At 36.4% G+C, this 72,089-nt stretch overlaps 2 protein-coding genes across 2 annotated transcripts; one reads left to right on the top strand and one right to left on the bottom strand.

The window, feature by feature from the left end:
* Positions 1–37,313: 37,313 nt before the first annotated feature.
* LOC145161170 (alpha-taxilin-like protein) lies at positions 37,314–41,064 on the top strand. Its single transcript, XM_079080653.1, has 12 exons — positions 37,314–37,451; positions 37,738–38,154; positions 38,251–38,330; positions 38,472–38,580; positions 39,353–39,420; positions 39,611–39,688; positions 39,797–39,861; positions 39,930–39,996; positions 40,115–40,297; positions 40,374–40,430; positions 40,519–40,614; positions 40,691–41,064. Exons 2-12 carry the CDS (start codon positions 37,743–37,745, stop codon positions 40,841–40,843), a joined length of 1,368 nt encoding a protein of 455 aa, XP_078936779.1. The 5' UTR covers positions 37,314–37,451; positions 37,738–37,742; the 3' UTR covers positions 40,844–41,064.
* Positions 41,065–42,508: 1,444 nt separating this feature from the next.
* LOC145161169 (uncharacterized) lies at positions 42,509–48,284 on the bottom strand. Its single transcript, XM_079080652.1, has 4 exons — positions 47,644–48,284; positions 46,500–47,255; positions 45,115–46,038; positions 42,509–45,035 (listed from the first exon to the last, which is right to left on the bottom strand). The coding sequence occupies exons 1-4, from the start codon at positions 47,843–47,845 to the stop codon at positions 42,838–42,840; spliced, it is 4,080 nt and encodes a 1,359-aa protein (XP_078936778.1). The 5' UTR covers positions 47,846–48,284; the 3' UTR covers positions 42,509–42,837.
* Positions 48,285–72,089: the final 23,805 nt, after the last annotated feature.

The raw sequence follows: 72,089 nt of genomic DNA, 5'->3' as shown, positions 1-72,089 counted from the left end.
GTGTGCGATGCCACGTGTCAGCACCAGGCTGTGACTTGGAGCCCAAGCTCACTCACGACGTGAACATCAAGAGATTCACGATGTGAACCTTCCTCCAGCCCCTATAAATAAGGGGTGAGGCCTCCATTCATTCTCACACCTTCCTACTTCTTCCTCTCTCTCTAGAACCTCTCTCTAGCCCCCGAAACCCCCCGAAAAGCCTAGGGAACCTCCCTAGCACGAGGCGGAAGCCCCGGAGCGCCCGACGGCTCCAAGAAGAAGAGCCTTTCGGCTCGGGAACGCTGCTCCAGCGGAGCCCAGTTTTGCAAAAAACCCGCTGTAAGTGAGTTATGCCTACCCTATCTTTAGTATAGCTTATGTTTTAATATAGTAACATTATTAGGACCTTAAAATAATTATTTGGGCTGCTATTATGAGTTATATAGAGTGTTGTTTAAACGCTTATATAATAATAATAATAGCTAGACTATTAATTAGTCGCGGTTAACGTTAGACTAAACCCTAGTGGTATTGATACTAGGTTTTGTCAAGGGAAATTGTTTTGAGATAACGAAGTGTTGTACGAGTACCGAGTCACCACCTAATCAAGTGAGTGCATAGTCCCTTTCATGAACATGATTTTAATACAAGTATTGATTGAAGTATTAATTATATGTTTATGTGCGAGTTAATTGATGTTGCGTGAAATACGTGTTAAAGAACGTACCTGATTATATATGATGATGTAGGATAAAGAGTAAACCTAAATTAATTATGAGGAATATTGGGTAGTATTTTCTTACGAGTACGAGTGAGTTATACTCAGAGAATAGAACTTTAGTATATGTCATTGATCCGGGAGTATGGATTAGACATAGTCATTGTCCCTAGTCCGAGAGTATGGATTGGACATAGTCAATCGTCCTTAGTCCGGGAGTATGGATTAAGACCTAGTCAGTCGTCCTCAGTCCGGGAGTATGGATAGGACATAGTCATTTGTCGTTAATACGGGAGAATGGATTTACACATAGACACTTGTCCCTAATCCGAGAGTATAGAATGGGCACAATTATTGATCCGAGAGCATGGATTAGATCCGAGAGTATGGATTAAGTAAGAGGTAAAATTTAAGGTCCGAGAGGATGGATAGTCTCGTTGTGAGGATTAATGGGGTGGGGTAAGAGTTGTTATTATATATATAGTAAAATTGTATATTTTTGGGTGACACCAGTCAAAATTTGGTCAAAAATAAATTGATCAATAATCGTAATTGGGATGAACCAAGTGGTAGAGTTTGTAACAAGGTTCCCAAAAACATAAAGAACACTGAAATCCGAGTTATAACGAAGAAGTTATGACCAATCGAAAATCCGCGGTAAAACCGGCAAAACACTGTTCAGTGTAAAAACCGAATTTTCGATAAAAGGCTTTTTAGCCTTAACAATGTAAATGAAACTTGTAGAATATGTTAAACCGAGAACGTTCATAAAAAGAACGTGAAAATTCGACTTCGTATGAGGAAGTTATGATTTTTCGAAGTTTCGATTTAGCAGTAGACAACTAAAAATTCGAAATATAAATCGATCGATATTTAGCCGACGCAACTTAAATGAGAATCGAAGGTCTCGTCAAAAGTATCACAACGGTAAAAAGACAGACGAAAACGGACGTCGGATGAAGAAGTTATGAATTTTTAACGGATTCCCGTCCCGATCTGTTTAAAATAATAATATTAAAAATAAATTCAAAATTAGCCGACGAAGTCTAAACGAAAGTCATAGAGTATGATTTTACCTACGCGTGCATATAAAGAACGTCAAAAACGGAGCTCGTATGCGAAAGTTATGATTTTCGCAAGTTCTTGGCACAAAAATCAAGAAAATCTAGAAAACCGGGAAATTTCGCTGAGTCACTCCTCGGACACGTCACCTCGCATGCGAGGCCTCCACATGTTCGCTTCTCATTGGACCGCAGCCTCGCGTGTCGTCTCCTGATAGGTCCGAAGTCGTCACCTCCTTTCCCCATTGGACCGAAGTCCGGTCCACTTAGAAGGTTGCATCTGTCCGAAATCACGTGCTCGCACCGGGTCCGAAATTGCGCACCGCCTCAGACTTCGCACGTGGCTTCGCTGCTGACTGCCACGTAGCTGCTGACTCATCCGCGCCTTCGCCAGCTGCCACCTCGGACTGCACCCTCGCACCCCTATATAAAGGGTGCGAGACTCCTCGGCTAAGAGGACTTTTTCACCCCAAAACTTCCCAAAATTCACATTTTAACCCCCTCGACTTTCTCACGACCCCCCAAGGCCCCGGTATCGTGTCTAAAGCCCAAAGCAAGCCCCGGAGCCCCGGAATTCTCGAGAATTCATCCTCTCTCCTGTCAAAACTCTCCCCGGTTTGAGCCGATTTTTCGTCAAACAAACTCTTTTCCGGGAAACGAAACGCTGCCCGAATCACCGCTTATCAAGTGAGTTCATACCCCTATAATTGACCTTTTTAATGGTTATTATATGCTTTTTAGGAGGCGAATACAAGTTTAACACAATATTAAATTGTGTTAATAACTGTATGTGATAATAATCACACAAAGAATTTTCGTATGCTTTTAAGAATTACCAAATACTTTCAAAATAACGTGAAGCCATGTAGAATCTTTAAAGTCATGTAAAAACTCCGTTAAATTCTTTGAAAAATGTTTTATAAACTATTTCAAAGTATAAATGCCAAAATCATGTTTATATATGTATAAATATATAAATAAGATTTGAAGGGCTTAGGACTAATGAATTATCCTATATCCTTTTCCTCGTTTGGATGTGAAATTAGGGTTGTGTTATTTGTCCGAAGGTCGTTTCCTTCTTAATTATATATATATTATACATATATGAGTCTAAAAGGTTACTCATTTTAGTATCATTACCTTTGTATCAGGCTGAGCAAAGGTGATATTCCATGAGAATTCATGCTAATCAGATAGAACATATAAATTATAATAGGTATAATTTATGATTCCAAACTAAATATACAAGTATGATTCACGACTGTATACTTCTCAAGGAAATTACCAAAATTCATTCAACTATACTAAGATATGTATAATACCTTTAATATACGAACAACATATTAAAGAAGTAAAGATACATCATACCTAGTTTGCATTAGCAAAGGTACTATACAGAGTGCTCGAGTTAGCAAACACGAGGTAATAATACATCCTGCCGAGTTTGCATTAGCAAAGGTACTATACAGAGTACCCGAGTTAGCAAACACGAGGTAATAATACATTCTGCCGAGTTTGCATTAGCAAAGGTACTATACAGAGTACCCGAGTTAGCAAACACGAGGTAATAATACATTCTGCCGAGTTTGCATTAGCAAAGGTACTATACAGAGTACCCGAGTTAGCAAACACGAGGTAATAATTCATAATTCAAATATACTAAAATACATTGTTTTACAAGAAACCAGAGTTTTGATTCAAAACAAATCAAGGGTTTACACTTATCAAATACATGTTTGGAAAACTAAGAATATACTGTCAATCATTATTTCAGAATGATTGGGTTTTCAAAACTAATATACATGTAATGTTTAATATGCTTTTTATGAGACTCTATATTCAGGTTGTTTAATTCATTTTAGACAACATAGGAAAGTCCTGACATTATAACCAGAATCTCCAGCCGGGGATCGAAACAAGTGTGTGTAGATCTATATCGGGATTGACAACCCCGCACTCAGTCTGCTAGCTACAGTTAGATGAGTGACAATTGTTATCACCGGTTTAAACGCCCACAAAGCGTTTGTTTCAAGCCATCAGTCATAGTATGGTTATAATAACTACTTATTAAGAAGATATTAACAATACGTTAGTGTATAAACAAATAAACGAAAGTACACCTTCAAAGTACCAGTTTATAGAATACAAAATACAATGGTTTAATATAGTTTTCATGAACACCTGGTGGAGCCAGGCACACTCTCAGTTTCAAGTTTTCATAAAGGAATACAAATATAAAACAGTAATACAAAGAGAATGGTTTATGGGATTAAACCACTTATCCAATGGAACTTAGTCACTCAATCTCGGTAAACTAGTATAACATAAAAGACCTTTAGTGGTTAATTCTATAATTCCTTAGTTATTACATCAGAGTTGTACATAAGTAATGTCCGATTGACAGTGAAATGTGTGACTTCCGCCTTACTTCCTGTTCCTTGTTTGGTTGTGGGCTTAGGGCAGATACACCCATTTAACTGTCAATTCGATATTATGGTATGTATAATCAGTATAAACTAGGTAATTACAGAGGGAAACTATTGAGGTTATCAGTTAATCACCTCAGGAGATATAGGATTTCCTGGAGAAACCAGTGAACTTATTCAAAGAACTTAGGGTATACTTAACAGAACTAAAATACTTATGAACTCACTAGCTTAAATGTTGATCTACTCTTTCCAAATAACTTGTATTCTCAAGAATCCAGTAGACAGGTACACTCCCAAAGCTTTTGAGAAGACTATCTACTACCGTACCGCGACTCTTGTTTTTTGTTGTACCTACTTTAGTGTTTGAATATGTAATGTTTAAACACTTATGTAAAACTTATACTTATTAATACAGTGGTTGTTTGTACTTTAATTACTATATTGCATGTGTTGTGATGCTTACCTAAAGTCCTCCGCCCCCGAATGTTTCCGCCATTCTGGTTTGGGGGTGCGACAGATTGGTATCAAAGCAGTGTTTATAGTGAACTCAGTATATCAGTCATAAAAGATATACAACTATAAACCCATTGGGATAAAAGCACTCTGACCAATAGTTATACTTTAAAAACATATCAATATTTTATAAAAGTATAAGTACATGCAGAGTATATATACCAGAATGAGTATCACAAGAAGAACAAAACTAAAGTATTTAGATGTTGGACATTGCAGTTAAACCTAGACAGTGACGTAATCATATCTGGGATCAATATAGCCTGATCAACTATATTCATCCGAAATATGACCAACATGTGTTTAGGGGAGTGATTGTAGTGTTGCAACTGGTCTAAAACTTACCTAAGCACCAGAAGAATTCTAGAACCAAAGACTAAAATACTATGGGAGTATTTTAGGATGCTATAACAAGAAAACTGAAAACTTGTTAAGTTCTTGTATCTAGAAGTCCAAGAATCAAACTCATAACTAAAATAACATGGAGGTATGTTACATACCTTTGGGGAAATGTTAAAAAGATCTTTTCTGATAAGTCTATAATTACTAAGTGGATACGTTAAGGTTATATATAGCCGATATTTTATAGACTCAGAATAGGTGATTTTCACTCTACTTCCTTTTCCTTGTTTGGATGTGGTTTTAGAGTAGGATTACTTATTCAAAGGTCTATTTGATCTGGATTATATATAATCAGTACACACCATGTGATTATAGAAGAACTAGAAAGAATCACCTTCGTAAAAATTTAAATTTTCTCATAGATTCTTTAGACATTCCCATTCTCGTATAAACCCGTTAGATAAACATAGTTACTCCAGCAATCAATAGAAGAGTCAAGGAGGATCCAACAGAATTTCATTAGGATAATCCCAAGAAAGAAACATATGAGAAGTAAATAAACTATAGAAATCATTTAGTGCCCTTATTCTATTAAGGACACCAATGAGAGATTCGCATGAACTTCCAAAATTCAAAATCTTCATTTCGAAGTAATGGGGATCAGTGTCAGAATCGGAAGTAAGACAGCTCGGGAATTCAATATACCTACAGAGGAGAAGGACACCCTATAGATACCAGGAGATAACAAATCATTACCACCCAGAATAGAACAGAGAACAAAAGAAAATCACGTGTGATTCATGTGAAGTGTTTAAGCACCTTTTCATCTAAGTAATAACTAGTAAATCGGTTCAACCTAGTGAGTTAGCGATTTCATTACTCACATTAGGTTTTGAGCTTACCCTCTTTTCTGGTCACAGCTAATAACAATAAATCAGATCACGAAATCTTAATTGATAGTGATTACATCTCAAATTCATAAGTCTATTTTATGTAGACACTGTTATGAATTATTTTCGAATATTTTCGAAAATTGGGAAACGATATCCACCAAACGAAGGTAACTTAGTTCGGATGATACTCGGTTCCTAACCATTCTAGAAACTTAACTATGTTCCTTAACAAGACTGCATCATAGGGATGCAGGTTGAATCATTGAGAACAACATAACAAAACAAAAGATTAATACATAGATACAAATGGTTAGAATACATCTAGAGACACGATAATCGCTCACGAGCCCATTTTCTTATCATGTAACAGAATCATGCCTTCAAAGAAGTGTAACCAACCTACCAACGAAACACCAATCCTTCAGATAGATGCGGCTACGTTTCAAGCTGCGGTCACAGCAGCTGTAGCAGCTGTCATGGCACACCTGAATGCTAACAATGCAAATGTTAGTAGTAATGATATCGGTAACCCCAATCATGGTGATGGCCAAGTACAACAACGAGTATCTACTTGTAAGAACACCTTGAACCTTAAGCCTAATATCTTGAAACGAAAGTTCGAGAACAAGGAAGGGAGTTGTTCAACTCAAGAATCTAACAGAGGGCAACGAACTGGGGCAGTCAATACCCCCATCAACCCTGTTATTCTAGCACCTACCAAGCCGTACTTAGGAAACCTCCCACATTGCAGCAAGTGCAACTACCATCATCATGGAGTTTGCCGAGAGCTGCATTGCAATAGATGCAACATGAAGGGGCATACCGCCCGCATCTGTAGAACTCCAGTTGAGTTCATCACTTCAATTACCGATGTTGGAACCATTCCCATATGTCACCTTTGTGGTAAAATAGGACATTACAAGAGGGATTGTCCAACAGAGAAGAACGACGGGGGAGCAGGAGGATTTTGATCCCAATACATGGGAAAGCATCAAAGAACCCTGCTATATTTTGGTACGCTTCCAAACCCCGATAATTATCTATAATTATGATTACTCTTCCGTTCAAATTAAATCATAACACTTATATAAAATTTGAAACCCTAACAGGTAAGCTATGATGACTTAGTGTATACATAAGGGTCATTTATAATTAAGATTTGTAGACTTAGAGTGAGTAATCCCGCCTCATTTCCTGTTCCTTGTTTGGTTGTGGATTTAGGGCAGGGTTGCTCAGTCAAAAGTCTTACCAATCTTAATTATCCATGACTTGTATACACCAAGCGATTATAGAGAGACCTAGTAAGGATAGTTTCATGAAAGTTCATAATTTCAAATTATCAGAACCCTCGTATTGGTAGTAACCGCCAATTTCGAATCAAAAAGGGGTTCGTAGTGATAATAACAGAATAAAACCAGAAGCGCAGAAAACTTAGGTACATAAGATATCACCCTAGTAATCATTCGTCCCAGAACGACTTAATATCTATTTCATCGAGAAAATTCCCGACATCCTCATTCGACATGGTTTGGCCTGGCCCTTACCATGTGAAAATTCTTATGCTGTATAAGAGAACTTTTTCCTTAATCAGCCGTAAGATGAAATTCTTTCAATCCATAACACAAAACCCTTAGGTTGTCTCTTGTTTCAAAACTTTAGAAGTACCCATGCGAAGAGTACCACGCCATTCTAGCCTACTCAGTAGACAGGAAACTTCAAACGAACAGCACCGAAGTAGTCTTAGAAGTCAGTAACTACCGAAGTACCTCAATAGACCTCATAGGAAAATCATTGTACTGGAGGTCAAGTTCAAGAATAGAGACTAAGAACTCATTAAGTTAATCTATCGCTGCTAAGTGTATACACGAGGGTGGTATATAAGTTAGACTTAACAAGATTAAGGATGTGTGCTTCCGCCCTATCTCCTGTTCCTTGTTTGGGTGTGGACCTGGGGCAGAGTCACCCATCCGAACGTTTTGTGAAATTTAAATTATATACGACTTGTATACACGAGGTATTGGTGGATAAGCCAAGTATGAGTCTAATCATGAACTTCGGAGCAAAAGCCAGCATCATGTATTCTACCAGGTAGAATTCAACATGAGACCACGACAGTGGGTCGAGCTACTAAATGACTACGAATTTAAAATTCGTTATCATCTCGACAAAGCCAATATAGTAGCTGACACCCTAAGTCGGAAAGAGTACCCAGGTCATAGTGCCAATCATGGACTATGATAACCCATTCAAATCTCTCCACACAAAGTAAGGAGGCTCAATAGGAAGCCTTGAAACCTGAAAATGTGGCAAGTAGAGAAGATAACTAGAACGTGTGAGTGCACGGTATTCCAATATCTGTTATCTCCACTGAGATAATAGAATCATCTCCCAGTTCAGGCTGTCACTCAAAAACCTCTAGGAACCAGAGCAGTCATGATTCTATGGGATCGACTATGGTAAAGAATGGGATATCCATTTACCAATTAGTCGAGTCCTATAACACGCTAGCATTTAAGTTGCTTCATTCAGAACCTTCTGTGGTCACAAGTGCAGATCCTATCTGCACTGGACTAAAGTAGGTAATACGCAACTAGCTAGAGATCCAATTTCCACACAGCACCCTCGCTGATCTGGAATTCATCCGAGAAACTACCAAAAACAAAATACGAATCGGGAAACGCCATGTAGCGTCCAGAGTTAACCAGAGAAGCTACGGCTTCGATAAAAGAAAACCCTTGGAATTCCAGGATTGATGACCTTGTCATATGAAGGTCTCACTCAGGAAGGACAAGATGCGCTTGAGAAAGCATGAAATACAAAACTCAAAGTACATAGGACCATTTGAGATTCTTACCAGAATCGGTCTTGTACTTTTAAACTTAACCTACCACCAAAAACTTAATAACACTCATCCCATCCTTCACATATCTAATCTAAAGAGGTGTATATCCGATAAAACACTTGTTATTTCACTCGATGAAATCAAGTTAAATAAAAGTCTACACTCTGTAGTAGAATCAATAAAAACCATGGATAGGGAAATCTAAAGAACCACGCTAAGTCTCATCCCGTTAGTGAATGTTCGCTGGATTACAAACCAACGACCTGAATTCACTTGGGATAGGAAAGATTAGACCTAGTCCATGAGTATCACTTTAGACTTAATTTCGGGACGAAATTCCCTCTAACGGGGGGATAATGTGACACCAGTCAAAGTTTGGTCAAAAATAAATTGATCAATAATCATAATTGGGATGAACCAAGTGATAGAGTTTGTAACAAGGTTTCCAAAAACATAAAGAACACTGAAATCCGAGTTATAACGAAGAAGTTATGACCAATCGAAAATCCGCGGTAAAACCGGCAAAACACTGTTCAGTGTAAAAAACGAATTTTCGATAAAAGGCTTTTTAGCCTTAAAAATCTAAATGAAACTTGTAGAATATGTTAAACCGAGAACGTTCATAAAAAGAACGTGAAAATCCGACTTCGTATGAGGAAGTTATGATTTTTCGAAGTTTCGATTTAGCAGTAGACAACTAAAAATTCGAAATATAAATCGATCGATATTTAGCCGACGCAACTTAAATGAGAATCGAAGGTCTCGTCAAAAGTAGCACAACGGTAAAAAGACAGACGATAAAAGGCTTTTCATGAACACCTGGTGGAGCCAGGCACACTCTCAGTTTCAAGTTTTCATAAAGGAATACAAATATAAAACAGTAATACAAAGAGAACGGTTTATGGGATTAAACCACTTATCCAATGGAACTTAGTCACTCAATCTCGGTAAACTAGTATAACATAAAAGACCTTTAGTGGTTAATTTTATAATTCCTTAGTTATTACATCAGAGTTGTACATAAGTAATGTCCGATTGGCAGTGAAATGTGTGACTTCTGCCTTACTTCCTGTTCCTTGTTTGGTTGTGGGCTTAGGGCAGATACACCCATTTAACTGTCAATTCGATATTATGATATGTATAATCAGTATAAACTAGGTAATTACAGAGGGAAACTATTGAGGTTATCAGTTAATCACCTCAGGAGATATAGGATTTCCTGGAGAAACCAGTGAACTTATTCAAAGAACTTAGGGTATACTTAACAGAACTAAAATACTTATGAACTCACCAGCTTAAATGCTGATCTACTCTTTCCAAATAACTTGTATTCTCAGGAATCCAGTAGACAGGTACACTCCCGAAGCTTTTGAGAAGACTACCTACTACCGTACCGCGACTCTTGTCTTCTGATGTACCTACTTTAGTGTTTGAATATGTAATGTTTAAACACTTATGTAAAACTTATACTTATTAATACATTGGTTGTTTGTACTTTGATTACTATATTGCATGTGTTGTGATACTTACCTAAAGTCCTCCGCCCCCGAATGTTTCCGCCATTCTGGTTTGGGGGTGCGACATTTTGTGAGTTCTAAATTGGATATATGATATGACATTGTGGGATTGAAAACCCTATGTACTCACCAGGTTTCCCAACCTGACCCACTCAAGCTTATTTGAATCACAGGTGTCGATACGAAGTTACATTACACTGAGAGATTAAAGAGGTGTAGATCACTAGTGTAAATGAATGTAAGTTCTGTTTATGCTTATGTGTCTATATTGACAATGACATCCCAAATGTTTTAAAATGAATAAAAATACATTTCTTCGGAAATGCTTTGATAACGTATTTATCATGTTTTTCTGGGGAACAAATTCCGCAACATTTTTATTAAAAGAAGTACTCTGATTTTTATAAAGCATAAACAAAATCGGTCTTTTCTGGCCGTGAAAATGGGGATGTCACAGCTGGGTAACTAAAAAAGAACTTGAGAGGAAGATAGATGTCGTATAAATGTGGATGTTACAATGTATTTATGGTAAAACCCAATTGGATTGTCTTACAAACTCGTTTATTAGAAACTTGTTAGGAATGGTGACAATCAACGAGAAATTAAAAGAGAGAAGATTATGGTGATTTAGACATGTTCGTAGGAGACAACCGATTGTTGTACCTAGGAGGGTAGACTGCATAGACGATTATCGTCGACGGGAAGAGGATAAGAGGGCACCCCAAAGGAAGTGGATAAATAATGTGATGTTAGACTTTAATGAATTAGGACTTTCAAAGGACATGAACTCGAATAGAAGGGCGTAGAGGCATAGGATCAAGATAGTAAAGTAGTATAAGAGTAGTAAGTTATGTTTAACCTTTATTTGTACTTGTAGCCCTTTCAACGTGAACTTGGTTTGTACTTGTGGCTCGTTTCAGTGTGAGATTTATTTGTGTTTGTAGTCATACGAGGAGCCATTTGTTTGTGTTTGTCATTCTTTGAGTTTATCATTTGTTTAGGCTAGTAGTCATATACTTTGACCTCTTTTCTCCCTTTATTGTATGTTTATATGTAACATCCCAAAATTTGCAATAAATTTGAACTTTTTAAGCTAATATAAATCATCCATTTAATATCTTTTATTTAAAATAAATTTAAAACCAAACCCAAGATGAATTTAATTTCCAAAAACCGTTATCAATTAAAAATCTAAAATTTATGAAAACATAACCATTACAATATCAAAATTCCAATAACCTGTCTCGAGCTAGTGTGTACGATCATGCATTGCCATCATGTGAACCTGAAATCGTATTTTTAAAGGGAAAATGGGTAAGCACAAAGCTTAGTGAATTTCACACATACACGATACCAGATCATACAATCCATACCCATATACACAGATACAAATGGTATCAAACACATAACCACGTACGCTTGTCAAAGAACGAATCAGAAACACACATAATCCTACTATGACACATTGGTTAGGCCCGATCCCCCATACCCAAAACCCATTGGGACACATTGGTGATGTATGATCCCCTTGCTCTATTCGTCGAGCCTTTGGGACACATTGGCTAAGCCCGATCCTCCGAAACCGAACCCATTGGGACATATTGGACATGTTAATCACCCTTGTTCTGCTCATCGAGCCTTTGGGACACATTGGCTACGCCTGATTCCTACTCGGATACGCTGAGTCCTATCATGCATATTCCTCAATGCGTGAGGGGATACCATAATTTCACTAGACTCTAACCCTGCCTATTACTACCCACATAAGCAACACATATCACACATGAGATAACGTAAAGAAAGCATAATATCACACATTGTAGTGAGAAAATCACCTTAAGTAGCGAGATCAACCTCCAAACATAGCCCGAGACTCACTCATGCCGGATCACCCTTCAAACCTCCTAATCATAGCAATCAATGTTATGAATGTCTTCTCTTTCACCCTAAACATGTAATTAGTCTTCTAGGTTAAGTTTTTAGATTTTAACCCAAAACAACAACCTGTCGAAGCCCTTTGTGTTTTTATTAATTTATGACCACATGGAATCTCCATAGCCAATTTTCTATTTTTTATTATGAAATCAGAGGATGTTTCCTTTGGTACTACTCTTATTTTACACGATCCAGGAACTTCCATAACATTGGTGTGATTTGGTTTGAGAAATGGATCCTGATGTGATGCATTTTTTGTAATGAAAATTGAGTGTAAACATTCTTTTTTTTTGTTATTTCCCAGTATCGATAGAATGAGCAATGTGAACTATCTGCTTCAAAAATAGATAGTTGTAAAAACATCATAATAGTTTAATTGAGTCGTTACTAACAACCGAGAAGCCAGCCTCTCAATTGATAGCTCATCGAATCATGCAGCTCCTCATCAGGACATAGAAAGAATGAAGTCCGAACTCAAAGCCAGTTCCTGAGCCAACTGTCCTTAGTAGACTGGAAACCAAATAAGGAAGTATGGTTTAGCTCTCGAAAGTGGAAGGAAGAAAACGATCAGGAGCTTCTTAACATCATTGAGAAGAAGAGATCGGAAGATTTGGTGGATGATAAAGTCAAACATGAACCAACATTAGGATCTAATCATAGTCGTCGTGAAGTGTTTGGATGCAAAGGCCATGGTTTTCAGATTCGACAAACATGAGATGTATCTTGAACAAAGTACATAGAATTTTGGATATATCTTGTAATGTCCTTTTTGTACCTAGATAAGGATGGCCTCGAGAGAGTAGACGACCAGTATAGTAGGTGCTCCATCTTGTTCCCGCTGTGTAGGTCTAAGGTAATTCACAATGCTATCAAATCAAAAGGAAGTGGACCTCTTAAACCCATCCAAACCATGGTCATGATTTTTAGGTCAATACCTTTGCAGGTACTACTTACACATGTTCATACGAGTTTCTACATTTTATGGTGAATTTTACAAAACTGCATATCATTGCACCTCATTTCGGACCAGTCTAGGAAAACGATCACTTTTAACCTAGTTAGGATCCATATAAGCCACGGTAAAAATCAGGGACAAAGTATACTCAATTTCCAAGCTTTGGGACTTTAAGGATCCTAATTATGAATCCTGATGATTTTTCTAGAATTTTCCTAAGACAATGGAAGAATTGGAATTTTTAGTATTAAAGGTTATTAAGTCAAGTGTTACCCTTCCATTAATTTCTTAACTATTAAGCCTTTACTTTACAACTTTTAATAAATTAACTGACATATTTCTGGTCACTAAAAGGTGTGATATAGGATGACTTAATGGCTTATGAGTATGGCTTATCAGGAGCGTAAAATAAGGATTTTATCACATGAACTCAAAAATCCATAAGCATTTGGATTTGGGGTTAAGCTTTCGACTTAACCTGGAAGGCTTGAAAACTGACTTATGGTTGAAACATTAAGTGCCTTTTACAAATTACATTATGAGTAGGCAGATTAACGGTGCTCTAAAGGCGATGGAATACACATTATGAGTAGGTTGTTTTAAAGAGAAACATTAATCAATTTTCAAAGTGGACAACACCAAAAGATATAAAATTCAAAAGGAAACACCATAACCACCCAAGTGGTGGTTCTATGGTGGCGATGGAGTGGTTTTCCAGCCAAATTTACTAGATTTTTCAAAGTATAATATTGACTTAATAAGAAAATTGAAAAAAAGTGAATGACATTTTTCAATATAATTGCAGGTATTAACATGTGTTTCACCAACATACATGTCACAACTATTGGATTAGGTGTCTAAGCTCATAACTATAATTAGTATGTACTTGATTTGATGGTAGCATGGTCCCTTTGGGTTGCCTTCACACTGACAACTAGACATGATAATTATTGGAGAGAGATGCTGATTTTATTATTAAGAATAATAAGTTGGTGCATAAAAATGATTTATTATTATATTATAATAATAATATATTAATTAGAAATCATATTATTAATTAGTATTTAATCAGAATTTAATTCGGAATTAATTTTGGGATTAAAGGAACTGATTAAAAGTGCAGGGACTGTTTTGCAATTATTTGATAGTTGTGATTTTGGGCCATTGGATCACCCTTATTAGGGAGGGTCGAAAATCCCTACAAGGTTCTAGAGATTTTCGTCTAAGCCCTAAGGAAGGGGTCCATGGACTTGGTTAGGCCCTAAGCTAAGGAATTAAGGTTTCCACCTTAAAACCCTAGCTAGCCTCAACTATAAATAAAGCCCTTTGCCTCATGAATTCGTGTACCATATTGAAACCCTAGAACAACCGAATTTATGAGCAATTGACTCCTCTCTCCTCTCTCTCATATTCATCCTCTTGCCCTGGTGTTTGTGAGCCATTAGAGGTGCTACGCTTGTGGTACTTGTTCTCAAAAGCAAGGATCTTCAAGAATTGGTTGTTATTACTATATAGCAACAAAGGTATGCATTCTAATCTTTCATATGTAGATTTCGAATTATTAGAGGCATATTAGGGTTTTCTATTTTGTGTTCAATGCTTGTATGCCTAATAGAGAAAACATAGATCCAAACTAGGGTTGCATGCACACATATGATTGTTTGTATAAAACCCATCAACAACAACATGACATAACAGACAGAATGATAGGCATTCTCATTGATTGGCTAGTTGAGGTAACAACATTACACAACTATCTACTTACAACTTATTCACAACAAATGTAAAATTAGTGCAAATACTAATAATATGAAAACAGGTTCATTACAAATTTGGATTTGATATCTTGTTATGTGATCATATGTTATCGTGTTGTAGTGATCTATTAGATCGGTATCCTAATATATAGGATGATGCTATTCTTAGTTATTTGTAGATCTGTCTGACTGTCTGTAGACTGTTTACATGATTATCTGTTATATGTGCACATATTTGATTGGTGGTTGAGGTTTTACTGCTTTGTGTGTAATCCAACAGGACGGGGGAATACCAACCCGATGGTTGATTGGCCCCGAGGGTATTCCATCCCGAGGATGACAGGACTCGTTGTAGATTGACATTCCAACCCGATGGTTGAATGGGCCTTGGGTATTCCAACCCGATGGTTGACTGGACCCATTGTATATTGGCATTCCAACCCGATGGTTGATTGGGCCTGGGGGTATTCCAACCGGATGGTTGATTGGACCCGACATGTTGTTATTGTTTATGTTACTCCCAACCTCCCAATTTAATTGTCCATTTTTGACTTTTGAAGTCTTTTTTCTTCAAGTTTGACCTTAAATATTTTTATTTGTGTTATATATTACTTGATGAAACTTATAACAATGAAAAAACATTTAAAATATAGTTCATTCATATATTTTGCATCAAGTATTATCTATCAAAAAGAAAAATATTTAAGGTCAAAGTTGAAGAATAAATACTTGAAAAGTCAAATGTAGACAATTAATTTGGGATGGAGGTAGTATATGTTTATGTGTTGGTACTTTGGGGGATCTCACTAAGCGTTGACTTACCGTTTTGGGTTATGTTTCAGGTACTTCGAATGACCGTGGGAAGTCGAATGCATGACCGTACACATCCTCTTGGTTATGACTCATAATTTTTGGAGACTCTATTGTTGAAATGTTTTGAAAACTATGTTTGTAAACAATTTGTGAAATTGGGTTTGTTTTAAAAAGTTTAAATTTATTGTGATTTTTATGGGTGTTACAAACACACAGCTGGACCGCCTCAACCCAACTACAATATGTTGACATGTTCAAATAACAATAACAAGAAAACACATGTAACCATAATGGAACTACCAATCTAACAGATCATTACAACATATCAACATCCTAACATACAAATGATATCTACTACAATACAAAGTATAATTAGAAAAACCATATCACAGACGAAAGCATAAATCCATACAACTCGTCACACGCAATAAAACAGTACCACACCCACCTATACAAATAAGGCTAAATCTTCAATTTATGGTCTGAACCATAAAGTTCGACCTCAAGTCAAACTTGGTCAAAAACTCAACGGTCAAAGTAAACAGTGGAGTCACCACACCGTGGCCAACATCATGGCCACGCCGTGGTGGCTAAATGCCATGCGAAGTCCCTCGCCGCCATGCTGTGGCGACAACATTGACACACTGCAACAACATATTGACCTACTTAATTCCTTAATCTCTTGACCCTTGTTTATAGAGCTCCAAAGCTCAGATCTAGATCGATTAAGGCCATGCTTGGATAAAGTTTCCAACTGTATCCCTTCTCTAACCTCTAAAAGCCTAGATCTTAAACCCTAACTCAAAAGGGACCAAATGAACTAGAAAACTCATGCATGGTTGATTTATGATCAAAATGCAAACTTTATGGGACCATGAGGTCTAAAAACTAGCATAAATCTTATCCAATGCTCTGGAGTTGCTTCAAACTCCAAGTATTCATTTCTACAAGCCAAAAAGGGACTTAATCACATCATAAGCAACCCATAAAATGGAAAGGTATAAACTTTATACCTTCTGGAGCCTGAGGATTGATGTTGAAGCAGCTCTCAATAACAACAAGTCACACCACAAACTTGAATCACCCTCTTCTTCTTAAAAGAGCCTTGAAAAGCCAATATTATACTTTTTTTCACCAAGAACACACACTCACACACTAGGGTTTCTATAAAAAGTATGGATGTAACACCCTATTCCAAGATGTTTCTTAATTTAGGATTGTGGACCGTAATTCGATCATGTAAAGACTTTGGGATTTGTGGAAATAAAGTTTAGACATTATTGAATGTTGATGATATTGTTTATGAGATCTAAGCATTTGATTTGTGTGTCGGAACCAAATGGTAAAATGGGAAATACAATTCACTCTGATTGGTTTCGGAACAAATGGTTGTATGAAATTAATGGTTTAAAAATAAAAAAAGAATATCGGTATTTTGGGGACATTACAATGGAGGTTGGAGTTAAGAGCAAACCCTAGCCATAAAGTTGTTTAAATAGGGTTCAAGACCCGAACTTAGGGTTTCTCATTCCGTCGTGGCCATTACATGACCACAATGTGGTGATTAAAAACACACGCTCCTTTGTAGAGCATAACCACATCGTGGTGAGCTTCATCACTATGTTGTGGCACCCCTAGATTCAATAAAAACTCTTAAAATTAGAATGGTTGGGTCTCAATAGCAGTGTTTGGAAATAAATGTTACATCTTGAGAGTTTGACTATAAGGAATGGATAAAGTTGGAAACTTTATCCATGTAGAACATTAGAAGTTTTAGATCTCAGATTTTGCGCTCTGGACGTTAAGGGTTAAAAGCTTAATGGATTAAGATGTTTAGACGTAAGTCGCAACGCGGTGGTTTGTAGGCCATGACGCGGGTTGGTATTTTTTTGTCATGTAGCGTGTCGACGCGATCAGATTGATTGGTCGCGATGCGGAGAACGTTGATCGTTGACTTTTCACCATGTTTGACTTCTGGTCAAACTGAGGTTTTAGCCTTGTTTGGTTTGGGTGGTGCGGATACATGATCCTGTGACATATCGAGTAGTTCAGATTTAACTCTTTGTTTTAGGTGAAGTTTCTAACTATACTATGTAGGACACTAGGTGTCATGGTATGTTTGTTGTCTTTGTGACTCGTACATGTATGTTTATATGCTTATTGGGTAGGGCTCATTAGGTTAGGCCCTTTTATATGTTTGTTGGGTTGGGCCCGGTTATATGTTTGTTGGGTTGGGCCCACTTGATTGAAACAAACCATTGGATTGAGCCTCTTATTTGTATGACATGTGGTATTTTGGGGAACTCACTAAACTTTATGCTTACAGTTTTAAGTTTACATGTTGGAGGTTGTTTTGATAGCAAAAGGAAGGGCTCAACATGATTGCATGGATGTGACATCCCCAATTTCACGGTCAGAAAAGACCGATTTGCTTATACTTTATTTGAAAATTAGAGTATATTTTTAAAGAAATATATTGCGGAATTTGTTCCCAGAAAACATGATAAATATATTATCAAAGCATTTCCGAAGAAATGTATTTTGTTTATATTAAAACTTTGGGATGTCATCGTCAATACATAAACATAAGCATAAACAGACCTTACATTCATTTACACTAGTGATTTAAAACTCCTTTAATCTCTTAGTGTAATGTAGCTTCATATCGATACATGTGATACAAATAAACTGAGTGCGTCAGGTTGGGAAAACCTGGTGAGTATATAGGGTTTTCAACCCTCAATAATATAGTTATTATGTTTAAACATCAAACAATCAACCCAATTACCCATCCCCGTTATTCTCTTATTCTTAAGGATCTACCCTAAGAATCAGCTACTCTTTATTCATTCATTCCTAAGGATTGTCCTAAGGAATAGGCATGAAGTCCATCGTCGCCAGGGTTTATATAACAGACACTATATCCATAGTTGCCATGGTTCATCCAACGGGCGCTAAGTCCATAGCTGCCATGGTTTATCTCATTTATCGACAATATTATTTTAGGGAGTCCACCCACAATACATGTCAATGGGTTTTTAGAGTACATCGGGTCAACATATTGTTCACAACACCTACAGGTTGCGAACCTGCTAGTGTTCCACTGGACTGTCTAGAATAGTCAGTGGTTGTCATCCATACTCTGCTAGATAACTGGGTCAAGGCTTCTCATCATTTTTTACCTCTCATTATCATCTTTCATTTCTCATGATCTATATCATCTTTCATCTACCCATCTTTACCCATTGTAATTTATAGGTATAAAATACATATACTGTTTAAATCGAATAAAACATGTACATTTTGTTCATCTAGCATAGATATCATAAACACATATAATATGCACACATAACACGTAATTTATATTAAATACTTCATATCTATGTGTAAGATGAAAGTAAGCACTACTAGAAAAACAGCCTTTTACGACGCGCAATGCGTGTCGTAAAACGCTCAGACGACGCACAAATGCGTGTCAAGGAAGGCCCTGTCATAACGAGAGACGACACGCTTTTGCGCGTCGTCTATTTACGACGCGCATTTACGACGCACATTTACGACACGCATTTACGACGCGCAGTTACAACACGCAATGCGTATCAAGGAAGGCTCTATCATAAAGGAAGACGACACACATTTGCGTGTCGTAACCTTACGACGCGCGTTTAGGACACGCATTGCGTGTCAAGGAAGGCCCTGTCATAAAGGAAGATGACACGCATTTGTATAAAATATCATATACAAAAAATACAATCCATTGCATAAAATTTAATGTCATACAAATAATCGTTCCATGGAAAGATAAAACAAATCAATAGAAGTTGTAACAAAAATTTACAAACTAATTAGATACAAGAAATATGAAAAACTTGAAATCCCTGAGATTAATAGTTCTAACAAAAGCTTCACGTGAGATACATACAGTTGGACCAGTAAGCAAGGATGTTCCCGAATCGACAATAGCAGCACAAGAACACGTACACGATATCTTCTATTAGAATCAACTTAGACATTTTAGTGTCCAAAAATATAATTGACAACAAATTTTGACCAATATTAATAGTGACTCTTTATTTACAAAACCAAATAAATGAAATTATAAGATGATTACCTATTTCTTTAGTAACTTCCATCAAGGTTTTTATGAATGTCAGCCATGTCACTCAAAACACCCAATTCCATATCCTTCAGGTACCTGTATCAGAAACAAACTCTATAAAATGAAACACATTCTTTTTTTTAGAACGACACTATATTAAAATAAAAACCATATAGATCAAACAGAGTAGGCCCAAACAACCTTCAAAACAGCTCCAGGGGTAAAAATGTCATAAAATGGCAAGAGACAGTAGGGTGCCATGTATGAACTGGGAAATAAACGCATCATTGAGAGCACCAGCAACAACTATCCCAACAAAGCCACCTCCAACTACAATTAGAGATGGTGAAGTCGAATGCCCTGATTTGATGTTTGAATAATAAGGTGCTACATTTGAAAGGTAACATGAATTAGATCAAACATATAAGAATTTTCCATATAGATTTGATATACATCCTCCAAACTTAGACATATAAGTCGAGGGAATTTTTTTGTTAAAAAAATAGTATAAGAAAACAATGTGTCGGAAAGAGCTGCATTTCCCAAATCACTGCAAATTTAATGGTGTAAAGAGATTACATGAATCCATATAATAATAATAAAATGTATTATTGTTAAATGGGTTTAAATAAAATGGATAAAAACTTACACTCGAATGACACTATTATCAAGTGCAAGGGTTTACAAGGGTTGTATCCAACTTTGGAGCACACTATTCAAATCATCCAAACCAGTCCTCAAGCTATGCAAAGCATCACCTGTAAATAAGATGATTTTATTTCGGATGCAATCATGAAAAAAACACAGCTTCCTGATTAAATCCTGAAAAAGAAAAAAATATCGTTGACTGAAATCAACTTCGCACCAGGTAATCCCATTAGATATGATCTTTATTCCATAGAGTTTGTTCCTCAACATCTCGAACCGGCGATAATCTTTATGTTTCCAGCAAATAAAACCAAACCTGTCACCTTTGAAAAATCCAAACAAAGACCAAAATGCCCTTGCTTCAAATTTTTGTATCGGAATAGCCAAGCCTCTTTAATAAAGCTCTTATTTCTTCTCCTTTTTCCTTTTTTATTCCAATAAAACCAACCTTGAAGCATAAAACCATAAAAATCCTTGAAACTTTTTAAAACAACCAAAAAAAGACCATTATACCCTTTAGACTTATTATTACAGTTGAACATCCCAATCCTGTTTAATTTTCACCTAAGTTCTAAAGATTATCATTCTACATATCTACTGTCATAACTTTCTTTGCTTTCTTTCAAACATTGGCTATTTGACTTTAGTATTTAATGCAAAAAGGTAGCAATGTAGTTATTATTATTATTATATCATTTTCTTACATTTAGTGGTATATTGATTAATATTTACATTGGGCATAATAGCCAAATGAAATAAGTTCAAATACAAAACAAGGATAAGAAAATGACAAAACACAAATTGAATGAGAAAATAAACGAGGTAACTTTTTAAATTATTATGGCTTCATTATTATTATTACTTGATTCAAGCCTAGTAAAATTAAAGTTATAAAAAATGGTTATATTAAATAGTAAATAAACAATACATGTACGTTCCATCAGGTCAGGAAATAAGAAGCAGCAAGACATCTGCGAAGTGGAACCATGTCATCTCCACATTAACTAATAATCTTAAGCTCCATCTGTGAAAGCCCATAGCAAGTACAATAATTCCAACGACCTAATCACAGCCATCCTGCACTCATCAATCAATAATAACCTTCACCAATTCAATATCTTCACCTAAATCTTATCTAACAAGTAAGAAAACAATACCGGTATGTACTTTCACTTGTTCATGAACTTGCACACCCATTGCAACATTAGAAAAAAATTAAATTCCAAAACAAAAAGGTAATGTTTGAATTGACACTTAGTTTAATGAAGCAAACATGTCTTTATATTTGGTTCCTATACGAATGTGCTTACCTCCTTTGAAGAGCTTGAGCTTTTGAAGTTTTAACAACAATTAGAGACTCAATGCCACTGTCAGGAGAGTAACTCCTCACTTTCACCAATCCAGGATCAATCACATACTTAATTCCAGGTATTGCCACTGATGTTTTAGCAATGTTAGTTGTCAGTATTACCTAGAGTAACAAACACACCAATTCAACTTTAGGAAAGTAATTAGGGGTGTAAAGGAAAATCAAAACAAAACCAGTTTTATAGAGTTCTTAATAAAGGGTGTAGCTACTAGTGTACCTTTCTGAATCCAACAGGAGCAGCTGCAAAGACTTTCATTTGCTTCTCTGATGGAAGAGAAGAGAACAATGGTGATTTCTTAAGATTCTCACGCACAAGACCCCCAATATATTCAATCTCTTCATGCCCAGATAGAAATACAAGTATATCACCGGGCCCCTCCTCCAAATGTATCTAATAATAACACAATGATGTTGTCAATGCCTAACAAAAATAATAACCATCAACAAGAAAATAGAAAAGTAGAAGACCCTAAGTCCCCTGTTAGTTTGTTACTGGTTTCAAGAAAAATAAAAACCTGAAATATGGTAACCATAGTTTTTGCATCAAGTAAAAAAGAAGCACTTATATGCAACCTACTTATCGGATTATGTCCCTGTTGTTAAGTCCATTACAAGTAAAAATAGCCCCTTTTTGTTTACAAATATTGAACTTTTGTGATTTAAAATTATAAAACATTACTTCTTTTTTCTTGGGGTCTTTACAAAGAGTTTTATGATATCACAAAAAAGTTAAAAAGAATAGATTTATGGAATGAACACTCGAGGAAAACATGAACTGAAAAAAAAAAAAAAAGTAAAAAATGCTAATATGATAATCATAATTAGAAGTGGGACTAAAATGTTACAAAAACCTTCAATAATGACCAAATTGAAAGAGGACATTTTGGGACCAAACTAAAAAAATTAGCTGCACTCAGGGCCATAACTGTAGTTTACTCTATCTTCTTTATAAACCATCATCTGAAAAAACTATTAAAAATTCCACTAGTACAAAACAATTAAGCAAAATGTATAATTAAGTAACCAATATTTTGTTTTTTGGCTGATGCTCAAAATTTCTTCTCTCCCCCTCTGGTCGAACATGAAAAAAAAATAATTTCTTTTTGTCTCTACACATTTTGTTTATTTCTTTTTATTATAATATTTTATATTATGCAATCAACTTTTAGATCTATACGTTTATTAATATTAAGATCACTAGAAACATGTTTGAGAAATCTTGATCTAACTCACTAGTACTACAAAGAGTTTATATATTTATTATTTAAAGGTTATAAACATGAAAAACATTTTCTGAAATTAAAAAAAATGTCAATAATTGGTAAAAGTTTCAGACCTTCTAATATAATAGTTTGTGGGCATTAGCTAATCTACGTTTTTTTAATGGTTTAGCAAACTTGGAAACTGAACCATCCAAACAACTGATGTCAAACTATGAAAAAGTTAAGTTGTCCACTAAATAGTTAATATAATAATCAAAAAAATAATAATTGGGTAGATATTGGATAAAATGGGAAAAGTATGTATTTCAACCATTTTATTTTTTGTTTTGGTAGGTTCAACAACTAATACAATGATGCATGGAAAATGTTTCGGGTGCAGTTATGTCCTTGTTGTATCAAGTTTTGATTTGTTCCACAAAAACAAGCAGTTGTTGCAGTTTGGATTCCAAAGTGTAAAGTGCTAGAAATGGTTGTAGCCATTGTAAAAAAAAGCGGTTGCCAACATTGTAAATAAAAAATGGAACTTTGATGATCAATGAGTAAACTTCAAGCAATTTGTAGCCATTATGCAATCAACAATGATTCAATGTCATGTAGGATTCAAGTTGGATGCCATGTTGGCATGGAAAACTGTTTAACCAGGTATAAGAAGTTAAGTCGCCAACATTGAACCAAAATTTGATGTTTAGGCACTATTGAATCCAATTGGAATTTTGGTGAATTAATGACTAAATTTAAGATAATGGCTAATAACAGGCTTGTAGAACCAATAGATGCATGATAATGCAAAAAGCTGAGGACTTGAATCCAATTATCCTAATTTTTTTAACATGTTTGATCTTACCATATTCATCAAGTGGAGCATCATAATCATAACTAGTGATTATATTAGGGTCTCCAGAAGTCCTTCAAAATTTTGTCCACCTAAAAAACTGAGCCACAAGTAAGAGAAGATATTAGTGAAACTTATAAGGGATATGTATTAAGTATTATGGATTGTAATTATTATATTTTGTAGGATGAAAGCTAAGGGTGATTGTACAAATCAGTACCTACCTGGTGTGATCATGACCCAATTTAGTCCAACAAATTAGGAAAAAGAATCCACACAAGCTTGACCTGTATGGATTCGAGTGCAAGGTATGATCAGGTATCATATCACTTGGTCTTGTGTACATCAGGTAATGTTATAAGGTATGAATTAGGTGAGATTCTTCTTTTAAGCGTTTCTTCGAACACTTGGAGTGCATAGCTCATCCCCTTCCTTTTCTGATCCATTTATTGGAATTATCACCACTTTGAGAGCATACAAGTCCATTCTTCTTTTCAAAACATATAATTCAGCACATAATTTAATGTGTAGGGTAGGAATACGAACTTAAGGAGATTAATCAAATGAAGAAGAAGAAGTGCATACATATATAGCCTCCCATGCTAGCTTGGGAATCTGCAACAACCATCACACCCTCCTTAAAAATAAAAGCCAACATTGTTGTTCTCTTTACTGGTTTTAACATTTGGGTAGAATTCTTCTGAATCCATCAAACTGAAGCAAAGGATTTGATGTAGTGTTTTAGCGATAAGTACATTCACTCATTTTCTAGCAGAAAGAAAAAAAAACATGCATAGTGAAGAAACTCACATCTAATGTTATTGGAAGGTCAAATGAAAGGGAATCCGAGAAAAAATAAGAGTTAAACTTAATCAATAGAATTCAACAATCAGATCTTCAAATTACCTTAAGGGAAAAGAGAAAGAGGAGAAGGAGAGGGAATCGGTCATCAATTTTGTAAGATAGGTCACATTATATGTCGAACACCCCTGAATAAAACCTGTTGAACACACATTCTTGCTCACCATGTGATTCATAGTAGGTGATTAATGCAATTGAATAACGAGCTTCAAAGTATCTGGTTTCACTGAAGTCAATTTTAATAATTTGTGCCCTAATTCTTCGAGAGTGGCATTTAAATTCATAGTCGCACCATACTTCTCCCCCTCCATGAAATCGATATATATTTCTTTCACGCTCCATTTTTAGTTCCTGGAGTTGAAAAGACGAAAGGAAGAAAGATTGACACCATACCCCCTTGGTAATCGTTGGAGAGGCTTGATACGGCGGACATGGTTGGGCGAAGGGAGAAGACAACAAGGCGGGGTTTTTAAGTTTTTAGGGATTTCACTTCCCACCTTAGCTATTAAAGAAAGGAGCAAGAATGGAGAAACGCGTGTTTCATTAAAAAATTATAAAAGGACATGCCTACACGACACACATTTTATGATATCCGTGTTTTTTTGTGACACTAATTCTAGGGCACGCACAAATGCGTGTCCTCTATCCATCAAATTTTTGAAAGCTGACATTATTTTTAGGACACGCAAAAAATGTGTATCGTAAATCAGTGTGTGTCATTGTTTGCGTGTCATTAAAGGCCTGTTTTCTAGTAGTGAACTATGCACTCACTTGTAGCGTGCTTGATAGAATCTAACTAGAAACAGTCAGCGGTTCGTGATCGTCGGGCTCGGGATGCGGAACGCCTTCAACAAACGAGAGAGAGAGAGAGAGAGAGAGGTAAGAATTTGGTGTAAGGAGAGCAAAGGTCGAACTTGCAATTTATAGGCTGCCCAAAACATGTCCACGTCGTCCTTATAAGTCTACGTCGTGGCGGATGGCTGAATCACTTCGTAGTCTTGCCATCTGCGTTCTAGCTTCGAAAGGTGTCCGGATGACATTTCCACGTCGTGGCCTTTATATCCTCGTCGTGGAATCTTAACACATCACTCCCATAGACTTAGCACATGTTTTTCTAGTCTCGATTAGTGTCCTTGAATAATTCACGTCGTGGACATGTCCACGTCGTGGACATGTCCACGTCGTGGACTTGAGGTGGCTAGGGTTTCTGTCACGTGTCATGCCCTCAGACATCTACATGTTCGAAAGGTCATAACTTTTGCATACGAGCTCCGTTTTTGACGTTCTTTATATCCACGCGTAGGTGGAGACGTACTCTACAACTTTAGTTTAGGTCACTAAGGCCAAAAAGTATTTTATCGTAAACTCACTTTTTGCGATTCCCGGTGTTGTGTCGGTTTTGTTACGAAACTTTGACTGGTCATAACTTCTTCGTTATAACTCGGATTTCAGCGTTCTTTATATGTACGAAAACCTTGTGACATATAATACAACTTAGTTAAGATTATTTATTCTAAATAATCCTCTATCAAAAAGTCATTTTTTGACACTTATCGTCTCTAAATTGACTAGTCCGAATCTGCAGGCGTTACAATGGAATCCTTGAATATGTTTTGAAACTTCCACACTTTTGTTATTGTCTTGATACTCTAATTATTGTTTTGAGACAAATGGTTTTTATTAGATCTTTAAGAATGGAATTGGAACAAATGTTTTTGGTTTTAAATGAAAATTTAATTGTGAAATTTGGGACATTACAATGAGTCTACCCCCAAACGACAAATAATTGGATTTCCAAGAGGAGAACCTACCTTTGACCCACTCACTAATAGGCCTCAAATTTCTCTTTTAATTCGTATTTTCTCCTATAGGGACGTCCTGATAGTTTATTTTATTTACTTATTTTTATAGTTTATTTTAGCATGTTTCATTCATAATTTAGATAATTTCCATGCATATTTCCCTTTTTTGTTATTTTATGGCCTATTTCGGGTACTTTCTAGTTTCGTGAGCTTTATTGCAGATTGCATGGAGATTAGTGGAGCGGGAATGTTCGGGACGTATGGAAAGCGATTGGAATAAGAGGACGTCGGGGATTTTGGGCTTGATGGGTAGTGGAGACGATTCATGGAGCGAGCTTGATGATTATTTGAGGCTTGGAGAGAAATAAACTTTAAATTTGCAAGATGCGGGAGTATATTCGAGCATGCGTAGATTATTAATCGGGCGAGTTCACGAGCTATGGATCATTTGGAGAAGCCAAATTGGGCTTAAATTGAAGAAAACTTGAAGAAAAATGGGCTAGGAGCTGATTGGACTCGAATTGGGCCAAGTGGGCTAAGCTATGGAGGCCCAAACCTCAAAGAGGCCACATTCAGGAATCACCCGCGCAACAGCACGCGGGTCGCACACAACACTGCAGGGGCAAATTCAGAATTTCATTTGGAAGGCTATTTGAGGAAGGTTGGTGCCCATATTTTGGAGACTCTTGCACATCCGAAATTTGAACAACTCTCTGGAGATTTTGGAGCTTTTTGAAGGCCAAGAACCCTCAACAACTTCATCATTTTTGCTCTTGAATCTTGTAGAATGTTTGGTAAAATCTTTTCTAACTTTGTTTCTTTGAGTTTAGCCATGCTTGGCTAAACTAAACTTGGTTGACTTTTGTTGAATCCTTTGAACTTTTGTTGAATGTTGAAGAATCCATGAACTTGTTCTTAAATATTTATGGGAATTTTTTGTGTTTTAACATATTATCACTACTTGTATGTTTTTATTCATGAGTTTAAATGTGTTTGTGGTGATTAGTTGGCTAATTTCTTGATTAAGTAAAGGATCGTCAAATTAGCAAGCAACAAATGATTTTTGTGTTGTTTTTGCTTCACACAATCATAAAAATATTTCCTCCAACATGGTAGTGAAAGCATTTGGCTCTTCTTGGATTTGGTGACTTTTTGGTTCTTAATGATAGTTGACTTCCACTAATTACATGCTTAATGGAAATTGTGACTTTGATTAAGGAAATTGTTATGAGCTTCTCTAAGCATTTTATCAACTAAGAAAAGTCTAGGTAATCTCAAGCTTCTTGGATTACTATAGCCAAATTAAGGATTTAAATCAAGTATTGCACCATTGGATTCTAATGATATGTTCATCAAAAGTCAAAGTGAGGAAACATTAAGTCAACCATCCTTCCCTTATTGATTTTACATCAAACTCTTATTTTTATTGAAATTGTCTAATTAAATCTTAGTTAATTCTAGTTTTTTTCAAGTATTTTAAAAGACCAAAACCCCCTATTTTTTATTTATTGTCATTTTACAAGTATTTTTACAAAGAGATTTTTCATAGAGCTATAAAATTGAACCAATCTCCGTGGATATGATCCCTTTACCACTATACGCTATTTTAGTGTGTAATATTTAGGGTATTTATTTTGTTGGCTTCGACAACCACCAAATTTTGGCGTCTTTGCCGGGGATTGGTTTATATTTAATCAGTTTGTTTCTCTATGCCTAGATCTCATTGTGCAGGTACTCTATTTTAATACTCAAAAATTGAAAAAAAAAGTATGGTTCGGAAATGAACACTCCTTTCATTGAAGATAAACTTTCTGAGCTAGCTCGGTTAGTTATGATGATTGAAAGTGACCAAAGTGTGCAACACATGCCTCTTATTTGTGATTTTTGCGCTCAAAATGGACATCATTCCGACATGTGTCCATATTTACAAGGAAGATGAGAAGAAGTGCAAGATAAGGGAAGCTACTACCGGTCAAACCAATGGAGTTATGATCAGCCTCAACATGATCAATGGTGGGACAACAACCAAGTTTGGGGAAATAACCAATACCAAAACCTATACCAAGTTTGGGGAAATAACCAATACCAACCAACTTTACAGTTCCAACAACCTTATCCATACCCTCCTCAACAAACTGAAAGACCAAGCATGTCCTTAGAGGACATTGTGAAAAGCATTGCCACTTCTACCCAAATTTTCCAGGAAACAACACAAGCTAGCCTCAAAAGCCTAGAGCAACAAATAACACAAATTGCTCAATCAATGAGTATAATGGAAGCTCAATACAAATTACCATCCGAAGAGAGCCCATCACATAGCGCATGTTCCATTCCTTTGAAAGATGATAAAAGTTTTGATGGCCTAAGAGTGTTATATGAAGAAGAGGAAGAAGAAGGAAAAGTGGAAGAGGTTGTCAAAGAGGAGGAAGAAATTGAGAAAGTTGTCAATGAAACTATAGAGGAAGTAATAGGGGTTAACGAAAGAGAGGTTGAGCCACCCACTACCATTGAGAAACTAAATCCAGTGGTAGAACAACCACAAGAGCCGGAAACAATAAATCTATCGGACCCTTCAAAGGATACGTATCCCGAGAAAGAAGACACCCAAACGGTCACCTACTCAACCACCATGTCAAAAATAGAAGAGTTTGTCACCTTACTAAACAAGTACAAGAAAGAATATGGTTGGATGATTTCTACTATCAAAGGTCTAAGTCCGGTATGGTTCTCCCGTAAAAAGAAAGTCAAATATAAGAAAAGAGTCCCAATGGAGGTGTGGAAATTAAAAAATGTCGACACGGGGCAAATTTGCAAGGTTATTGGACATCGATTGCAGCCATTCAATGAAGATTTTGATTCAAATGTCCAATATTTCGTCCATTTGGACGCCCCAAAGTGTTAAAGTGAAGTTTGGAGACGTCTCGCCAAAGACGTTAAAGAATGGCATTTTTGGAAAGCATTGTGCTTTCGTGTTTTTAAATTCGAATAAAGAAGTTTGAAGATGTTTTTGGGATCCTCAAGGAGTTGTCTTTGAAGGAATTAAGTGTTTCCATATGTTCGGGCCCTTCCAATCCAAGAAAATGCGAAGAAACGAAGAAAAATGAAGCAAAAATGAAGATCAGGATCAGTGGGTTGCACGACCCGCATGTTGTTGCGCGGCCAGGTGTGATGAAGCGACATTGGCCCAAGACTTAACTGCAAGGTCTGCGCGACCCGCGCACTGTGCTGGGCAATTTGGGCTATTTTTGGCTATTATTTGACCAGGTGTTGACCAAAGGTTTTAATGAGTTGACCATTTGACTTTTCTTGACCAACATTGACCGAAATTGACCCTTGTTGACCCATAGATTAAAATGTTCAACTTCCCTTCTTCTTCATTTAGCCATCTTGACTTCCCACTCCATTCATCTCAATAACACAACCTTCCAATACCCACCTCGCCGAAAAAATCAAGATTGTCGGAGTTCTACCGGTCGGAATTTCATGAAACCACCGCCACAGACACTTTCTGCTTCCCGATCCTCCGATTTAGGTCATTTCTGCCCTTACCTTAATCATTGAGGACAATGCTTGTTCTTAAGCTTGGGGTGGGGTATTTCCTTTTACTTTTTTTCATGCATTTTTTTAATTAGGTTGCATAACATTTTAGTTTTAAGCTATTTTGCATTCATTTTTTTTATTTTATAAAATTCCAAAAAGATTTTACTTTCTTCTTTTCTAATTTTTATTTTTGCATAACATTTAGCTTAGGGCATTAGCATTCATGCATTTTTGTTGTCTGTTTATTCTCACCCCCTTGGATGTCGTGGAACAGGTTCATAGTTATTGTATCATTATTGGTCTAGGATCTTGTTGCTATCTCACCCATCGAACCGGGACCACTAGCTGCAGTTTGGGACTTCATACTTGGGATCATATGCTGGAACTTAAAGGGGTAAGTGATCATGGCCAGGTAGTTTCATGAAGAATTATGCATGCAATACTAACAACTGTAGGATATACTATAGCAATGGATGTTCTTAGCCTTGCGGTCCATGTCGCCGAGAGGATCACACTTGATCATGTTTGAACCGTTAGGATGAAGCACTGGTGCTTGTCCCCAAGTAGAATCCATATCCGGTCTCTTTACATCACCATATTCTTTTTGCGATTTCCTAAGGATTTTAGAGAGTCTTTTAGCCCACATTTGGGCATTATCATTATTTTTGAAAATTACTAGTTTGAAAAGGAGCTTACATCTTTACGCTCCACACATGGTCATTTTCACACTTAGACCATTCAGATTATATTATTACCCTCTCGGTTCCACTTACATACTTTTGGGAACCAAATTTTGAGTTAAAAAGTTTTCTTGATAAAAAAAAATTCATATGTTAGTGCATTACCTTCAAGTTAAAAAAAATCCAAGCTGCAATTATCTTAGATAGGTGACCGATTCAATTATTGAACAATTTTTCCTACATTTTGGTCACCCGGCGTTTGATACTTATTTATTTGTTTAGGAATGTTTTGTTGTATATAGATCGAGTTGTTTCTTTTCGCAAATTGGTGATGTTAGAGAGACTGTCGAGTCGGATACTACGGGAGGTTTGGGCCAATACTAAGTGAACTGATTCCTACAACGGTGCCCGAGCGACTAAGCCCAATCATACTTGAGAGTGGCCGACAGATGTGAGATCACACAACTTTCGTGATAAGAGTGTACACTTAAAAGAAGAGTTTCACACGAGTCCGTCCAGCTGCTTTCTCCCTACTACAGATGTTCTTCATTGTATGCATGTTCCATTGGGGCTGCGACTGACCATCCCTCCTTACTCACCTAGAGGAGTTGTACTGGATGTGGTTTTTGGTTCCATTGTCATCGAATGAAAAAGTCATGAGATAATAACAAGATTAATTCTGACCATGTTGACTAATTTTGATCAGGTTCCGCGGTTCTATCCATTCTTTTTATTTTTCTTAGGATAGTTCATCCCGAGTTCATTTTAGTCTTGTCTTACTTGAGGACAAGTAAGGTTTAAGCTTGGGGTGATTTGATAGTTTATTTTATTTACTTATTTTTATAGTTTATTTTAGCATGTTTCATTCATAATTTAGATAATTTCCATGCATATTTCCCTTTTTGTTATTTTATGGCCTATTTCGGGTACTTTCTAGTTTCGTGAGCTTTATTGCAGATTGCATGGAGATTAGTGGAGCGGGAATGCTCGGGACGTATGGAAAGCGATTGGAATAAGAGGATGTCGGGGATTTTAGGCTTGATGGGTAGTGGAGATGATGCATGGAGCGAGCTTGATGATTATTTGAAGGCTTGGAGAGAAATAAACTTTAAATTTGCAAGATGCGGGAGTATATTCAAGCGTGCGTAGATTATTAATCGGGCGAGTTCATGAGCTATGGATCATTTGGAGAAGCCAAATTGGGCTTAAATTGAAGAAATCTTGAAGAAAAATGGGCTAGGAGCTGATTGAACTCGAACTGGGCCAAGTGGGCTAAGCTATGGAGGCCCAAACCTCAAAGAGGCCACATTCAGGAACCACCCGCGCAACAGCACGTGGGTCTCGCACAACACTGCAGGGGCAAATTCAGAATTTCATTTGGAAGGCTATTTGAGGAAGGTTGGTGCCCATATTTTAGAGACTCTTGCACATCCGAAATTTGAACAACTCTCTGGAGATTTTGGAGCTTTTTGAAGGCCAAGAACCCTCAACAACTTCATCATTTTTGCTCTTGAATCTTGTAGAATGTTTGGTAAAATCTTTTCTAACTTTGTTTCTTTGAGTTTAGCCATGCTTGGCTAAACTAAACTTGGTTGACTTTTGTTGAATCCTTTGAACTTTTGTTGAATGTTGAAGAATCCATGAACTTGTTCTTAAATATTTATGGGAATTTTTTGTGTTTTAACATATTATCACTACTTGTATGTTTTTATTCATGAGTTTAAATGTGTTTGTGGTGATTAGTTGGCTAATTTCTTGATTAAGTAAAGGATCGTCAAATTAGCAAGCAACAAATGATTTTTGTGTTGTTTTTGCTTCACACAATCATAAAAATATTTCCTCCAACATGGTAGTGAAAGCATTTGACTCTTCTTGGATTTGGTGACTTTTTGGTTCTTAATGATAGTTGACTTTCACTAATTACATGCTTAATGGAAATTGTGACTTTGATTAAGGAAATTGTTATGAGCTTCTCTAAGCATTTTATCAACTAAGAAAAGTCTAGGTAATCTCAAGCTTCTTGGATTACTATAGCCAAATTAAGGATTTAAATCAAGTATTGCACCATTGGATTCTAATGATATGTTCATCAAAAGTCAAAGTGAGGAAACATTAAGTCAACCATCCTTCCCTTATTGATTTTACATCAAACTCTTATTTTTATTGAAATTGTCTAATTAAATCTTAGTTAATTCTAGTTTTTTTCAAGTATTTTAAAAGACCAAAACCCCCTATTTTTTATTTATTGTCATTTTACAAGTATTTTTACAAAGAGATTTTTCATAGAGCTATAAAATTGAACCAATCTCCGTGGATATGATCCCTTTACCACTATACGCTATTTTAGTGTGTAATATTTAGGGTATTTATTTTGTTGGCCTCGACAACCACCACGTCCAAAAAAGCGAAAGGAAAGGAACCCGCTTCACACCCAAGGTATTTAACATCACAACGAAGATCATTATCAAAAATACCAACGCCATAAACCTTGGACTTGTTGAAATTTACTTCCAGACCCGAAGAAGCATGGAAGCAACGAAGAATGCAGGTCATGTTTTTGAGATTACTAGAATACCATACCCCCACGAAAAGTCACATCATCGACGTAGAATAAGAGGGAGATCCCCCCCCCCCCCCTCTGAAAAAGAGACTTATCGCATGTAGTTTTCATTACGATATTCAGACCTTCCATTGCGATTATAAAAAGGAATGTGACTTTTCGTGGGGGTAATCTCAAGCTTCTTGGATTACTATAGCCAAATTAAGGATTTAAATCAAGTATTGCACCATTGGATTCTAATGATATGTTCATCAAAAGTCAAAGTGAGGAAACATTAAGTCAACCATCCTTCCCTTATTGATTTTACATCAAACTCTTATTTTTATTGAAATTGTCTAATTAAATCTTAGTTAATTCTAGTTTTTTTCAAGTATTTTAAAAGACCAAAACCCCCTATTTTTTATTTATTGTCATTTTACAAGTATTTTTACAAAGAGATTTTTCATAGAGCTATAAAATTGAACCAATCTCCGTGGATATGATCCCTTTACCACTATACGCTATTTTAGTGTGTAATATTTAGGGTATTTATTTTGTTGGCCTCGACAACCACCACGTCCAAAAAAGCGAAAGGAAAGGAACCCGCTTCACACCCAAGGTATTTAACATCACAACGAAGATCATTATCAAAAATACCAACGCCATAAACCTTGGACTTGTTGAAATTTACTTCCAGACCCGAAGAAGCATGGAAGCAACGAAGAATGCAGGTCATGTTTTTGAGATTACTAGAATACCATACCCCCACGAAAAGTCACATCATCGACGTAGAATAAGAGGGAGATCCCCCCCCCCCCCTCTGAAAAAGAGACTTATCGCATGTAGTTTTCATTACGATATTCAGACCTTCCATTGCGATTATAAAAAGGAATGGGGATAACGGGTCGCCCTGTCGGACACCTTTTGATATATTGAATTCAAGAGTTAGAGAACCATTTCTAAAAACTGAAGTACGGGAAGAGGAGAGGCACTCCCTGATCCACGCTCTCCATTTTACTCCAAAACTCATATGCGACATAATCAAATATAAATATTTTCAATTAATGGAGTTGAAAGCTTTTTCAAAATCCACTTTAAAAGGGAACATCTTTTTCTTTGCTTTTTGGCCCACGAGACGAGCTCATTTATAATCATAGGGCCATCCAAAATGTTTCTACCCTCGATGAAAGCAGTTTGAAATTCATTAATAACCGAACCGATAACACGCTTGATGTGGAAGGAGAGGGCTTTTGCAATAATCTTGTAATATTTATTTAAACTTTGCTATTCAACTTTATCAACTAATGATTTTATAATGGGCATTGTTGTCCTGCTAATAAATATATGGTTGTACTGCTTACGACACATCAAATTTGTCAAGGTTTTCGAAGACATTTAGTTTCTTTACGATCAAAAGCTCAAATGTAAAGCTTTAAAGTGTATATGGGGTGTTTGAAGGTTTTCTTTATGCAATTTAAAGGCTCATACGAGATTGGAAAACGATATTTGGTCAATGGGTCTTAGGAGGTTTTCTTTATATAGTTTAAAGGCTCCTAGAATATTAAAAAACCATTTTATAGGGAAAAAAATTCAACCATAGAGACGCTGATTGCAATCACATCTAATGCTATTCAACACCTTTTTCTTTTCGAGTTTTGAGTTTATTTTGTCTGTGTTTTTGAATTTTAAGTTAGAAATATTATATAAAAAAATAAATACACTAAAATACATTTTGTTTTTCAAGGTTTAAGTTTATTTTGTTCCACGATTATGAATTTTTAGTCATATAAAATTGAAAATCAAAATGAATAAACTAAAATACCCCTTTCTTAGGTAACTTTTTTGTTGCATTGTTTATTTCAAATGTTTTTTTGAATTTAGTGATGTTTACTTATATGTTTACAAAATGACCATTAATTTATTATACACCAACAATATTAAGAATGTGATAAAGAAGAAATAAGGTGTTGACAATTGACTCTCAACCTGATAACATGAAGATTGTTTTGGTATACGACAAACACGATCCATATTGGATGCTTTTTTGTATATGAAATATCTATCTATAATAAATAATAAAGAATGATACATAATGTAATAAAAAATATAATAACAATAAAACTTAAAATAAAAAGAGGAAAATAACCATGTATACATTATATTCAGGGCCGGCCTTAGTGTGTAACAAATTAACTCATTGCTTAGGGCCCCCACTTCTAAGGGGCCCCACTTAACCCAAACCTCAATTAGAGAATAATGAAGTGTCGATTAGAATTCTCCAATTTCCATTCGCACACATCCGATCGGCAGGAAAAAAAAAGAAACCGCTATCTATTGAATGCGACTCACAACTCAACGATTGTTCTTCAATTCTTCTTCTTTCTATGTCGTTCGAATCTGATTAATTGATGTTATTCTTCAATTCTTCTTCTTTCTCTGTCGTCTGAATTTCTGATTGATTTTATTTTATGATTGTTCAAAAATCAGAAAAAAGTGGTGATTCCATTGTTGATTCTTCTTTTTGAAAGGCTATCAAGTGTCAAGACTCAAGAATTCAATTGATTTGGTGATTCCTGAATTTTGAAAAGTAAGTTCTTCTTCCATTCTTGTTCTTCTCTGATTATCTATGATTGTGATTTGTGAATTTGTGAAAAGCTGATAATCTATTATCTATGTTCAATTTTGTTATTTTGATGAAATTAAATTTGTTGATGCACTACACCAAATAGAGTACAGTTATTTTGATGAAGTTAAATTTGTTTGATACACCCGTATTATAAGAACACTTAAATTCACCTTCTAATCATCATTTACACACACACAGACACAAATCGCACCTCGAGAGCACACACTTCTGGAACTTCTTGGAAAAAATAAGCTTATTTTCATTTAAAATATGTGGCTAAAGCAAGTAAATATGAAAATTCCCTGATAAGTCACTTGGAACAAGCAATCTCCAGGCATGCTATCCATTCAGAGTGAAATCGTTTTTGACATAATTTTTACATATATCCAGTTCACTTGATTATTTTTTAGTTTGCTTCATTTTTAGTTTAGCTAGATGATGAAATATATGTAAACTGAAACTTTACACCATATCATGGATTTTAAAAATTCATTTCCAAAAAACTATAAAGAGAAGTTTGTTCTCTGTAGTGGGAGTTTTCCATTCAAAACTTATAAATTTACAATGAGAGCCTTGTCAATGATTATGGTGGTCTTATTAATATAAGCTTTCCATTCAAAACTTATAAATTTACAATGAAAGCCTTTTCAATGATTATGGTGGTCTTATTAATATAAGTTCGTCGTTAATAGTATAATAAGTAGGTCTCATAAATAAGCTTATGTGAAATGCAGTCATGTTGTGGATATATGTTAAGCTTTTTAATTAGGTTATTAACATGGTGACGACATGCAAAATATATTCACAAAAAACATATACATAAAAAAAATTGTAACTCCGTCATTTGTAAATTTTTTAGTTTATTATTGCCGGTCCCAAGTCCGGATAAAGGAGGAGGGTTTATAACATTAAGTATAGTAAATGTCAAAGGGCCCCAAATTTTTTGTTCGCTTAGAGCCCCAAACTGGTTGAGCCGGCCCTGATTATATTGACAACAAAGACATGAAAATAAATACTAACAATAAAAAAAAGATATTAACAATAAAAGTTAAAAATGATAGTGGAATTTTTTTTTAATATCTATATAATTTTGATCTAAAATTATAATAAAATAATTATCTGATCAAAAACAAAATGTAGCTTATTTAATTCTCCTAAGATAAAAGCAGTTTAGTTTTGTAACTACTAACTATAGTAGACAAGAATAGCACCAAATTATTTCAAAAAGCAATAATAGATAAAACCTGCAGTTTAGTAATAGACGAGGGACTAAACGTGTAACTAAATTTAAATAAAATGATGTTGTTTGTACTTTGTAGCATTACTTGTTTCACCCTCAATTCTTGTTAAAACTACGGTCTCGTCCTTATAATGTAATGTCATTTACACACGCACACACTCGTCGCTCCGCAAATCTCTCCAGTTTGTAAAGGAAGAGCAGGTTCCTTCGTTTTGTTCATCCTCTATCGTCTTTTTCGGTACGTAAAAACCCTTTCATATTCACAAAATACATGCCTATATATGATTAGGTTTATGGAAATTTATCAATGTGTGTTTATCACGTTATGTACTTCGATTTTATGTCCGATTGTTTGCTTCATTAACTAATTAGGTTTCAAACCCTGTTTATTTGAATGAATAACTGCTTGAAATTTTCTAAACAGCGACAACCCTAAGGTTGCGTTTCGCTTCGCAAGTTTTTTTCTAAATGTTGTTTGGGGAAAATGAAGAGTCTGATTCTTTTTATTTTATCATTATTTGTAGGTGAAATGGAGAACTCTGCAGCAAATCAACTGCCCGAAGCAGATTCGTTGCCTGATGGGTTTGTTGATAGTTCTGCTGAACCTGTAACCCCTTCAGTACCCACAGCACCAGATCAAGAAGATGAAGTGACTGATTATAAGGAGGAGAAACTAGTAGAAGTTGAGTCAAGGCCTGATTTGATAGTGAATGCCTTTCAATCATGTGAAGGTGATAATGGAAGTTCTGAGCCATCAAGAACGTTCCCTGTAGAGCTATCTGAATATGTCAGTTGTGGAGATGATGCAGTCGAGAATGATGCTGTATCACCAAATGTTGTTTCTGAAAATGTGGTAAGAAAACCAGAACAAGGAATGGCTCCTGTAACTGATGGTGACAAGCAAAAGCATGCTGGAGAAACATGTCAAAATTCAGATAAATGTAACGTTCACTCACTACTCCACTATGCTTATAACCCTTAAATGCACATTATGTATCAAAACCAGGCATTAACTTTAGCTATCATTTATGTTGCAGTGACTGAGCAAGGAGTGGAGACACAAGCAGCCAATTCACAAGGGACATTATCATCACAGAGCTCTGGAACAAGCAGAAAAGTATTTAATTAGTAATAACTTTGTGCTTCTAATTATGTAGACTGCTTTTAGTGTTAGTGAATTAGTAGGCAGGTTCTGATTAGAGACTTGTTTTGATTAGTCCCTAAATATTTGAATCTATGAACTTGTATTCTGTTTCAGGATACATCTGAAGTAAAACGTAAAAGTAGCAAGCGTACTTTCAAGACAGAAAAGGAATTTTTGGAGTTCACTCTGAGTTATCAGAAAGTTCTTTCTGAAAGAGATGCAGGTATGTTATTTTTATGGTTCATGTCTGAGATTATATGTGGAATGTACATCAAACAAGTTAGCTTACATTAAAGGTTTAAACAATTCAAATAAAAAAAAAAACAAAACAGTTGAATAAACAATATCATGTACAAAAATAAAATACTAAAACGTTGTATGCAATTTGCAACACATATAAATATATAATCATGAATATGCAAGTTCCCCACAATGGAACAAGAAAAGGCATAAATGCACAAAAAATAAAAAAAAATAATAAAAAAAATAAAAAAAACACTTACCTGAAACTGCATTGATTTGCTGGATGAAAAGTTGTTCTTCTTGACATGTTGGAGTTCTAAATTCACTTTCACAAATCGGTTTTTGAGTTAATAAAATAGTTAGAGAAAACTCTGTTTTCTCTTACCTTCTCTCATGCTATATATACTTCTTCTATTTTCATACATTTGCCACCCAACTTTGGCCAAATGGTACATATGGCCTCTCAACTTAATCTTGCAATATTCTTCCTTATAAAATGCAGTTTTTTTCCAATTCAATCCACCAAAAAAAAAGTTCATAAAACTTCACCAAAACTTTACCAATAATATACTATATGTTAATTCCATTATCATTGTTTGAGTATGTATTGATTTATCTGTGAGTTTCTCCATCACTTGATAAATGTAAACTGATTATTGTTTTGGAAGTTTATTTCAAAAGAAAGTCACTTCTTTTCCTTGTGTATTTCCACAGTTTTTGTTTTAATGTGTGATTATTCTCTCATTTTTCAGCTATTACTATGCGAGATAAACTTGAGTCATTGTGTAGGGAGCTACAACGTCAAAACAAAATGTTAATGGTATGCTTTTCAGCTTATGCATCCATTTCATTTATTCTCAAATTTAAAATTATTTAATGATGTTCGTTTCAGTATATATATATATATATATATATATATATATATATATATATATATATATAACATTATTACCAAATCCAAATCGATTCCAGAAAAATATTTACAAGTCTTGTTGTGTGTTGGTTGGTAGGATGAATGCAAAAGGGTATCAACAGAAAGTCAAAACTTAAGACTGGATCTATCCAACAAGTTTCAGGAAGCAATAAAGGTTTCTGTAAATGCATATATACACAGGATAAATAACATGTGTACACATTTTTACTATATCCATTTGCATCCAAGTCTAATTAACTAACTTTTTGTTTGTGTGTTATAGGATGTTACAAATAAGCTGGAGGAGCAAAGGGATGACAGCCTGACTCAACTTAAGGAGAACGAAATGTAAATATATATATTCCATTTCCATGCCAAATTTATTAAACATATTGTTTATCAAAAATGTTGTTCAGGTTAAGAAACCAATTGAAGCAAAAGGAGGAGCATAATGCTCTTACTGTCCAACAATATACTCAACAGGTAACTCCTTATAATTAATGTAAACCAACCTGAATGGAAATTATTTTTATTTTCATAAATATAAATATTGATATTGATGTTCTTGTTTCTAAAAAAATATTGATATTGATGCATGCAGTTGAAGCAGAAATCTCTAGAACTCCAAATTGCAGACTTAAAGCTTCAGCAGCATGAAGAAAAATTGGTGAAAGAACAGTCCCAGATGAAGATGTATGCAGAACAAGTGTCACAATTGCTGGCCACTGAAAAGAATTTACGGTTACAGTTAACTGCTGATGGTGAAAAATTCCAGCAATTCCAGGTTAAGCTTTTCTTTTTTTAGTTTTAAAGCATGTATGGATGCATTTTTAACAAGGTGAGGTTGTTTTCTTTTGCAGGATGCATTGGTGAAGAGCAATGAGGTTTTTGAAACATTTAAGCAAGAAATCGAAAAGGTATATCATATATGTGAATTGTGGTTTGGTTTGTGTTTCTAGTTTCTAGTTTCTTAATTCTTAATGTATGTGTGTGTGGGTGTTTTAGATGGGAAAATCGATTAAGGAACTGAAAAAGGAAAATAGTTTTCTAAAGGGGAAGAGCGAGAAGTCAGACATGAGTCTTATACAACTTGTGGAGGAGGTAATTGTTGAAAGATTATTTTAGTAGGCAAAAACCAAAATATTAAAAGTTATTTGTGTGATGTGAGCATATGCAGCGTGAACGCATGAAGAAGCAACTGGAGAAAACCAAGAATCAAAAAGAAAAGCTTGAATCGCTATGCAGATCACTTCAAGCAGAGAGGAAGCAGCAGAATCCAACAACTCCTACTGCTGCTGCTGCTGATGATGATGATTCGCTCCCTGTTTGACAACATTAAAGGACAAGACACTGTTAAAAACACTTTTGAGGTTTTGTTTTCTGAATCCAATTGTTTTGTTGGAGCTAGCTTAGTTTTCGGGATCTTCTACTGAAATGAATGTGAATGTTGTGATGAGAATCGAACCGAGCCCAAGAAAGATTTTTTTGGTTAGCAACGAATGAATCTGAAAATATTGGTTCCAAAATCCCAAGTGATGTTTTTGTTTTGAATTTTTGGTTGTGGGTGGAGATGATGGAATTGTCGTAGCTTTCATTTCATCACTTCACTTGATTTGCTTCTTTTGAAATTACATGTCTGTCCCTTTTAACAATTTACATCATTAAAATATATATTGACCCTGTCAATATTACCATAAATTATAGTTTGTAGGCATGAGGTGTTTATTATGACTAAAACAATGCAAATGGCAAAACCAACCATAAACAATAGTTTATAAAGTAACTACATAAAATATTAATTCGATGCGTCATATATATTTCACCTTTTTATATTTATGAAGTTAGTTTTCGTGAAGTGAGTTTTAGCAATTTCTGATGGTTATTTTGGTTAAACGTGTACATGGGATTTAATTATATCTCCTTCTGTAAATTAGTTTTTACATAAATTATATAATATTAATACAATTAAGTTAAACGGGTGACAATGAAAAACTACAAGGAAGAATATGTAATTTTTTGAAAATAAATTTCAACTAGTTCTTCAAATTTGTAGTTTATTTTTTATCAAGTATTTGTCCAATATTTATATAATTTAAATCGTATTTATTAAAGATATTAATAAGATCTTTATATATATATATATATATATATATATATATATATATATATATATATATATATATATATATATATATATAAAACTTTTTATGAGATTTATAAAAATAAAATGTGATGGGGTGGTTGGTGAATCTTAGATGCGTTATATATAACATCTTTTGGTTTCTAGTGAGAGCAGTTGAGCAGTAGTATCCATCTATCTATCGACTCTGTTATTGTTGGTTTTGGTTAGCTGCTTGCTGAAAAGGTAAAAAGTAAAAAGTGAAACTCTCAAGTGATGAACAAAAGAGATTAGGCAAACCTAAAAGGGAACTCCTACTGATAGACAAACCTGGTAAAACCATGTTTTCACTGGTTCCAGTTTAGTTAAGAGTTCGTAAGTAGGACTTTTTCCAAAAGATCTGGCATCAATCAAAATGGCAGTTGCCAGTTTGCCAGCATATGCATATTTATTGCATAATCATAACAGAGAAGAATAATAGAGGTGAGGATGCAGATTCTTTTCCTTTCTCTTTGAGATATTATTATCCACAGGATAAGATAGGAAGATGAGAGGAGCGGAAAGCTCCAGGAAGGTGTGGTGATGTTGAAAGCATACCTACTACTGCTCTGCTTTTGACTTTTGACTTTTGACTAATCAATCATCACACCACAAAATATCATAATCTACTTTTTATTTATATCACCACTCTCGCTTCCACTTCCACTTCCACTTCCATCATATAGATATATATAGACAGTGACACCCACTTTCACTTTCTTTTTTCTTCCTTCAACACTTAGCTGTACTTGAGTAAACGAGCATCACATCATAAACACAATGGATTCCATTCCATGCCAAAACTTTATAATAATAATAAAAAGAAAAAGGTAAAAATTAAGAATAAGTAACATCTGGTTTTGATGGTGCTTTGAGAAATTATTTTGTGTACTTGATAAATAAAATACAACAAAACAAAACAAAACATTAAGCTAAGCTAGGCTACTACTCCAAACATTACAAAAAAAAAGACCCTCCTAAAATTACCAAAAAGACCACCAGACAGCAGGCAGCCCTGTTCTCTATCGCTACTCAAACTCAACATATAATACATATGACATGGAAGAAGAAAACAAAAGAGAAAAGAGACTAATTTACCACCAACCAACCATATAAAAAAGAAAAGACTGTTTGTACTTGTCATCATCTGTTTCTGTTTCTGTTGTCTATATCATCCTCCTTCTCCAAGCTGCTGCTTCATCTTCAACCTTGTTGTTGTAATCGTATAGGTGCTGTAGATCTGTCTTATTAGCAGCATAGGCATAGTGCATTCTAATGGCTGCCACAGCATCCGAAATTCCACCAACCACATTCACATTCACATTCACATTCGGTAACAATAACTTATCTACTACACCTTCCTGCCTCCCCCCTCCATTCTTGCTACATGATGGAAAACCAGCAGAGATGATCTTGTTTAAGGAGGAAGAAGAAGAATGCTGATGCTGATCGAATGGATGAAAAGAGGAGGTTTTACTAAAAGCAGCAGGATATTTTGCCAGCAGCCTTGCAGAGTCTGGAATCCTTATTCTGTTGTCCCCCCAATATCCATTATCACTCCTCCTTAATAATGTATCAACATCCACATCCACTTTCCTCCTATCATCATTAAACTTGAGCTCAAAGGATTTCAGTTTCCCACCACATCCATTCTCTTGTGCTTGTGGTGGTGGCTGATTAGTTATGATTTGACCAAACAGCTTCACATTACCATTACCAGTCCTGCTTGGCTTTTCCACATCTTGAGGCCCCCTTGCTTCCATTAACAGACTCTCATCCAACTTCAACTTGTTTTGGCTTTGTGTTGCTTCACTGTAACCTATCATCCCACTGCTAACAGGATACCCCCTATGAATTTGGGATGATTCTTCTGCTGCACAATCCAGCAATGAATGTTTTGGAACAAGATTCAAATGAAAACCATCTCTACTTTCATACTTGTTATCCTCCTCACAGCTCCTCCTGAAAGACAGTCTGGATGATGATGCTGATACTGATTCATCCTCCTCCTGCCTAATACGAGTAGTCTTCTTGAACGGAATAGCAGAATTAGTAGTAGGATTTCCGGGAAACAAATTTGACATCAACAAACCATTATTACCATCCGAACAACTTAACTTCATATTATTGCAGCAGCTTAAATCCAAACATCCATCAGTTTCAGTGGTGTCCATGGCCATAGGCTCCTCCTCTCTAATTCCTTCTTGTATGCAAATCTCACTATTGCCAACTTTGGCATCATCCGATGCACATGACTGCTCACCAGAATATGTATTTTCACCATTTGAACCCCCCACCAAATTATCCATCTTACTGCATTCCAAAGACGACTTGTTATCTTGAGAAATGTCCGACCCACTGTCCACCATCAAAGCATCTTCACCCTCCTCCTCCTCCTGGTTGTTATTAGCACGTTCAACATCAATCACATCCAATCCAAGACATTTCCTAGCCTTGCTGAAAAACACCCTGCACTGATCGATTGTCTTTGTTTTCACACATATTGAGATATTTGCAAAATTCTTGCCACAGGATCTGAAAGCCTTTATGAATTTCATCTTCTCTGCATCGCTCCAGGTTGAAGTGTCCACCTCTTCCCCACAGCTCTCATCCGAACAACTTTCCTCATCAACATCCTCTTTTTGCTGCCTCCTCTTTGAACAACAACCACCGCCAACCATCTGGCATCTACTCCTCCTCCTTCCATGCTCATGGTGCTGGACATCTCCATTATCAACCGAACTTGTGATGCAAGAACCCAAAGCTTCTGATGATACAGACCTACAAATCCCAGCCAATACATCAGCTGCAGCAGTTTCCTGCTCATTACAAAACATTCCTGAATCTAGTTTCTCTTCACCATCCACACTGGCAACCATTTCTGAAGCAGCACCAAGCATCTCAAGGGAAGTAGCATCCGCTGCCATTCGCCTCCCAGATGTCACCAGGTAAGTATTAGTAATACAAGATATCCCTTTTGCAAATGCTGATTTCTTCTTTATCTTCTGAAAACAATCAGACTTGTGATTCTTGTAGTAAAACTCAACGCAATCACCACATGTTCTGTTTTTCAGAAAAGACGCGATTTTCTTGAAATCTTTTCCAAACAAAGAGTACTTCTCCAAAAAGATTCCCTGCTCTTCTTCTGTCCAGGCACTGACAATGGATCTTTCCTTTTCAACTTCAACAGGATTCTCCACCAATCCATTATCTGAAACAAACCTTGCCATCATTCGTTCGCTCCTGTCTAATATCAAACAAGGCATCTTTAATGTCTCTCTCTGAACCTTCACCCGTGAATCTGAAAGCAGCTTCTTCACATAATCAAGTGTCTCTGTGGTTGGAACCAGGCTCACACTCCCACCTACAACAAGAAATTTAAAGTTCACACAGACAATATAAAACACAGTAATATTTAATTTTAAAATAGTTCAGTCACTTACCAGGAGAACATAAACGAGAATAAATTGAAGAACAGTATTTCTGATGATCAGCATATCCCATACGTGAGCTCGATTCAAACTTCTTCTGTGACTTGGCACCAGTTTTTTTTACAGAAAGCAACTGAAGATCTTCCTTCCATGCATGTTGTAATACCCGAAACTTACTTGTGATAACCCTTTCCTTAAACTTTAGAAAACGCTTCCTCGAAGCAATTTTAGTCTTATTCAATGATTCATCAGTGGATTTTGAAATCTTGTTACATAAGTGTGTAGTTGGCAATAATATCCTATTAAGTTCATCACAAGTTTCATTTGCTATTACTTTGTTTGTAGCGAATATGAAATCATATAACTTATCATCTTCTCTGCCATTATCTACATCCTCACCATCTGAAACTGTAGAGCTACTGCGGTCCCCACATGAAGTTACAAAGCCTAAAGCATCATCATTACCAACATCTTCAGAGCATTTAGAAACGGATTCCACAAATTCAGATGTTGTGTCTGAACTCTTGTCATCTGAATCATTAACTTCTTCTGGAGAACTATCAGTTTTCTCCACAGGCAAAGGTCCACCACAAGTCTTATTCTGGTATTCTGTTGGGAAAGAACCAGCATCAGAAACCAAACACTTCAATTCATGCTCAAGAGAATCAATTTCAGTTTCTGTGATTTCAAGTGTCTTTGTCAGCTCTGCTTTCCATACATGTAACTTGTCCATTGCCGTAGATTTCACAAATTTAGACCCTGGAGAACACAAATCATCAGCCTGCAGCAGTTTATCAAGTGCAGAGCTCAAGTTAAGCACCAAATTAGATGATAATCCCTCTGTGTGATTTTCAGACACATGACAAGAAGCAACACTAGGATTATAGGTGTCATTATCCACTGTAATTGTCTTAGTAGATTCCTTCTCTTCTAGACCTGTCATGGCAAAATAGCACATACAGTTTTAGATTCATCCTTGCATATCATATAACAAAAGCAATGTTTTAGAACCCGGTGTTGTAGACTCTTGTCTTAGGGTTTTAAAATAAGTTCAAACGTTAAGAAAACACATAACCACAACTTCTAGATTATGAGAATTGATCCTGGTTCTAGTCATTTTCAGATTTGTTAGTCTTTGACTCAAAAAATAAAAATAAAAAATCTTCTTGAATCTTGTTGTCAAAGTAGTATTTTTATAGCATGTTGGAGATAAAGATTGTTGGTATAGTTACAGATGATGATACAGCACTAGATCAGAATGGCTGAAACACTCAACTTAATTCTCCAAATGACTGAAAATTTAGTGACTATCCAAGTTTCAACAGGCCGGGTCAACCCGGGTTTTAGAACATTGACAAAAGGCACTTAAAATTAACAAATCAAAGTATATAAATTACCTGGAGAGGAAGTGCAGGCATACGGGTAGGGAGTAGTAGGAGATGCACATTCTGAATAACCATTGACACTGGGGCTTTTATCAGTCAAACTAGAAGGACTAGTAAGCAAAGGTTCAGAGCCACTGACACCATCAACCATACCATTTCTAGCTGCAGCCTCTGTATCAAGAATATCTTCAGGGTCAACCTTCTTTTTCTCATACTTGGCAAGGCCCTCCCCCCATCCAAGGCGCTGCTTCTTGCGGGAGCTGGCTTCATCATGAGTCATTGGTGTCACACAGGGGGAAGCATCCTCAGAAGGGGATCGAAGAGGAGTGTTGTTACCCAGTTGAGTCCCTAACTTGCCATTAAAAGGATCCACCACCCCAATGATCTTACAACCACTTGAATGACTGAAACCAAAACCTCTTGAAGATAAGCTTCCAGAACGGATCCATTTGAGAGGCTTCCAATCAAGCGAAGATCCCAATGAAGTCTCTTTCTCAAGTCTCTGGTTGTTGGTAGTACTGAATCCACCACCACTGTTCTTAGCATGTTGGTCAGCTGAGTGAAGTTGGTCCAGCGAGTTCACAAAGTCATTATGGGGAAGAGAGTTACCGTTTGGTGATGCAGTGGTCTCCCAAGAGGTGACTCCTTTAGGGTCTTTCTGACTATCAAAAGCCATTGACACACTATTAGTCATACAGTTATTCTCTTTGCTGCTTGATTCAATTGTTGTATTGTGCCAGTCACCACCAACCCGCTTACCATGAAGACCTTCACAGGCAGATAACCAACAAAAAAACACATAAGAAAAGTCACCAAACTTGTTACCGCAAGTAAAAAAAATCACCCCATGTCAAGACAGTAATTCTTGAAGACTAGCTAGCTTCCTCCCAAGATATAACATCAGATCTATGAAATTAATAGCCCTATGGTTCAAATTAAATGACTATCTTCCCTTCCTCTCAGATCTGTACCCAATTCTATATGCCTGTAGCGTGTGTGTGCGTACTTGGGAGAAGAGAAAAGGAAGACAGTCTATAACCTAAATAACTAAACTTGGTTCACGGAAATTAATTTTAAAGCAAGCAAATTTTTGGTTTCCAAACCCTAAGTTTGTCACCAGAACGAGAAAACCTAAAAACATAACACAAAAACTAACCGGAAAAGGGTCGGCGGAAATCAGAGGGTCCACCTCCAGCGCCCCATCGACAAAACGAGGAGGATCCATGGATGTTGTGCTGAGAAGGAGTAGTAGGCGGCTCTCTCCATCGCTGCGGAACAATTCCTACAGGGTCCGCAGATGACGGCTTCCTATCCTTCAAAAAGTCCTTCCGGTCGAATGGCAATGGCTCCGGCGGCATCAATGGTTCAATTTAATCAAAACCAGTTCCAACGATACTTTATCCACAAGAACGCTACCGACGCACCACCAATAACGCATCCGACAAGAAAATAAAAAAAGAAACCTAGCGAGTTAAAGCCTTCTCGAAAAAATCGTTATACAAAATACCAGACCAGCAAAACTTGATGAGGCGTTCAACAGTGGTTGAGGCCTGTCAAAATTGGCAAAAACTAGGGTTTGATTTGAGGAATGAAAACGCTGCAAGGAGGGAAAATGAAAGTAAACTTTAACCTGAATTTTTCTGTGCGATAGAAAATGTCTAGAGAGAGAAGAGTTGAGATGATAAGCTCAGAGAGAAAAGAAAATAAAACACAAGATTAGAATGACGGAGAGGTTACGCTATCGGATCTGAACGACATGCCTATTCAATACGATTACTTCCTCCTTTCGCGTCCGGTTTCAGAGATAACAAGAGAAGTGGGGATTTGCTTGGCGGTGCTCATTAAGTCCGGCTATGAGTCATTCATTGTTGGTAAATTACAAATCTAGTCCCTATACTATATCCTTTTTTTTTCCAATTTTGTCCAAGTTTTTACTTTTGTATCAAACTCATCCATATTGATGATATTGTTTGTTTTTGTTACAGATCCAATGAAAAAAAAAAGTATGGCAATCTAATTTTTAATGTAGGCCTATTGTTAATTTGAAAACTGTGGATGGTCGACTAAATCTAAAAAATGAGGTTCAACAATAACATGTGTAGTCATGCAAATAGTGTTTGAATACATGCTTGTTAATTTTTTTTCATGGGCAAATATAAGATGAAGCTTAGTTATGTTAATTAGAATGTTTTGATTATCTTTTCTTTTTTGGCTTGTGATGATAATGTTAAAAATAGTGTTGTTTGTATGTTTGCTAATATATTCATGTGGTTCGAAAAAAAAAAAATGTGAATTTAGATATAATTGGTATCATGAAATTATCGATCACCTCGAGAGTGTAGTTGAATAAAAGAGAGATGATTGAGATTGAATTTCTTTTCACAATAGTAGTAGGTTTGAGAAGTTTAATAAAACATAACTTATGTGATAAGTCAAGTTAAAACGATAATGGTTTAATTAATAAATAGATATCAGCTTGCAAATTGCAAAAGCCCCTTCGAGTTCCGTCTTTCTCATACCATCTAATAAAGTTAGGATCTCACCTAAACTTTTAAATAGCCAGCTAACATAACAAAACTCAAAGTCATATTCCAAAGTCAAACCCTATCTTCTTCACAAAAGATGTTGACACCCACCCCATCTCCGTGGATGATGTCATCATTGTTTACCAATCAAATAACATCTATACCCTCCATCTATCACTTCAAAGTGAACCACAACCCTCCATTTTCTCCATTCAACACTTTTAATAATCGAACCAACTTGAAAATCCATTACTCATTACTTTTTGAGAGTTTTAAACATCATCCACAACAAAAATATAAACTCATTTGAAAAAGAACACTACTATAATATAACCTCTTTTTCTTTCTCTACAAACAACATTAACAGACAGACGGAATTATTTTTAATAACTACAACAAACTACAACCCCCTCCCCCAAATGAAAACAACTTAAAAAAATACCAAAAAAGACGACTTCTCTTATATCGTCCATCCAATCCTCCTAACTACTATCATTGGTGCTCGTCGTTACATATAATACATAGGCGCGATTAAAAAAAAAACATCATCATCATTAGGCCTGTCAAAAAACCCGAAACCCGTTCTACCCACCCAACCCGTTCCGAATTCGGGTAGAACGGGTAACGGGAATGAACATTCGGGTAATAGGTTAACCCGATAATAATATAGGTCGGGTTTTAGGTATGAATATTTATTTTCGGGCATACCCGAATACCCGAATTCATTTTTTAAATAATACCAAATATACAATGCAGTCACGTACGCACACTTCAAATAAAACAAAACCCTTCGTTTCCTTCTTATGAACGACGGCTCGACGGTCGACGCAAACTTGCAAAAGGAATACGACGCTGAAGCTGAAGTCCTGAATCGTCATCACAATTCTCAATTTCTCACTATCGCACGGAATGGAATTAAAAAAGTACATAACATATTATAATGATTTGTATTGTTATTATATATGTACTTGTTAATTGTATGGAGTATTTTCCTACCCGATTCTTTATTAAACCAACCAACATGTAAAAATAAAAAATTATCAATAAGTGTCTTTTAAGAAATTTTCGGGTATACCCGATAATTACCCGACCCGACCTCAAACCCGAAAACCCGAATTACAATATAGGTCGGGTATCTGGTATTATTTTCTTAAGAAAATACCCGTTCTATCCGAAACCCGAAAATTTTACCCGTTCGACACCCCTAATCATCATCATCTGCTACCTATATCACTGTCATTATTGTCATTGTTGTATTGTTCTGTTTAGCATAATGCATTCTAATGGTTGCCACTATATCTGAAACCAAAACCCCTTTTAGTAGCTCCTTATTTTTGTATGAATACACTTGTCTTGTTTGAAAACCAATATTGACCGAAGAAGAAGAATTACCAAAACCATAAAACGTGATGAAAGAAGGATTAGGTAAAGAAGGAAACCCGATGGTTTATATTATGTTCCCATCCCAAAACCCATAACTCCTCCTCAATGGAACCTCCAATAAACCAATACTATCACGATCATTATTATCAATATCAAACTTCAAGTTAAAATAAGATTTTCTTTTTTCACCATTCCCTTGCAAACTACTACTACTAGTATTTGTTTTAAATCTAGATAAAGAGGGCGAGTATCATTTGTCTCCTTATGAGTTGGTTAAAATTCATTTATCTTTTTTTAGTGTTTGAGGGTGGAATAACGTTTAATTTGCATGACATCTTACTCGATGATCGTAGATGATTTTCTTGTTTCACCATTCCCTTGCAAACTACTACTACTAGTATTTGTTTTAAATCTAGATAAAGAGGGTGAGTATCATTTGTCTCCTTATGATCATACTATATGTCTTTTTCAGTTGGTTTTTTCTTCTATTTTTGTTAGTCGGAGGTCTTTTTTTGGAAACAGTTAAGGTTGTCCACCACTTTACCGCCCCTCTTATCCCATGCTTACGAGACTTGGGGTTTATTTTTGTTGTTGTATGATATTTACTAGTTAACTATTATGATTATTTTTTTAATATTTAATATTAAATATTAAATTGTAATGTAAATATGATATTTTTATTATTTTTATTTTTTATAATTGTATATGTAATGTTGTGGGACGAGAAAAATATGGAATATGAACCCTATAATTAGTAGTATCTATTTTAAAAGTTGTTAGTGGTTGTAGAATGTTTAAGTTAATAATATTTTATTTGATACATTTAGTGAAAATATGATGTGACAAAACAAAAAAACTATAAACAATGTTGATGATTAGGCTAGTGATGGGAATTGTTGCAGTCTATACACACTAGTTAGCACATCGAAATCATAAAACTAACCCTGTGCGTACATACACCTTAAGGATCTAGGTTTTTACTATTATAGCAACCTACTTTAAATCCTGTAAAAATACTAACCTCATGATCTTTATCTTCTCGGTTTCTTGCTTGAAATCTAGTAACAACCACTTTGATTTGGATGATCAAGACCCAAACTAGGGATCCCTCTAGTGGAATCACATCCAAGACACCAACTAGCAAATAGGAACTTTAGGAGAGATAAGGCTTTTTGCGAAAATCATAATAAACCTAAAGATTTATTATTTTTATCAACGGGGGAGAGAGAGAGAGAGAGAGAGGGGGGTGGGGGGTGGAGGATAGAGAGAGGATGCTTAGAGGAGATCTTTACGAGCTAAGGAATAACGAGGTTTAATCACTAGCATCCTATTTATAGTCACCAGTTTAATTCAAATTTATATGGATAATCTGTATACTTATTTCAAACCAGTCATATCCTTATTCCATAAGCTTGTAAAATTGCTAACCTCTTTATCTTGATCTTCTTGGTTTTTTCTTTGAAATCTAGTAACAGCCACGTTTGTTTGGATGATCAATACCCAAACTAGGAATCCCTCTAGTGGAATCACACCCATGACACCAGCTACCAAATAGGAACTTTAGGATAGATAAGGTTTTTTTGCAAAAATCACAACAACCCTAAAGGGTTATTATTTTTGTCAAGGGGAGGGGGGGGGGGGGGTAGAAACAAATCTTTAGGAGCTAATGAGCGTCAAGTTTTGATCCCTATCATCCTAATTATAATCACTAGTTTAATTAAAATTTCTAAGGATAATCTTTATCCTTATTTCAAATCAGCCTTATCTTTATTCCATAAGGATAAAAACCGTTTCTACCCTTATTATGGAGAGTACTAGAATATTCCAATTCAATAGCAATGGATTAACTACTATTCAGTCATTTTAATTAATTCAAACTATTTAATTAATTCCAAAATAATTTCCAATTAATTTGTTATTTCACAACAAATTAACAACTTATTTTCTTCTAATTCTTTATTGCTTGATTAGGTCACGAGGGCAACCCAAAAAGATTTTGTTATTATTAAAAATATTATCAATTAACTAATGACCTTAGACAATCTTTTCAATAGCTGGTAGGTGTACCCTCTCACTATCTGTCACTTTTTATCTGCCACTTCATCGTCACAACATTTTCCCTTCACCCTCTCACTGTTAGAAAATGATCACCTATCACTCCTTCTCATTTTTCTTTATTATTATTTTAATTGAATGTATGAAAATGTAATTTAATAATTATATAATATTAATAAAAAACTATTTCATTAAGTAATCACATAGTAATAAAATGTACATAATTAAAATTCAAGAGAAACTAAAACATATTAAAAGAATACACCACACTTCATAGTCGGTCATCTAAATCATCGCATGGATCATCTCCAAACATGTCTGAATCATCATATGTATCGTCAAAACAAATCGGCATATCAATTATCGCCGTCTAAATCATCGCCTGCAAAGCCAACATATACGACAAATGGAAAGATGACGACGACGTTTTGAATATCTAGAGAATATATAGAGGTTTTTGATGTTTGCATTATGTTATAAAAAAACACGCAGTAAAATGGCCTTATGTGAGGGTCATCATAGCTCCTTATACCTAGTCGATGTGATGTTCATTGCACCGCATTGTACTCCTAAGCCCATTGCGGTGTGCGATGGTAATACACCGTTGAGCCTTAGAGGTGATTTTAGACCATCTATAAGTGATATTCATCTTTCACATCAAAGTTATATAATCATAGTGCAAATATTGTTTCATCTTCGAAATACTATATTTTTTACATCAAAAATATATATATAAAGTGTCTTTTTAATAATTATTATAGAATGTGATATACATTTTAACAAAATAAAGTGAAGTGTGAAAGAAATGAAGTGAAAAATATGATGAAAATGAGATTTAAAATAGGATTGGAGTACACTTATTTTGATTGTTGGTTTAATACCATCAAACAATAACAAACAAATTAGATATTATTCTACATAATTAGCTCAACATATTTATCAAATTAGATATTATTCTACATAATTAGCTCAACATATTTATCATTCAGCTTTCATTTTTATTTTATTAAACTATAAATTTATATAATATAACTCGTTTGCATTTTTAGATATTTGATTATCGGTTTGACAACGACATGTTTTTTTTAAAGCGAGACTTTTATACAATAAAAAACTAACCAATTAGAGGCTAGAAAAAATAACAAAACAACCTACAACTACATTCAATCCTCCAAATTTAAAACTTACAGCTTTTTCCTCTACATCTAATCCAATAAAAAGACAAAGACTTGACTTCCTCGACAAGGATAAGGATGCTTTTATCCTCTCCATTAAAATAGAGCTCATTTCTGTAAGACCAAAGACACAAAAGAAAAGCCCTGATAACCACCTCAAATTTGGTAACTTCAAAGTTGGACTAGCTATGCATGACTAAGCCTAAAATTAGATCTTCAATCGAGGTGATATTGGAAAAGTTTGGGAGATCCGGCCACCACATTCCCAGATTTGCGAACAACTCTTTGGCTGAAGAACACAAAACAAACAAATGCTCCTCATTTTCGTCGACGGCGTTGCACAGAGAACAACATAAATTCTAGATTGTTACCCCTCTTATAGCAAGGTTCATCTTAGAAGACAATCTACCCAATCTAAGCCTCCAAATAAACATTTTAATTTTACTCACAATGTTTTAAGATAGTAAACACAATTTCAATCGCTTAAGACATATTTGGTCGCCGAAAATAATGGAGTGTGAAAAATAACTTGGAATGTGAATGAACTTGAATCTGCAATGTCTTTCGTTGACATAGAATGCAATATGTTTTTTTTTGTTTGATTTGCATATTTTTCAAAGAAATTATAAATTAATTATTCAATAGGACAAAAAAAACTTTTGTATTGATTTTGTGCACTTTAATATTATTTTTAATAAAGATGATAAAACTTTCATTTAATTCAGATTTTCATTTGTTACATTCTTATCCGCTAAAAGTCATGTCCTTTTATTGGATTTGGACTATATATATATATATATATATATATATATATATATATATATATATAAAATCCATAAAATCATTGAGTTGGACATAGCATGAGGATGAACATTTTTCACCCTTCAAATAGTTTCCTTTAACAATTTAGTTACTATTTTGATGATGTAAGAATATGATGATATGTAGTATAAATATCCATCAAATGTGAAAGATATGGACACACCATCTTGAATACAATTTTCTAAGTGTTCAAGAATCCTCTCAAATATTCTTCTTTACTTTTATAATATTCTAGTTTAATTTTGTTAGTTTTAGTTTTAATTACATCAAATTTATAACACGTTATCAGCACGAAAGCTCAGATCAATGTTATTAACAAGTGGAAATCACATCTATCTTAATCAAGGTATGCATTACTTAGTAAAAACATTATTAATTATAAAAACCTTCATCATATTAAAATAATAATAATACTAATGAATTAATAAAACTTATATATTATGGACATTATGGACTACTAACGATTTTTATTTATTATACTAACATTTCTTTATGTATTCTAATTTTTATGCATACTAACATTTACATTATGCAACTAACTTTTATTTATGCATACTAACATTTACATTATGCTACTAACTTTTATTTATGCATACTAACATTTAAATTATGCAACTAGTCTTTATTTATATATACTAACATTTATTTATACATATCAATGTTTATTCATATTTTAGATACTCTTCAAAATTTTATTTAAACATTTACTAATATTTATTTATGTTTCTAATTAGTAAAATTATACCTAGTAAAGTTATGTATTAGTTATAAGTCTTATTAAATGATTTATAAAATACATATACATATATATACAACGGATATATATATATATATATATATATATATATATATATATATATATATACAACGGTTATCAACAACAAAAACAACGGCTATATTTTTTACTATAAATAAACATGTTTACTCTGCTTATTTTACCCACAACAAATATTTCTCTCTTTTATCAAACAAATCAATTTCAAGAAATCAAGCTTCAAGATATTTCATCCGTTTGTGATAATCATGGCTATAATAGTCATGTTACTTTTCATCCCAATCCTTAACATCGAAGATAATATGGAATTTCATCTACTTTTAGGCTTGTATGCAATATTAGCTTTACCGCTTCTTTTTTGTGTAATATTTATTGAAATAAATGTATTTTAACTTTAACTTTTTATTTTGTTTAAAATTTATAGTTACAATATGTCCAACATTGCAAAACTCGAGTTTGTAGCACTTGAAGTTAGTGGGAAAAACTATGTGTCATGGATGATAGATGTAAAAATGCATCTTGAGTCCATGGGAATCTCAAATGTTGTATGTGAATTTAATAATTGGTTAACACAAGACAAAGCAAAAGCACAAGTTTTCCTTCGTAAGCATATTGATGAAATGTTGAGATTTGAATATCTTGATGTTACTGATCCAAGTATTCTCTGGAATCTTTTGAAAGAAAGATTTGATCATCAAAATGAAGTTATACTTCCAAATGCTAGAGATGAATGAAGAACATTGAGGTTTCAAGACTTCAATAAAGTAAATGAATACAACTCAACTTTGTTCAGAATATGTTCACAACTCAAGTATTGTGGACAATAAGTTACCGAAGAAGATATGTCGGAGAAAACTTACTCCACATTTCATGCAACAAACAGTACCTTGATACAACAATATCGGATACAAAAGTTCACAAGATATTTTGAACTAAAGGCATGTCTGCTTGTTGCAGAGCAAAACAATAAACTCTTGATGAAAAACCATGAATCTCGTCCAACGGGATCTGTAGCACTTCCTGAAGCAAACGCTACAAATACTGATGGTCATCGAAACAATACACGTGGACGAGGGCATGGTCGTGGTCGAGGACGAGGTCGTGGATATTTTAATCTAAACCAAAGCCATAATCAAAACCATAATTCTGGTCGTGGACAAGGTAATAATCGTGGTAGTGGCCAAAAAAAGAATAATTACCAATCTACACAAACAAACAATGTACATACACAAGATAAGGCCAAAGTGGCAAGGCGAGATACTGGGACATCACAAAAATCTGATGGTTCATGTTATAGATGTGGTAGCACAGGCCATTGGCCAATGACCTGTCGCACACCTTCACATCAATTGTCAAATTTATCAAGAATCCATTAAAGGAAAAGGAAAATAAGCAAACCTCGTTGATAATGTTGAATTCACTCCGCTAAATTTTGATGGTTTATACAATGACATGGAAGACATAAACTAAAAATTTATATTATTGTTCTAATAAACTTGTTTTTCCATTATTTGTTTTTCATGTAATGTCTTTCCTACAATAAATGAACTTTCTTTATAATAATTATTATGATTATGTTTATTCGCTTATTATTTCTTTCATATGTGAAGTATAATATGAATCCAACTGGAGCACAACACCAACAAAAAGGTTGGAGATATTTGTATAGCACATAGTGGTAGTACGCATACTATTATGAAATCAAAGAAATATTTTTCAAAATTAGTACCAACAAAAACAGTCATACATACAATATCAGGTCTTGCAAACTTGATAGAGGGAACTGGGAAAGCCTATTTTATATTACCAAATGGTACAAGCTTTTGTATAGAAAATGCCTTATTTTCTCTAAAGTCTAATAACTAAGTTTCAATGACATATATTTCAAAGGATATGACACAAAAACCGTGACCATTGAAAATAAGAAATATATGTATATTATAGACAAAAACCATGTTCTTGAAAAACTACCAACACTTGATTATGGTCTGCATCATACATATATAAATATGGTTGAATCAAATATGGTAATAAAAGGAAAACTCTGTGATCCTGGGACATTCAGTTTATGGCATGATAGGTTGGGCCACCCAGGATTAACAATGATGCGAAGGATAATTGAGAATACGCATGGGCATCCATTGAAGGACCAAAAGTTTCCTCAATCCAATAGCATAAAACCATGTGCATCTTGTTCCCTTGGAAAGTTAATTATAAAACATTCTCCAATGAAAGTTGAAAGGGAGTCACCTAGATTTCTATAAAGAATTCAAGGTGATATATGTGGACCGATTCACCCACCATCTGGACCATTTAGATACTTTATGGTCTTAATAGATGCATCCAGCAAATGGTCTCATGTTTGCCTATTATCAACTCGTAATATGGCATTTGCAAAGTTTCTTGCCCAAATTATTAAACTAAGGGCACATTTCCCTGATTATACTATCAAAAGTGTGAGACTTGATAATGCTGGTGAATTTACTTCACAAACATTTAATGATTATTATATGTCTGTAGGAATTGTTGTTGAGCATCTAGTTGCTCATGTACACACATAAAATGGTTTAGCTGAATCACTAATTAAACGTCTCCAGCTAATAGCTAGACCATTGATAATGAGGACCAAACTTCTTGTTTCTGTTTGGGGCCATGCAATCTTACATGCTGGATCATTGATACGCATGAGACAAAGTTTATATCATGTATATTCTCCACTACAACTTGCTTTTGTTCAAGAGCCAAATATATCCCATTTGTGAATTTTTGGATGTGTTGTATATGTCCCTATTGCACCACCTCAACGAACAAAAATGGGTCCTCAAAGAAGGTTGGGAATATATGTTGGTTATGAGTCAGTATCTATTATAAGATATCTTGAACCATTAATAGGTGATGTTTTTACAGCACGCCTAGCAGATTGCCAATTTGATGAGGCAAATTTCCCATCATTAGGGGGAGAAAAGAAGATTCAGGAAAATGATGTGAAACATCCCAAAAATACGGTCCGCAAATTTCGGTTTAAATCAATAATAAAACCATAATTATCAACCATTTCATTCATAAACAAAAATCGTTATATCAAATCAGAGTATTATCTTAAAACATGTTCTTTTTATCAGAGTAAACATCCCAGACTAAAACTTCTTGGTGTGTGCCATGTAGTCATCCCAAGCTCTTCCCTCCGCTACTGGAAGTGCCTGAAACCAAAACTGAAAACTATAAGCACGAAGCTTAGTGAGTTCCCCAACCTACCACATACCATACACATAATCACATACTGCAAAACATTGGGCCTAGCCCACTACATCGGGGCCTGCCTGGAATCGGACGAATCCAGCATCAGGCCCCGCCTGGCATCAAGCCCCGCTCGGTATACAAATCTGTTTCTACTAGGCCCCGCCTGCTATACACATACAAGCAATAACGTATAATCATGCTAATACATAACAAACAATCGTTATACTATAACTGCTAGTCTCAAGGTCACGCCTATCTTGGGCCCCGCCCCTTTTCTGCTACTAATGAGATATGGAACCCCGTCCACACTCAGCTAGTGATGAGATACGGGCCCCCGCCCACACTCATCCCCCTACCAGACGCATACAAGTATCATAAAGACAACAAGTATAACTAAACATACACTACTGCCTCGGGTACCACCCGACATCGAACCGTAGCTCGGAAACATACATATAATCCTTCCTCGGGCCTCGCCCGGCATCAGAACGAAATCCGGAACATATAAACTGCATCGGGCTAACCCCGGCATCAGATCTAAATCCGGTATACACTAACATACATAAACGGGCCGGAATTGGTGCCTTGGACCCGTTCCTACTGAAGAAAACTCACCTCACAAGCTGACTTTAGAATCCTGCGAATCACCCCTCGCTGCTAGCTAGCAGATCCTCGAACTGCTGATCACTCGACTCCCCGAGCTATCAATTACCAAAATGACACTTAGACCAAAATACCCTCCAAAAGTCAAACTAAGTCAGCCCTGGTCAAATTCAAAGTCAACGGTCAAAGTCAACACTTCGAGTTGACTCAACTCGCCGAGTTGCTCCATCAACTCGTCGAGTGCTAAAACTCCGAGCACTGAAATCGCAAACCAACTCGTCGAGTCAGCCCCTGACTCGGCGAGTTCCCTGGCTACCCCTGGTCGCGATTTATCGAATCTACTCGTTGAGTCAGTCCTTAGACTCGTCGAGTTCTCGCATAAACAGAAATGGGACAACTCGCTTCGACTCGTCGAGTCCCTCCCTGGACTCGCCGAGTCCCTCAGTATGTTGGGCTATCTTAATGGATTAAGCCTTTACACTCCAGATCTAAGTCCCAAACTTTGCCTACATGCTAGAAATGACCTCTTAATGGTAAAGTTTCCAACTTTACCCATCCCAAGTCCTTCTTAATGGGTTTAGACAAAACCCTAACTCATTAAGACATAACCCTATGTCCAAAAACCCTTATTACTCCAATGCAAAACAGGGAGACCAAGATCTAGGCTCTAATCATCCAATAACCACGTAAAGTCCTAAACTTTACTTCCATGCATGGCCCTTTGGGACACCAATGGCCATACTAGCCTCCTTAGGGTTTGTATGGGACTCTAATGGCATAAAGTTTGCACCTTTATGCCTTCACAACTCTCAATGACCTCAGATCTGATGGTATCATGAACTTGGGACACCCATAACCCATGAATCATACTTCTTGGACAAAAACTCCATAAAAGGAACCATGAAGAGATCTAAGAATCTACAAGGCAAGTTAAGAGCTTGATTACCAGAAAGTGATGAGATTAGAACGAAATCCTTGAATCTACAACCTTCTCCTTGATCCTTCAAGCTCATTTTTCTTCCTCTAGTCTTCAAGAACACATAAAGCACTCTAGGATGGCTCATACACTCTCAAAAGGCCTTAGGGTTTCGTGGGGTATGCTCTGGACAATGGGGGCTGGGAATGGAACCAAGAGGAGGAGAATAAGATGCTTAAATAGGGTACCAAGTCCCGAATTTAGGGTTTCCCAAACCCTGACCAACTCGTCGAGTTGGTCTCCCGACTCGCCGAGTCGGTCACTTAATCTCGCGACTCAGAAACTTCTCCGACTCGCCAAGTTCTTCCATGGACTCGACGAGTTGACTTCATCATTTAGGGTTTTTCCTTCCTTCATTGCTCTTCTAGATTCCGGGTGTTACAACTCTCCCACGCTTAAACTAGACTTCGTCCTCGAAGTCCACTATGGTCAACCACCCCGCAACTCTTCACAGCATTCCTATACGATGCATACTTCGCCCGCTCGGTACAATCCTCGGAGGACCACTTCCATTGTCTACCGTCCGATCTCTCATGAGCACAATGCCAACCCTCAAGGTCATCCTCTGGAGAACCATCCAATCGCTAGAACCCTGTAGTACATCGCTCTTACCCAATCGGTACTCCTTCCGGTACTCCCCGAGTACTCCTGCTGAACATCCTAGGGATTCACCCTTTCTTTTCCTGCGCGATAACTGGCCTTCCCAAGGCAACTTTCCATAAACAACAACCTTCTTTATCTCTGTATGGGACAACCCCACGCTGTACCAAATCTACAGTCACTCCCAGTGCTGGTCACTTCACTGATACTCAATGAATGCTTTCTCTTACTATATCCTGGTGCTGAACACCCAGCCCAACGAATGGATCGGATAATCTTTCGAGTAAAAGATTCATCCCTGTAACGGTTAGACTCAAACGAGAGCTGCGCAACAAGGTCAAATCACTCAATCTGAGATTATTCAATCCTGCTGTCTCCTATCCGCTTTTCGGATGAACCGAGACCACCCTGGTCTGACTAAACTGCCATTATCCGGGATACCGGACTCCCACCGGTTACTAAACCCAAGCTCAAACTCTTAGTCGCTCTCAGCGACTTCCAAAGAAACTTCGGCTATCTAAAACTGCTCTATATCTATCTTGCCACTCTAGCTCCCTAAGTCATGGGATCCTCGATCCTCTAACTTGACTCTTAAAGTCTCTACCAGGTCCCACCTGCGCTGCTATAATCACACGGGCCTCGCCCACGGGTCTCACCCAAACTATATTTCAGAGCGGCCTCTCCCACAGGTCTCACCTATCTAGGGCTATGCAGGCCCACTCCGCCTCAAATCTCAGCTTGCTATCCCTTCCTGATTTCTACCATGCTAACTAGGAGATACGGACCCTCGCCCACACTCCTCTAACTAGACTGCTAATGGATGCTACAGCTTACCCATAGTCTTACAACACACCCCACACTGTCTAACTGCTGGTGAAAGCTACGACTATCTCGTAGTCTTACATCCTGACTAAACTCGCATCCTGCCATGAAGATCCTCAACCTCGTTCCCAACCAGTTATCAACTGCCATGAATACACGAACTCAATGTTGGAAAGTTTCCTAAATTCCAAACTTGCGCGCTCCTCTATCCATACAACCACTTGGGCTGTTTTCCTTCCCAACAAAGTTGCGAACTCAATCCCATTTTTCACTTACTCCCGCTCCTGTCCACTGGGATAGTTCTCCCCCACTTCGATTCAACTAGATCCCTACAACTCCCAGCTTGGAAAGGATTTTCAATCCTTCTCTCCATCTAATGGTCGATCTACTGATAACCATCACTTCCCACTGTTAGTGTTCCAAAACTAACCAATACCGAATCTGAACCACTCTGAAGGACTAACAGAACACCTCTCGAGCCCTACTCACACTTGCTGCAGTGACCGCATCCTGAGAACTTGCCCTAAGGGAAACATCTTCGAACTACTACACTAACATCCATGGTATGTAGATGGCATATAACTTTATCATAAGCAGGTAATATAATATTCTGAAATACACTTACTAACATCGATGCAGTACCATAGCAAATAAAATCATAAATAAAAGCTGATAGGAAAAGGGAAAGATATGCACCTGCCATATCAAGGGCTGCTCACGTCTCCTCTGTAACTAGCTGGAATGCCCTGCTCTTCGCCGCGGGCGCCTTCGCCCAGCCCTGACGGCCGTCGGTGATCCTCAAAGTCGTAGGGGCAGGTGTTATCACCTGTCCCGCAGTACCCAAACTCGGACACTGGGCCTTCTTGTGGCCCCGCTGACTGCAATGGAAACAGATCAGGTCTGATCCCTGGGTGGTGGTAGCAGTACAATCCCTGCTATAATGACCGATCTGGCCGCACCTGAAACAGCCAGAATCACCACCACTGCCACTCCTACATGCACCCTCGTGCATCCTGCCGCACTTCCCATAGCGGCTACGGTCCTGATAACCTCTCGATCTATAATCTGATGTCTTGGGCCTCTTTCCCGACCCCGCAGATGTCTGCACCTCGACTGGTTTCCTCTTCCTGTCTGCCTCTAAGTCAATCTCCCTCTCCCTGGCTCGAGCAATCATATCCTTCAGCGTCTTGCAGCTGGACCGGCTCACAAACTGCCTGATGTCGCTCCTCAGCATCTCATGGTACCGAGCCTTCTTCACCTCCTCATCCGCCACATACTGCGGAACCAGAAGGGCTCTCTCTCTGAACTTGGCGGTGATCTCCGCCACTGTCTCAGTAGTCTTATGGAGGTCCTGGAACTCCCGTGCTAACTACTGCACCTCAATAACTGGTGCAAACTCGGCCCTGAACCTAGCCGAGAAGTCATTCCATGTCATCGCGTCCAACGCGACATCGTCTCCAATAGCATGCCCAACCTCCTCCCACCAATCATGCGTTCTGTCCTTCAGGAGACAGGAGGCGAGTCGGACCTTGTCCCCCTCGGGACACCGGCAAGTGCGAAAAGAGTTGGCGACATCTGCCAACCATCTACTGCTAGCAATGGGGTCCCTGGCCCCATGGTAATCTGGAGCTCCACAAGCTCTGAACTCTCGGAATGTCAGTGTACGCGCCCCCATCATGGCCACCATCTCCGCGCGGAAGTGTTAGGCGTGTCAAGCCCAACAAATAAAGGGGTACAAATGACTCCAAAAACATTACTACTTTGCACTAAAAATGTAATACAAGGTAAGTAGGGTCGATCCACAGAGACACGAGACAAGTGCTTATACCCTTTTTGCGCAAGGTACTATGGGGGGGGGGGGTTTAGAATGCAATGATTAAAACAAACAATTAAAAACACAAGTAATCAACTAAATAAGTGAATTAAATTCAGAATTTGTAAGGACTCTAACTCTATGTATGACAACTTAGCAATGCGATTCCAAGATGACATGATATTTGCCCAATTCTATCTAGGTTGGTACTTGGAAATGCTAACAAGCTCTAGCACTTCCCATTCACCACATTGATTAACCAAAATAATCAATTTAGTGCTTGTTACCTAGTCCAATTTACAAAACAATTACAGATTTTGTAATTAGGTAACTTGAATGATCTAACCCTAATTCAAATGGCCAATAAGAATCACAATTAGAATCAAACATTCATTTGAAACAAAATCAAATTCACTAGATAGAAAATTGAAAGCAAACATCAAGTCATATGATTGAAATCACAACTAAAAATCAAGACATAAAGTTGGAGAATCTAGGGTTCTAGCCACTCATGACTAGAACAAGATCACAAATCTATAAAATCAAATTAAAGTTCTTACAAAATGAAATCAAATGTTCCCAACACTACTAGAAAAACAGCCTTTTACGACGCGCAATGCGTGTCATAAAACGCTCAGACGACGCGCAAATGCGTATCAAAGAAAGGCCCTGTCATAACGAGAGACGACACGCTTTTGCGCGTCGTCTATTTACGACGCGCATTTACGACTCATATTGCGTATCATTAAAGCCCCTGTTAAGAAAGGCCATGTCATAAATGAAGATGACACACATTTTTGCGTATCGTAATTTTAAATGTTTAAAAAAAATATTATTTATAGATATTCTAATTTTCAAATTAAATTTGCATTTAATGTCTCATAATAGAATATAAAATACCATATACAAAAAATAAAATTCATTGCATAAAATTTAATGTCATACAAATAATAGATGAAAGTATATTGCTATTTCTTCTATTTATCGCTATACTATTCGATGAAATTTCAATGTGACATTAAAGTAATCTCCCCAATGTGACACAAGAGACAATTTGATTACATACAACTTGAAAAATGTGGGCATCCGACCTCACAATTTTCTATCTTTGCAAAAATCTTGTTACGCACTCCCAATGTGCTAATAACCTACAATTTTCCATAAATCTTACAACTTAAATGAGTATACGATAAGAAACATCTAATGGAATCACAAAAGAGAAACTTCACCTCCTTATCTTTATCAGTGAGAGTTGGCAGCTCAATACATATTTGGGATACATGCAAGGTGAATAACGAACCAGAAAGAGTAGCAGAATTCTTTATCAAACAAATAACATCCTCTCCTTTCACCTCATTTACCTGTGTATTAATAAATCAAAATTTGATAATTTGCAAATCATCCAAGGTTATAATTTTTCATTACCTCCAATTACTTAGTTAACAGTTGACTGAAAAAAAAAAACAAAAACAAAAACAAATGATTAGACATTATATAGAGAGAAAGTTATAACATTGTATATTTGCGCCTTAAAAAATTGATTAAAAAGTTATATAGAAGGAAATGTAGCTTATTATTATATGGAGGAAAGTTGTGTGCATACTTCCAGGCATCAACAAAGACGAGGGCTGCTTCAGGTGAAGTGATGATGATCCAATCAAAAGTAGTAGCTGCCACCATAAAAGCACAAGAAAGAGAAAGAATTAAAACCTAGTTAACATACTTGAAGGTTGAAGCTACAAGTAGAATCATAAGAAGATGAAGTTACCACTTAATTGATCAGAAACTCCATCCAGATCAGGTAAATGTTCATGTTGAATTAGGCACCACATGACTATTTAAATAAAAATTACATATAACATCCAAAACTATAAGAAATATTATAAATTTTACGCTGTAGCAATTTCCATTTCATGACTATAGTATCATACCTGATCTGAAGGAGATATCCCACATTGTCCAGTTAAATCATGAACAAATAATCCCAGGTGTATCGATCACCTGCATTCAACAACTGTCATTGTCCTCAAAGTCTAAAAATTAAAATATTTTATAAAGTTGTTAACTTGATTAAAAAAACATGGTTTGTTGGGATTAATAAAATCAAGGAGAATCATAAACCCGATTCGTTTTCAAAAGTAAGACATTAAGATTCTAAAATATAACTCTTTATGTACAAAAGCCTTACACCTCATATGTTGATGCTAAAATATAACTCTTTACAACTCTTTATGTGAATATATCACCTGCAGATACATAAACATGTATCAAAACATGATGAAGGGAATGAAAAGGCTTAAAAGAAAAGACATGCAAAAATTATGTGGACCAATTCCACCAGTCATCCCAGCATTCCCCAAGGAACCACTCGAAATAAAAAATATAAAAAGATAAAAATATAGAAAACCAATTTGACCGGTAAAACATTAAGAAAAGAAACGTAACACACCTACGGAGTTTTATAGAACTGAGATCGATATCTTCTGAATCCAAGGAGTGTGAAAATACCCACCCCTTCACTAGATGCATTTGACTTGTTTGATAAGCTCTCAATTGACTCTGGTTACATAGAAAAATGAGAAGTCAGGGGCATTTTAGACATTTGACTAATAGCTATTTATGTACCTCATTTTGTTGTTGCCAAAAGTAGGCATGCACATGGAGGGCTATATATAATAGGAAATCAAAACAAGTACATCATAAGAATCATGTGCCTTTACTGTACCTGAATGTTATCACCTCTCTGCTAATAATAATAATGGCTTACAGTTCCTTCCAGCATCTTAAGTAGAGCTTGTTGGACTCCCTCACCAGAGATATCTCTGCTAATGTTTAAGCTCTTAGCCTGTCAAATTATATTTATAGCAAAATCAAAACTCTTTCACATCTCAAAAAATTCAGGATCACAATAAAGTAAATTGGTTAAAACCTTTTTGGTTATCTTATCAACTTCATCAATGTAAACCATCCCTTGTTATGTAGCTTCAACATTGAATTCAGCAACCTTGAAACCAAATGGAAACATTATATATCAATTTCAACTCGTGCTCTCTGTGGATCGAAAATCACAAAAATATTATTTAACTTTTCATCTCTCATCTGCTATCAACTGACTAATAATATGAATCAGAAAATAAGAACACAAGCTTCACTATATTCATTAATCACTCAAAATGAACAACAACCTTAGAGAATTGAGAGCCTAGCCTCTCCCAAAGGAATAATTTCCAGTTTTCACACAAATGAAAAGATGCCTTCCACTCATTCTCTCTACTCCTATATAACCACTACATTAACATAAATGCCCAAAATGCCCCTGCACTAAAAGATGCTCTTTATTTGTTTAGTTTGCCCACAATACCCTTTCCTATAATAACCTGATGCATAGAATTTACATTGCCAAACACTATAGAAGAATGATAGCAGTTTGCAGTGGCTACGTGTAATGATAAAACCATAGGGAAAAACACATAATGGAAATGATAAAAGTTAGACACAGAAAGGAAATTTAATTAGGTTGTTAAACTCATAAGTGTATAATTGTGCTTTTCGATTGTTGTGATTAAAATTAGGATAAATAATCATTACCATTAGTTTCAAGATCACTTTTTGGACGCTTTTTCTTCTGCATACATTAACAAACAAGTTAACTTTCAAGAAAAATATTTAGTTTCAAGAAAAATATGACCAGATCCTAATATAACAGAACCAATGTTTTGCATCTTCAACTAATAAGTTGTTAACATGTATGGCCTCACAAAGGTATATGTTCTTTTTAGCACGGATTGGAACTCGAACTACAGTGCTAATAAGAACAATGGAGCTCAGACTTTAAGGTTAATCAAAGCATATATATTTCAATTCAACATCTCTATTTTAGCCATATCTGATCAGCCAAGATTACACAGATAAACAACTAAAACTAACTTCAAATCTTTTGGTAAAACTATAGATATAAACAGCAGAAAAAATCGAAGCATTCTCAGAACTAATCAAAGGAATAAACTCACTGTGAACCTCAGGACAACAATCAAAATTAAGCTGAAAACAGGGGAGCTTATTAGAGCGAGAGAGATGAGAGATGAGAGAGAAAGAGAGAAATAGAGGGGAAGAGTAGTTGCAACCTGTCCGATGATACTGCCCGTAAACTTTACCTTCACTGTAATTGTCTCCGGTCATCACGCCGATGTCAAGATCTCTGTAGTTCAAGAACGCACCTCTTGGATTCTTTGATACGAATGGTGTCATGAAATTGTACATAACCCTTGTTTGATTCAAGTAGTTTCTTTCAAGTGCGAGATCAGGGTCGCTCCACCCGATGGAATATTGGATTTTGAAAATATTGTTGGCGTGGTGAGGCATTGGACGTAGTCGGACTTCCGTTTTCCGAAGTTGATGTTGTCGGAGTGGCGGTTGCGGAGAATCTCTGGCGCAGTTGTGTTTTCGAAGTTAGCCCAGTAAAGTACAGAGTCAATCCAGTGAAGTTCGGAGTCAATCCAACTTCCTTCCACACTCCGAACTCTTAGAGATGACGGGCTCGATGCTGGTGGTAGCGGTTAGGGCTTCCAAAGGGAAGGGATAGAGAGTGTAGAGGTAGAGGAAGACGGGCTGCTTCAAAAGGATTGATAGCCTCACAATTCTATTAGGGTTCATTGGTAGAGGATTGTAGAAGGAGAAGAAGGAGATAGGTGTTTAATTTTTTGGTATTTCATTTCCCCCCATAGGCTATTAAAAAAAATGGAGAACGTGCGCCTTCCTAAAAAAATATAAAACGAGCGCGCCTCCCTAAAAAATATAAAACGACACCTTTAGAGGACGCGCTTTTTTTGATAGGTGCCCTCTGTGTTTTTAAATTTTTTTTCTTGAGACACTAATTTAAGGGCACGCAAAAATGCGTGTCCTCTATCCTTCAATTTTTGTAAACCCGACATTATTTTTAAGGACACACAAAAATGCGTATCGTAAATCTGCGAGTGTCATTGTTTGCGCTTCATTAAAGGGTATTTTTCTTGTAGTGCAAGTGTTTTCAAGCAACAATTGCCTTCAAATAGCTCCCCAAAATCGCCTCTAGATCTCACAAAATCGACCCCCCTTTTTCTGGAACCGGTTGGTCCTTTTTAGAAAGAAGAAAAACTATTTTAAACTCGTGACCACGTTTACACAGTCGTGTAAACATTTACACGACTGTGTAAATGAAAAAAGTACACTGCAAAAATTGGCCAGGCTTTCAAAGTACAATGCTCGAGAGACTTCGTTTACACGGCCCGTGTAAACATTTACACGGCCGTGTAAACCTCTGAAAAGCCAAAATTTTCATTTCTCTGATATCTTCCTCCTCGATGCTCCACAAGTCTCGAAACTTCATCCAAATCTCTTATTCATCACATGAACTAAGATCCTACTTTCAAAAGTCCCTGAAACATCACAAAAGTATGTGAATGGAATTGCATCATGAAAAATCCCGAAAAATATGCAAAATGCATGAGTTTAAACCTAAATGCAATGCACTTTTATGGAGTAAAACTACAAAATGGTGCATAATATGCACCTAACAGGAAGGCTCCCAACCTCTCATCCAAAATCTCCATTATACCCTCCTTGATCGTACCAAATATCACATGAGTCTGGTCTAGAATACTGCGCATAATCTCAGCTGATAAAAACTCTCTCATCTGCTCCCCGAGCAGCTCGGCTCCTGAACCCGAGCCTGATCCCTCGACGGCGCTTGAACCGCCCACCGGTCTCTCACGCAACGTCACCATTCTGCAACATAACATAACTATCATCAGAATACTTATCACTACTGAGGGATAACACACACACTACAAGTTCCCCAGTTTCATCTTAGCCCTTCTTGAATCGAGTACGGATCCTCTGCTTTCAGTAGTATGGGCCCATACTACCTTCCACATCTATCTGTACTTTCCTCGAGAATTGCCTCGACTCCACCAAGTCCCTTACTACTACTAATGCTCCCAGCACTACTCTCATCCTAGGCCTGGCCTAGGGTAACCTCCAACCCGACCTAGTCCTCAGCTACTGAAGGTGTCTTCATAATGCCAATTAGCCACTACCTGAATACCATCACATGTGACGAGGCTCAGATAATCCTTCGAGTAAAGGACTCGTCCCTACAACGGTTAGACTCAAACGAGAGCTGCGCAATAGGGCCAAATCCATCACTCTTAGATTATTCAACCCTGATCACATGTGACTCAACGTATTCACCTAATGGCTAACTCCCATCACTCAGAGTCCCACAAAGCACAAAGCAAGTAGCATCCAGACAAAAAGGAAAATCTAACCAGAACATACTCAAGCTATTCTATCACATATCATGAATCTGTACTAGCATGCAACTCATAAAGCTCATACACATAACAGGTACATAAGGCATCCTCCTAGATCCTTAGTCCTAATCTAGCATGCAGTTTCATAAGCATATCATATCTAAACAAACATGTATGGGTAATTTGGGAGAACTTACTTGAGCTCGGCTGATTGCATGCACCACACCCTTTTTCTCTTTTTCAAAGTTCTTATCTCTTTTCTCAAAGTTCTTTTATAAAATGATTTTACTTTGAAATTTTTCATACCAAGTCCTCGGTTTGAGTTCAGACACACCCGAGAGTGAGCCCGAATCCCTCAAACCAAGGCTCTGATACCAACTTGAAACATCCCAAAAATACGGTCCGAAAATTTCGGTTTAAAGCATTAATAAAACCATAATTATCAACCATTTCATTCATAAACAAAAATCATTATATCAAATCAAAGTATTATCTCAAAACATGTTCTTTTTATCAGAGTAAACATCCCAGGCTAAAACTTCTTGGTGTGTGCCATGCAGTCATCCCGAGCTCTTCCCTCCGCTACTGGAAGTACCTGAAACCAAAACTGAAAACTATAAGCACGAAGCTTAGTGAGTTCCCCAACCTACCACATACCATACACATAATCACATATTGCAAACATTGGGCCTAGCCCGCTACATCGGGCCCCGCCCGGCATCAGGCCCCGCCTGGCATCGAGCCCCGCTCGGTACACAAATCTGTTTCTACTAGGCCCCGCCTGTCGGGCCCCGCTCGCTATACACGTACAAGCAATAACGTATAATCATGCTAATACATAACAAACAATCACTATACTATAACTGCTAGTCTTAAGGCCACGCCTATCTTAGGCCCCGCCCCTACTCTGCTACTAATGAGATATGGAACCCCGTCCACACTCAACTAGTGATGAGATACGGGCCCCCGCCCACACTCATCCCCCTACCAGGCACATACAAGTATCAAAAAGACAACAAGTATAACTAAACATACACTACTGCCTCGGGTACCACCCGACATCGAACCGTAGCTCGGAAACATACATATAATCCTTCCTCGGGCCTCGCCCGGCATCGGACCGAAATCCGGAACATATAAACTGCATCGGGCTAACCCCGTCATCGGATCTAAATCCGGTATACACTAACATACATAAACGGGCCGACATTGGTGCCTTAGACCCGTTCCTACTGGAGAAAACTCACCTCACAAGCTGACTGTAGAATCCTGCGAATCACCCCTCGCTGCTAGCTAGCAGATCCTCGAACTACTGATCACTCGACTCCCCGAGCTATCAATTACCAAAATGACACTTAGACCAAAATACCCTCCAAAAATCAAACTAAGTCAGCCATGGTCAAAGTCAAAGTCAACGGTCAAAGTCAAAGTCAACGGTCAAAGTCAACGCTCCGAGTTGACATAACTCTATGTCCAAAAACCCTTATTACTCCAATGCAAAACAGGGAGACCAAGATCTAGGCTCTAATCATCCAATAGCCACGTAAAGTCCTGAACTTTACTTCCATGCATGGCCCTTTGGGACACCAATGGCCATACTAGCCTCCTTAGGGTTTGTATGGGACTCTAATGGCATAAAGTTTGCACCTGTATGCCTTCACAACTCTCAATGATCTCAGATCTGATGGTATCATGAACTTGGGACACCCATAACCCATGAATCATACTTCTTGGACAAAAACTCCATAAAAGGAACCATGAAGAGATCTAAGAATCTACAAGGCAAGTTAAGAGCTTGATTACCAGAAAGTGATGAGATTAGAACGAAATCCTTGAATCTACAACCTTCTCCTTGATCCTTCAAGCTCATTTTTCTTCCTCTAGTCTTCAAGAACACATAAAGCACTCTAGGATGGCTCACACACTCTCAAAAGGCCTTAGGGTTTCGTGGGGTATGCTCTGGACAATGGGGGCTGGGAATGGAACCAAGAGGAGGAGAATAAGATGCTTACATAGGGTACCAAGTCCCGAATTTAGGGTTTCCCAAACCCTGACCAACTCGCCGAGTTGGTCTCCCAACTCGCCGAGTCGGTGACTTAATCTCGCGACTCAGAAACTGCTCCGACTCGCCGAGTTCTTCCATTGAATCGACGAGTTGACTTCATCATTGTAACGCTCGTAGATCCGGGCTAGTCAATTTAGAGACGATAAGCATCAAAAATGACTTTTTGATGGAAGATTATTTAGAAGGATTAATCTTAACCAAGTTGTAGTATATGTCTCGAGGTTTCCGAAAATATAAAGAACGCCGAAATCCGAGTTATAACGAAGAAGTTATGACTTGTCGAAGTTTCGCGACAAAACCGCACGATGCCGAATGTCGTAAAAAGTGAGTTTTTGATAAACTACTTTTTAGCCTTAGTAATCTAAACAAAACTCGTAGTGTTCGTTAAAATCGAGAAGTTCGATAAAAAGAACGCCCAAATCTGACTTCGTATGAAGAAGTTATGATTTTTCGAAGTT

This window comes from Lactuca virosa, chromosome 2 (genome assembly GCF_052849685.1).
Source record: "Lactuca virosa cultivar CGN04683 chromosome 2, Lactuca_virosa_CGN04683_v6, whole genome shotgun sequence".
NCBI lineage: Eukaryota > Viridiplantae > Streptophyta > Magnoliopsida > Asterales > Asteraceae > Lactuca > Lactuca virosa.
The sequence above is the reverse complement of the archived record's forward strand: the minus strand, read 5'-3'. Positions and strand labels throughout refer to the sequence as shown.

Bases quoted from the DNA above. Each gene is read 5' to 3' on its own strand.
- LOC145161170 (XM_079080653.1), top strand. From the start codon at position 37,743: ATGGAGAACTCTGCAGCAAATCAACTGCCCGAAGCAGATTCGTTGCCT. The intron at 38,331-38,471 runs GTATTTAATTAG...ATTCTGTTTCAG, and splicing joins GCTCTGGAACAAGCAGAAAA to GATACATCTGAAGTAAAACG. The intron at 40,615-40,690 runs GTAATTGTTGAA...GAGCATATGCAG, and splicing joins TTATACAACTTGTGGAGGAG to CGTGAACGCATGAAGAAGCA.
- LOC145161169 (XM_079080652.1), bottom strand. From the start codon at position 47,845: ATGCCGCCGGAGCCATTGCCATTCGACCGGAAGGACTTTTTGAAGGAT. The intron at 46,039-46,499 runs GTAATTTATATA...TTGCCATGACAG, and splicing joins TGCCTGCACTTCCTCTCCAG to GTCTAGAAGAGAAGGAATCT. The intron at 45,036-45,114 runs GTAAGTGACTGA...TTCTTGTTGTAG, and splicing joins TTCTCGTTTATGTTCTCCTG to GTGGGAGTGTGAGCCTGGTT.